The 72089-nt window shown below is 31.7% G+C and overlaps 6 protein-coding genes across 8 annotated transcripts; 4 read left to right on the forward strand and 2 right to left on the reverse strand.

The window, feature by feature from the left end:
* Positions 1 to 5722: 5722 nt before the first annotated feature.
* On the reverse strand, positions 5723 to 6115 carry LOC129956531 (uncharacterized). Its single transcript, XM_056068454.1, has one exon. It carries the CDS (start codon positions 6113 to 6115, stop codon positions 5723 to 5725), a length of 393 nt encoding a protein of 130 aa, XP_055924429.1.
* A 9922-nt stretch (positions 6116 to 16037) lies between these two features.
* On the forward strand, positions 16038 to 17360 carry LOC129956532 (uncharacterized). The gene has a single exon (XM_056068455.1). The coding sequence runs from the start codon at positions 16038 to 16040 to the stop codon at positions 17358 to 17360; it is 1323 nt and encodes a 440-aa protein (XP_055924430.1).
* Positions 17361 to 20780: 3420 nt separating this feature from the next.
* On the forward strand, positions 20781 to 21716 carry LOC129956533 (uncharacterized). Its single transcript, XM_056068456.1, has one exon. The coding sequence runs from the start codon at positions 20781 to 20783 to the stop codon at positions 21714 to 21716; it is 936 nt and encodes a 311-aa protein (XP_055924431.1).
* Positions 21717 to 25853: 4137 nt separating this feature from the next.
* On the forward strand, positions 25854 to 26723 carry LOC129956534 (uncharacterized). The gene has a single exon (XM_056068457.1). It carries the CDS (start codon positions 25854 to 25856, stop codon positions 26721 to 26723), a length of 870 nt encoding a protein of 289 aa, XP_055924432.1.
* A 2758-nt stretch (positions 26724 to 29481) lies between these two features.
* Positions 29482 to 30531, forward strand: LOC129956535 (uncharacterized). The gene has a single exon (XM_056068459.1). It carries the CDS (start codon positions 29482 to 29484, stop codon positions 30529 to 30531), a length of 1050 nt encoding a protein of 349 aa, XP_055924434.1.
* Positions 30532 to 34837: 4306 nt separating this feature from the next.
* Positions 34838 to 58398, reverse strand: LOC129957041 (glutamine--fructose-6-phosphate aminotransferase [isomerizing] 2-like). 3 transcript variants are annotated; one of them, XM_056069159.1, is made up of 19 exons: positions 58195 to 58398; positions 55566 to 55673; positions 54306 to 54395; positions 53334 to 53459; positions 52417 to 52475; positions 51738 to 51866; positions 50865 to 50926; positions 49935 to 50014; positions 49539 to 49562; positions 47856 to 47873; positions 46932 to 47132; positions 46748 to 46840; positions 44873 to 45066; positions 44052 to 44172; positions 42710 to 42867; positions 40306 to 40548; positions 38282 to 38434; positions 37026 to 37202; positions 34838 to 35270 (listed from the first exon to the last, which is right to left on the reverse strand). In XM_056069159.1, the coding sequence occupies exons 1-19, from the start codon at positions 58199 to 58201 to the stop codon at positions 35226 to 35228; spliced, it is 2088 nt and encodes a 695-aa protein (XP_055925134.1). In that variant the 5' UTR covers positions 58202 to 58398; the 3' UTR covers positions 34838 to 35225. The 3 variants fall into 3 exon arrangements, with proteins under 3 accessions (XP_055925134.1, XP_055925135.1, XP_055925136.1); XM_056069160.1 differs by lacking the exon at positions 47856 to 47873; XM_056069161.1 differs by lacking the exons at positions 47856 to 47873; positions 49539 to 49562.
* Between the last annotated feature and the right edge of the window lie 13691 nt (positions 58399 to 72089).

Raw genomic sequence — 72089 nt, forward strand, 5'->3', positions numbered from 1 at the left:
AATTAGTTTTTCTTTAATTATAATAAGTAATTATTTGGACTATATCAAATAATTGTATATATGCTTACAAATAATTTTGATATAAAGAAAGTAATATTTTTTAACGTAAAGAGGAGTAATAATGGAAATGTAGAATTTAGAGCATAAATATCACAACAAATAAGATATACCCCTTTTTATTCATATTGTAAATAAATTTGCACATTATTATTAAAATTTCATGACAAAATAAAATAATTGCGGAAACAATAGAAAATAATTGATTTATTATTACACACACATACATACATATATATTAGTCATTAAAATATTTATCACTTTCATACTTTAATGTAATTGTATCCTACCTTAAGGATATAATTCATCAAAAATTTTGATTATTTATTCTAATCAAAATTTTTGGATCTTTTTTTATGGACTCCTAATATCATTAGGCTTTTTACATTTTTTTCTAACATTGTAGTTCTCAAGTAGTTTTTGACTCTACGCATAGTACTGAAACTTCTTTCGCACGTGCGTGTTGATATGGGAATAGTACAAGCACTTTTTCTTAAGCTATTGAGTTCAAATAAGGCTTCGGCAATGGACGAAACGTATTTTTGGAATTCCAGCAAACTAGCAGGTTTGTTAGTGTTCTTTCGCTTCATAATCTTTTCTATATTTTTCAGTTCTAATTGACAAGTAATCAATGTTTGCTTCATACAACTGACGGACAGCAAGGATGTCCTCCTCCAGGAAGTTCGGAGTTCCGGAGCTCTCAAGTCTAATATAATAGACTTGTTGTCGTTGCTGAATCTGCGGTTATTTCAGTCAAAATCTTATACATCACAGCGATAATTGTCCTGTAAAAAATTATTAATCTGTGATTGTGCATCTATTTACAACTCAGCATTTGAACATATTTACAAAAGGAAAATACTAGCTGTCGAATTAGCAATCAATTTTTCACTATATATTTTCCAATTTAATGTCATTTTTTTTAATTTTATACAATGAATGATAACATAAAAGCAAAGCTAAAGTTTACTGCAATATGCATCATAATTGTTGACTTCTTCTTTCTCTGCAGGGATTTCTACTGGGTGGCTTTTTAAATATGAGGTCAGTTTTTTAGGTCTTTTTTCATCTTTTTTAATCTCCATTTCTGTTACTTGGTCCCACATTTTTTTAATGATGATTTTTTTCTCATTTTTATGAAAAGTATCCAAAAGAATTAAGGCTTCAGGGTAATCTTGTTTAGGATCTTCAAGTAAATCAGAGATCGTTTTTGATAACTGAAATGCTGTACTTTAAGCGAAGTTCAACTGAATGAAGGATGGTTTAAATTGAGATATTAATTCTCATGCCTCTACTATTCTGCCCGAATTGTTAGAGCAACTATTATTTATTTTGTAAAGAAGTGCATAAATTTATCCTTTTGCAATCTATTAGTATATTCAGCATAGAGACTTGATATGCCCATCTTGTTTCAGAAATGGATTTTAGTTCCATTATTGATGAATGGTGCTACAGCTTATAAAAGAACATAATTCTTGTAATATCAATATACAGTCTGAAACACATTGGGTTGATTTTACTACTTCTACTATTACTAAATTTAATTTGTGGTTAAAGCAATGAATATAATTTGCTAAGTGAGCAAAATCTCTTTTTATCAATGCATTCACTCCATCATGTTTGCCAGAAACCACTGAAGCACCGTCATGTGCTTGACCAAGTTGACTTTTTCTAAGTTGATGTTGTTCATTTAAAATACTTTAATTATTTTATATGTTAAAGAATCAGCTTTAATGAGCTTAATTTCTCCACAGAAAGAAATTCTTCATAAATGCTATCGTTATATAAATAACACACCGCAAGGGATAACTGCTCTCTTTTCCCCAAATCTTCCGACTCGTCTGCAAGAATTGAAAAGCATTCTGTTTATTATTTAATTCCTTTGAGATTTCCTTTTGCACCTCCTCTGCCATCATGTCCAACAGTGCTTTTTGTATAGAATGGCGAGTATATTTGGAATTGGATGGCCCATTCCTGATTTTCAGTGGAATGATATCGCTATGCCTTTCAACTAAAGCAAGCATAAATTTCCACCATGTGGCCCATAATCAATGACATTCTTTTTTATAGTTACGTCTGACTGACGAAATTCATTAGACTCTCTAATGCCAATTTTTTGCTGTGCAATTAAAAGGAGAATTTCGCATAAAGTGCGCATATAATGCCTGTTTTCTTTTACTATCATTGCTTTTTCCTTATTTACCTGAATCAGTATATTCCCTTTCTTTTGGGATTCCTTAAATAGATTGTAGTTAACCACAGCTTTACAATGGGAGGAACTTAACAGATGCTTGAGCAACCGATTCAGCATTCTTATGGAGAAAATACCTACAATAATAGCAAAATACTGCTTCCTTGGATGCAGAAAATTCAAGCCATTCATATTTATAAAAAAAAATTTGTAAATGACCGGAAGAATTTTCCATCCTTGTGCATGCGATATGTTTCGAAATCTGGTCTTATCAGTGTGCAATTTTTAGTCCTTGAAATATCACTAGGCCCAGGTGGTAAATATTTATTTCTGGAACAGAAATTGAGTACTGTTTGATTTCAAGAATCTCTGTTTCTTCACATTCAGAATCATTTGCTTGGCTATTTTCTTCATCGTCACTAGCTATTGAATCAGTATCGACATCAGTATTTTTTACATCATGATCATTAGATATATTGGAATTTCCATCAAAATCTAAAAAAAGAAAAAAAGACTTTTCCACAAAATTTTTTTTTAAAAATAACTCGTTGCATACTCATTAAAATATTATCTTTCGCTGTAAAAAAAAAGTTGAGAAAACTCTCATAGTTAGGAACTGCAATTACTAACTATTTGAATCCATCAGAATTTAGAGCATGGGTTCGATTATGGCTCAACTTTAGAAAGCTTTTCATACATTTATTCTTCATATATATATATTTTTTTTTAATTTCGAATTTGTATTCGAGTTTTGAATAAATGATTCTCGGGAATTTACAACGGTATTTTCCAAATGAAACTGAATTTTAAACATGGAAATTTTCTGCACTCCCTTTGCAGTGTTTCATTTAATGTAGAAAATAGATTGGCTGCTTGTAGCAATTAATTCGCGTAGCAATTTTTCTTTCTTATTTTGAGCTTTCAAATTCTCACATAAATGACTCAAATGATTTTGATGGCAAAATATACAGCCGCTTGAAGCAGCATTAGTCATCAATTCATTCGCGGAGGATATAAATTTATTCCGATTCGAAGTGTCTCCGTAATGTTTACGAAAAAATTGTTTGGGCTGGGAATCTGAGACCTGATGATGCGGTGGGAGGACAGTGGATTGTTGCATATGAATGGCGCTCTCTCTCTTTCTACCGATGATAGTGTTGTGCAAAAAACTCATTCATTCATCTAGATCATGATTAGTAGTAGAAATTTGCTGTTTACTAAATTCTAAAATAAGATCACTAGGAAAGAGTTTCAAAATAATTGCGCAAAGCATTATGCTATGTGTTTCCGACTTCACACCTAAGCTTTCAAGAGAACGAATTTGAGTTTGACATTTAAAATAAGGATTCCTTAATTCCACTAAATTAGAAGAAATTTTTAAAGGTGTCATATTTAACAGTTTAGACATGGGCATTCATTAACACATTTCGCTGGCCAAATGTATCCTAAATTAATTTAAGTGCTGACTTTTAGTTATTTCCTGTTATCGCAAAACTTTTAATGCAAGCAAGTGCATCACCACGAGGACAAGTAAATAAATAAGAAAGTTTTTCCACATCTGAGAGAGAGGAATTTTAGTCAATTGAATTTTCGAATTGGTTACAAGAATTAAATACTATGGACCGCCATTATAGGTTTGAATTTTCAATTTCGGTAATTTTGCATTTATATTTGATCCGCATCGATTTACTGGGGTTTCATGTAAATTAATAGTTACATGTTCATTAATACAATGCAAACGCAAATATTTTATTTTATTCTTTAATTTCACAGAAGTAAAAACTGTTTCTTCATTATATTCATCAATTTTCTGAATTTCTGATTCAATATCATTAATATCTAAAAGATTTTCAATTTTACTATCGATAGATTTCATTTGTTCGTCTTTGGTTTGTAGTTGCACCAAAAGACCTTCGAGCTCATCCATTTCAAATCCCGGTTCGTCTAAACCAGTTTTTATTTTTGAAATGAATCTTGTAACTTGTCCTTTGTGTGAGGAACGTTGTTTTTTCAACTTATCTAACCTATCTTTTTCGTTCTTTTCAGCCATAACTAATTCTTTTTTCTTTTACAAACATTAACTAACATAATCAGATGGCTTCCTTTCCAAACTCAAACAATTTTAAAACATATGTGGTTCAGAAATACAAATACAACACAACTAGTAACAAACAACTGAAAATGAAACTTAATTCAAACACACTCAAAATGACTCCTTTTACAAATCAAACAATTTTAAAACATATATCGTTTAAAAATGCAAACACAACACAACTATACTCTGCTTCACCCTAACTTGGCAGTAGTGTATATTCTACGCATGCCGAATTGCAGTCGTTGTCAAGGGATTTGGGTTGCTTTAAAATACAAAGTTACAAGAAATGTAGATCGCTAGGCGAAACTTTATCTCCCGAATTTTACGCCAAATAATAAATATTTATTAACTTTATTAGATTGTCATTTTAAATCAGAATTAATTCTTACCTTATTTTCATTATTTTGTTCAATATTATTGGTACATAACTTTACTGACTAATTAAAATTCCATATAATTGAAAGCAATGCATAAGTGAGAGTGGATAAAGTTTTTATTTCTTAAATGAATATTCTTTATCAAGAAGTTGATTTTTCAGAGATTGAAGTTTAGAACTGTTAAACAAAATATAATAATGGTTTTGAGTAATAAGCCTTGCATTAATAACAATGCATGACATTATTTGCGATGAAACAATATGCAGTTTTTAATAAAAAGTAACGCTAAACTGAGATTTTTCTCAAATGTTTTAGGGTTTTCTCAGTAAAGTCTAAAAATTAACAAAAGGAAGAAATTTTAAAAATTTAAGTTTTCGAATTAATACAATAATTAATGTGATTATATTAATAATAAATAATTTTTCATATATATATTCATGAAAATCAAATTTACAAATCAAACATTACTAATTTAGTCCAGAAATCAAGTATTTACAAATATATAAATACGCTAATTATTCAGAATATCGTAAATAGATTAAAATTCGAAGTAATGGAGAATATCAAGAGAAATAAGTTATTTTATGGGGAAAAAAACATACTTACTATAAAGTTATTCAGAACATTTAAAAAATATATTAATTATAATATGCATTATAAATGAGACATCAAAAATCATCAGCACTCATTAGTTCTGCCTCACTGTCACTTGATGTTGTTGTTGTTGTTGGGTTTATTGGCGCAAGAGCCATTCTTGGCCATACTGCGCCAAGCGTATGCACTGTCACTTGAATCACTGTTCATGGAAATTATTAAATTTTGGTTTTCGCATACTTCCTCTACAAGTCCGTCAATTTCCCACATTTCTTTCTCGTTTGTTGTAACATGGTTAATGCATTTTTTCCAATTGTCGATTGTTACTTTTTGTATTCCTTGGATTACGAGCTGTTTTACATCATTCAGCTTAAAAGTTTTATTTTCACGCGCAACATGTCCTTTAATTTAACTCCAAATCATGTCAATAGGATTTAACTCGCTGTGGTAAGGTGGCAATCTCAAAATTGTATGTCCATATTTTTCTGCAATAGTTTCTACTCGGTATATATCATAAAAATGTTTCACTTCAGAAACTTTCTGCAAAAGTTCGATTTTTATCATGTCTTTATCCCAGGAAATATGCTTTTGGGAGAACCATTCTTGAGTAGACTTTTTAGTCCAAGAAGTTGTAGGAATTTTCTCCATTTTTACAGAATGATAAGAAGCCTTGTCCATTACGATTACACTGTTTTTCTTCAATTTAGGAAGAACACTTTCTATCCCTTTTTCAAAATGATCTCCATTCATCTTGTCATGATCGTCACCACTTTTTTTTCCAAATAAAAATCTCAGCTGCATCACGGACGAAACCTTCTTCGCTTCCAATATGTGTAATAATGAGTCTCCTTCCTTTTCCTTTTGGTGCCGTCAAACGTACTGTTAAATTTGAAGAGGAGACTTCGTAGCTACTTTTAATTTTTGTATCTTGCCGTACTCGACTCTGAGAATGGCCTTCATTTACCCATGTCTCATCAAGATAATAAATGGGCGGTTTTTTTTTTTTTTTTTTCTTCTTATAATGAGCAATTTTTCTCAAATAGTTCCTCCGGCACAAAATAATATCTTGTCTTTCTAGAAGTAACGCCTGCCTTTTCCGTTTTTCAAAAGAAAATCCCAAGTCTTTCAATATTCTGTAAAGCGTTGTTCTGCTGATGTTTTTCGAAAAGATCTCTATCATAGTTCACATCTTTTAAAACTTTATCTAATGTTGGGATCCCATTTCTACGAAAAAATGCATGGATTTTTCGTCGAATGCAGGATAAGGTAAAGTCATCATATTTTATAAGTTTTGATTGTTTACCTTCTGAGCCTGGTCACTTCTTTCCAGGGGTACTTAAAGGACTGGATGTCTTTTTTTCTTTTTTCAAACGGAAAACTGTTCTTTGCGAAACGCCCGTAAGATGTGAAACTTTGTCTACGATTTGATTAATAGAATCTTGAGGGTTTTCTTTCTCGGAGGCGAAAATAAACATTTAATATGTTTCTGCGTGCTGCACTTTTTATTGGTTTCGCTCGTCTTGAAGGTGTATAGAGCGTAGTTGATGAAATCACTTTTTCAAACATTTTAGAAATGACGACTTGAATAAATATTCAACAATCGAAAGTGAATGAGATTAACAATATCAAAAAATAACAGCTGGTAAAAAAGCGAGAGCAAAAAAGTGTTAAGGTTATCGATAAATACTATCGATGGGTAAAACAAAAAGCAATTAATTAAGTACAAATAAATAACTAAGATGCGTATTAAGAGCTAGCAACGTAAGAGTTGAGTTGTCGCTTGTCTGATACAAAGTTGAGTTGTTACTACAATAAAAAGTACATGTGATGATAATAACGGTTGAGAACTAAATGAAGCAAAGCTGGCGCGGCCGTACAAGAGAAGCACGCCAAATATTTGACCTTGGAGACCGGTTCTAGCCAAAGTGGAATTCATTATGTCAATCTTTTGGTTTTATTCGTTCGCTTTATTTACAAAATATTTTACAGGTAAGCACTTCTAACTTGAGAATAATTTTAAATACATGCTGATAAAAAGAGCGATTTCTGTAATTTATGATATAATTTGATAAATTTCAGCGCATTTTAGTTATTTTAAAGTCAAAATGAATGGTGAACTCTTTCCCAGCGCAGAGCGTCACATTTTCTGCCTTTTACAATACTGCCAAGTTGGGGTGAAACAGAGTATAGTAACAAACAACGAAAACGAAACTCCACACTCTCAAGACGAAAGCATATACAACTTTAGCATTTCAACTATTTCCTACGAATAAACCCTAATTCTAAATATCAATACAATCTTGAAACAACTAATTTCTAAAGCAGAACTAATTTACTTCAATAACTTTCAGCAGAAAAGAAATAACAAAATTTCAACTACATACCCCACCAACTAACATCTATTGCTTCGCAAATGAAGTTACTTCAAAATAATCAGGATATCCAATACATTTCTTGAGTCATATTCCAAATGAAATGTTCGGATAAACCACTTCAATTATATTCTGTAGCATCAAAACACAATTTACCGTGAAGTGGTAAAACAAATGAACTTTCGTTTCGAGTCTGTCCAAACATATTTTACTTAACCAAATGAATCCACATTCCCGGATGATGCACCATTTTGCTCCTACGAATGTTCATGTTTCGAATAAAAGACGATACGAATTTTACACATTCACATTTATTTTTCACGCACACTACAGGACATCACAAAACAGACTCACAGAACACCAACTTACATCGTTCTCCTAATAAACATATAAGTGTGCAGTCTAGCAACGAAAATTCGGAACAACGCGAAATATCATGGTAGTGGTTTTGTCAGAATATTCAAATAACGAATTTAACTCAGTGTCATATAAAAATCAAAACGTGTTCCATTGAGCGCAATACTATCAATATTTTTCAATTCCTCTGATTTCGAAATCAGTAAATTAACAGTTTCCTCAAGGGAATCAAAATGAATATTTTCTTTTTTTTAAATGTTATCAATAACTTTAATAAGCCGTGTAGCAGAGGATCTTGGTGCGATTCGCACTTTTCTATTCATTTCCATTATATCTGTTTTTGTTTTTTTTAAAAAAAGGGGAGATGAAACGTCACATACGTAAGGATTTAATAGTATTTCTCTAATATTATCATCTCCGTCTTCCTCCTCTAAATTTACATCATCATTGAGAGATTTCCTGTACACATTAACAGCAGATGGATTTTTTAGTATAGAACTATAATCCAGAGCAATACAGTTTTCATTTCCGCCACTTATTATATCTCATGGCACAAAAGCCTTAGATATGCAGCCTGAAACTGTTTGCAAGTGTGATTGTTATTATAGCCCCCTTTACTTCTGATGGCAGAAAAAAACATTTCAAGGTGATCTTGCGAAAACTTATAAGTCATCAAAAAACCAAGAAAGCCAGTTCTCCGGTTGCTTTCCAGTATTGGAGGTCCATTAGGAGCAGTTTTCAGTTCTTCTATGTATAGCTCCGCCTTTTCCACAAAGATAGAGAACTCTGCTTCAGTGTTTAGCGATAGAGGTCTCTTAAAACCTCTTCCAAGTAAATTTCTTGAGTTGAAAAGATCAAAGATGTCATTAAAAAACCTCAAAAACTTTGCTGTGGCCTCAGCACCTTGAAAGTCTGGATGCTTCAGATTCTTTTCACAGTATTCCAGAGCATCGGCAACACTGTTGCTTAATGTTTGAGCTGCAAGACGCACCTTCATTTTTTGTCTGTGTCATTCTATGTGGGCTCTTCGGAGTTTCGTACCTGCCAATAAGTCCCCTCAGGGGCTCACCTTCTTTAGGTGAGTACGGGTGTCCCAATCCCGAGGTACCCAGGGATCTTTACTCCCTTTCAGTTCGCTCTCCTCTCCGCCTTCTGCTGTCTGCTATGTATTTCCTTCCCTCGACGGCATGCGAGGGAGCTCTCCATGAGAAGCTGTCGCCGCTCTGTTTGCTTCTTGCTTCTCATGGACAGCCAATGTCCCACGTGTTGGCCGTGCGTGGCGACCCATTTGAAAGACGGGTGGTGCACTGTGGTCCCTTGTGCATCAATCGGCTGGTAGTTAGTCACCTGAGTGGCTAGTCTGCTAGGGATCAAGCGAAGGGGTTACTCCTTGGGCTTGGCGTTAAGGGTGGTCACTGTCCCCGGGGGTAACTCCGAGCGTATAGGTTCCGGCTAGCACCAAGGTAAGCGCCGAGGCTGGGAATGGCCAGAGCCGGTGGCTGACTTCCCTTGTTGGGCTCCATGGTGGGCGGTGCCGTCGGGCCTGAATTTTCTTTAATATCGTATGGGCTCCTCGCGGAAATCTCCCTTCAGTGGGCATAAAACTAACTACAAATGCATTACTAATCTTCATCAATTCGACTCATTTTTTATTATAAAGCGGATATCGGAAAAAAAGGAAACCTTTAATTCTGTCTCCCCATTTCTTGTACAGAGAGCTATCTCGGCAACTGTCGGCGAAGTGTCCTCTATCAGAAAGATGCGTTCAGGTGATTTGCTGGTGGAAGTTTGCACGAAAAAGCAAGCCCAGCAAATCATTAAAATGAAAGCTTTGACAACATTCCCTGTAACAGTCACTCCTCACAATTCATTGAATTATACTAAGGGTGTGATCACATGCGGAGAACTGTTCAATGTTCCTATTGAAGAAATAACTCACGAACTCAAACCTCAAGGTGTAACGCACGTACGCCAAATTACCATTCGACGGGATGAGCAAATTTTACCAACGAAACACTTTATTTTAACTTTCCATGCTACAAAATTACCTGAATGCATATATGCGGGGTATATAAGACTGCCAGTTCGGCAATATATACCTAATCCTTTAAGATGCTTTCAGTGTCAGCGTTTTGGACATTCCAAAATTAACTGTCGTGGAACACTCACTTGCGCACGCTGTGCTGAGAAAGGCCACGACAGCCAGCAGTGCAAGGCGCAAGAAAAGTGCGTAAATTGCAGTGGTTGTCATGCCTCATACTCTAAGTCATGTGAACGCTGGACTCTAGAAAAGGAAATTACAAGTCTTAAATTTAAAGAGAACATATCTTATCCTGAAACCAGACGGAAAATTTTGGCATCAACACCGAAACCTGGTGTGAGCTATGCATCCGTTGTGCAAAAGAATTTTTGTAAGAACTGTAGTTGCCCAAACTGCACAAAAACAGTCATTAAAGCAAAAACCCAGGAAAAGATTTCTGATTCTGACACTGAGGTATCTTTGACTAGTACTCCTGAAGAGAGTAAAGCTGTCGTAAATAAACCAAAACCAAATAAAGCTCTGAAGTTAAGGCTCTCCAAACGTGGCCTGGTCCCTAAGGATTTTTCTACAAAACTCAAAAAAACATCTTTACGCAGTTCTGTAGCTCTTGGACTTGCGAACAAAGGTGTTGCTCATAAAGACTTAACGACCATTTTTGGTGGCGCACCGAAAAATCCTGAAATCATCTCACTCCACCCATCTGAGGAGGATGAATTTGAAATGAGTTGCGATGCTGCGCAACCTCCAAACATTGTTCCTAGAACTTCTCTTATTAAAAGGCTTCCTTAATGGGTACTTTCCTCTCTTGGAATTGTCGCGGCATTAGATCCAAAATTTCTGACATCAAGTCTATTTTAAACAATTTTCATCCCATTTGCTTCGGTGTTCAAGAAACTTTCTTGACACCCAACATCCCTATCAAAATTCGAGGCTATAACTGTATTCGGAAAGATACAGACACAGGATCTCGAACTTCTGGTGGTGTCTGTATGTTTACTTCAAATTTATATCCGAGCACATCTCTCAAATTAGATACTTCTCTGCAGGCTGTGGCTGTGCAAGTTCACGTACGAACATTGGTCACAGTCTGCTCAATTTACTTACCGCCTCATGATGTTATTCGTCAACATGATCTTGATGACCTAGTGGACCAGCTTCCTTCGCCTTTCATTTTATTTGGTGACTTCAACGGACATAGCACGTTGTGGGGTTCTGATTGTACAAACTCTCGTGGGCGGCAGATCGAACAATTTATTTCCAATAACTGTCTCTGCCTGCTCAATAATGAGGAAAAAACATATTTCCATGAACCTACACGTAGCTTTCATAGTCTAGATCTAGCCATATGTTCTCCTGAACTTCTGCCTTTGATAAACTTTCAAGTTTGTGATGAATTATATAATAGTGACCACTTCCCTATTATTGTTTCCCATATTGACAGAGGAGATTCTGTTCTCCGTACTCCACATTTTCTATTCAATCGGGCAGATTGGGATGCATTCTCACAATTGGCAGTTATCACTGAGGACATGGTTAGTGGTGTAGACATTTCCGAAGCTTTACAACATGTCACCGATGTTATAATGAACGCCGCTAATAGAAGTATCCCAAAAAGTTCACCACGTCTACGACGATTTCGTAAACCGTGGTGGAATGACGCATGTCGCGACAGTTATAAAAAACAGAAAAAGTGTTGGAACATTTTCAGGAGGTATCCAACGACAGAAAACCTTCTTGCCTTTAAACGTGCCAAAGCCTATGCTCGACGCATTCGTCGCCGTAGTCAGAGAGAATCTTGGAAGTCCTTTGTTTCCTCTATCACACCCTGTATTTCCAGTAAGATTATGTGGAAAAAAGTCAAATGGGATTTATCGGGAATCGTACTTTCCTGTATTAAAAATTGGAAATGTAACGTATTCTGCCCCATTAGACATAGCTAATATTCTCGGCAAAGCTTTTGAACAAGTTTCCGCAATTGAATCTTACAACCCTGATTTTCTGACAATTAAGAAACGTGCGGAGCGTTTGCGCTTGCGGTTCCACGACAAGAATGCTTTCCAATATAACTCTGAATTTCAGATGTTTGAGCTAGAAACGGCCTTGTCTCAAGTCCATGATACCAGTCCAGGGCCAGATGGAATCACATATAACATGCTTCGCCATTTGAATACCATTTCCCTTTCCAATCTCTTGATATTATTTAACAGAATATGGACTGAGCAGAAGTACCCTTCACAATGGCACGAAGCTATTGTGATTCCAATCCTAAAACCTGGCAAAACTCCTGAAAACCCTCTGCACTACAGGCCAATTGCTTTAACCAGTTGCGTGTGCAAAACTCTAGAGCGCATGGTCAATGCCCGCCTCATCTATGAATTAGAGAAACAAAGAATCCTTCCTCCGTTGCAAAGCGGTTTCCGTCGAGGTCGTTCTACGTTTGATAACCTCATTCTTTTGGAAACCCAAATATGCAACGCATTTGTAAGGAGAAATCACCTAGTCTCTATTTTCTTTGATATCGAAAAGGCATACGACCATGCATGGCGCTATGGCATACTTTTTACCCTTTATAAATTTGGTTTTAGAGGAAACATGCCCATATTTTTACAAAACTTTTTATCACTTCGTACTTTTCGTGTTCGTGTTGGTAATTTTTACTCAAATCGTTTTATACAAGCTGAGGGTGTTCCGCAGGGAAGTGTCCTCAGCGTAACACTTTTTATAGTTCATTTAAGTCAAATTTTAAATCATTTGCCACAATCTGTTCATGGAAGCCTATATGTTGATGACCTGCAGATATCATGTCAAGGAAGCAATATGAGTCTCATTGAGCGACAGCTACAAAATGCTGTTAATAAACTGGTAGTTTGGTGCAATAATAACGGGCATACAATTTCTCCGGATAAGAGTAGATGTGTACACTTTTGCCGGAAGAGAACTATGCATTTAGACCCTGTTATTCACATACAAAATATACCTATTCCAGTTGTGGATGAAATACGGTTTTTGGGAGTGATTTTCGATCGCAGACTCACTTTCCTTCCGCATGTCCTTCAACTGCGAAAGAAGTGCGAGAAGGCCTTAAATATTTTGAAGGTACTCTCTAGAACATCTTGGGGGGCCGATCGAACCTCCTTACTCCGTATATATGAAGCAATCATACTTTCCCGCATAGATTATGGGTGTATGGTATATGGTTCTGCTCGAGATTCCATTTTGCGGCGACTGGATACTGTGCACCACTCTGCTTTGCGAATCTGCTCAGGAGCATTTCGCACTTCTCCAGTTGAAAGCCTTTACGTTATTTGTCACCAATTACCCCTTAACTTAAGACGTAAAAAATTGTCCGTTTTCTATCATTTTCGAACTATATCTCAACCAGGACATCCCGTATCTGAAATTATACTTCCAGTTGGCCTGCGCAGATTATATGATGCCCGTCCATATCATATCCCCCCGTTCTGTGAGCGAGCCAAAAGTCTTGTGCAAGGCTCGAACCTTGATAATATCATTATTAAATCAGCTGATATGCTATGCTTTCCGCCCTGGGACACTCCACAATTTTCCTATTTAAATCCCTTTCTTGGATTTGATAAATTATCAACAGCTCCGATTATTTTCCAACAGCTTTATCTCTACCATCGCAATCGATTCTCTTCATTTATACCAATTTTCACTGATGGATCAAAATCAGATGACCAGGTTGGTTGTGGAATCGTATTTCCATATGATACACTCAGCTACCGTCTTCATAATTGTTGCTCAGTATTTACGGCTGAGTTGATGGGTATTTTCTGTGCTGTACAGAAACTTTTACTCTCTCCTCATAGAAAATTCATTATTTATACAGATAGCATGAGTGCGTTGGAAGCACTATCTCATTATCATAATCGGATGCACCCGATAGTTATACAAATTCTATTCACTTTGCATCTCTTGCAAAAGAAGGATTTTACAGTCAATTTTTGCTGGATCCCTAGTCACATTGGCATTTCTGGAAACGAAATGGCAGATTCAGCGGCAAAATCAGCAACGAACTTTTTGTCTCAGGGACTTCCTTATTGTGATATCAAAAAGTTCTTCGCGAAACACATTTTCGCTACTTGGCAATTAACGTGGGACCTGCGGACACAAAATAAACTGCATTCCATCAAACCAACTATTGGATTGTGGTCTGTTCTCCCAACACGCGAGACTGATGTGAAATTGACTCGTCTCCGTATAGGTCATACGCGTTATACACACCGACATCTCATTTTTGGTGAGGCGGCGCCAAATTGCCCAACATGCCATAAGGATTTTACTGTAAATCATATTTTAATTGAATGTCCCGCTTTTAATCAAAATCGTGTTCATTTTTTTTAAAACATCGTCATTAACCTTGCAGGACTTGGTGGGCGAGAGATACCACCCGAACATTTTTAAGTTTTTAAAATCTGTTAACTTTTATATTTGCATTTGATATTGTGAACAATAGTTTTATCATTTTGGTCATTAGTTTCATATCATTCATCTAACATTCATTCAAACAAGTCTATCTTATAGTATCTGCTTTTATATTTTAACTAATGTATAAAAAACCCATATATTAATGTTTTACTTCTACTTTTATTTTTTACCATTTGCTTGGCGCAGCATGGCCAAATATGGCCCTTGCGCCACTAAATACCATAAACAACAACAACAACCTGCCAATAAGTAGTGTTGATTTTGAAAATTTTCTAATCTTTCAATAAATTTCCACTCTATAAATCCATCAGTTGGATGCCAGATTGACTTCTTTGATCCAAGCGTATTTCTTATTAGTTTCAGCATATGACTTGGATCAAGCAAAATAAAAACATCATTTTTTGTAACAGGATGCGGAAATGAAGGCCACATATTATTCGCAACATCCAGATCCGCACCTAGTATCTTTGCCTTGGCTAAATTTACATTAGTCCCATCAAACGTCAAACTTACAACTTTCACACCACAATCTTCAACGAATTCAAGACATTTTTTTTATTAAATTTGCTCTTTCAGCAGAATTTAACCCGTCTATAAAAAAATACCCGATTGGTATTTTCCAGTTACCATTTATACAATTTAACATAAGAACCAAAGCTTCCTTAGCTTCAGGAAGCTCATCACTATCAAGGCGAGTTCCATAATCTACGTAACCACAAAATTTATGGCAATCCCATTCGATATGTTTTCTAACTGACATCTCATCAATAATGAATCCACAAACTGGGGCATATTTGGGAGGGGGGGGGCTGTTTCATCGGCTTTTATTTTTAAGGCATTTAATGCAGCTTTAGTAAAACCAGGCGAGGAATCTTCTACAGCTAGATACCATTTCTTGATTGTTAAGCGATGACGCAAACAGGTATTAAACATTTTCCTAACATATTTATAAGCTTTCGCTGAATAGAAAAGCAAAGTTAAAGCAACGCTTCTTAGCTCTGGACTATATTTGTTGGTGGACATTTCACACCCCACAGGGGCTCACCTACTATTGGTGAGTACAGGTGTCCCAATCCCGAGGTACCCAGGGATCTTTACTCCCTTCATGCTTACTCTCCTCTACGCCTTCTGCTATTTACTTGATCCTTCCATCACTCAACGGCAAGCGAGGGAGCTCTCCATGAGAAGCTGTCGCCGCTCTGTTTGCTTCTTGCTTCTCATGGATAGCCAAAAACCCCACGTGTTGGCCGTGCGTGGTGACCCATTAGACGGGGGGTGCACTGTGGTCCCCGGTGTGTCAATCGGCTTGTAGATGGTCACGTAAGTGGTTAGTCTGCAAGGGATCAAGCGAAGGGGCTACTCCTTGGGCTTGGCGTTAAGGGTGGTCACTGTCCCCGGGGGTAACTCCGAGCGTATAGGTACCAGTTAGCATTATGGTAAGTGCTGAGGCTAGGGATATCTAGAGCCAGTTACTGCCATCCCGAGTAGGGCTCCGTGGTGGGCGATGCCGCTGGGCCTGAATCCCCATCAATATCGTATGGGCCGTAAAAACTTTGCTCCCTTCAGTGGGCAACAAAAGAATGTTAACCTTTTTGAAAAACCTTTCGACAAATTCTTTATTGTAAAACGCATTTCTGAAAACAACGAAACATTTAACAGCGTTTCACCGTTTCTAGTAGAAAAAGCAATGACAGGAGCACTTGGAGAAGTTGTTTCAACTCGAAAACTTCGCTCTGGTGACTTACTTGTAGAAGTCGGTAGCCGCAAGCAAGCTCAACAAATAATTAAATTAAAGGTATTAGCATCTCTAACCGGTAGTGAAAGCGCTCATACGGCGCTTAATTCTTCAAAAGGCGTAATAACCTGTGGCGAGCTATTTAACGACACCTTGGACAAAATTACAGCAGAATTGAAACCCGAAAAAGTGACGCATGTATGCCGTATAACAATTCGGCGGGATGGACAACTCCTTCTCACAAAACACTTTATTTTGACATTTAGTAGACCTAAATTGACAGAACGGGTAAAAGTGGGCTATATGAGACTAGCCGTGAGACCTTACATACCAAATCCTCTCTGGTGCTTTCAGTGCCAACGATTTGGACACTCGAAATCCAACTGCCGCGGGACTCTCACTTGCGCCCGGTATGCAGTGAAAGGCCACGAAAGTCAGCAATGTTCCGCTGAAGAAAAATGTGTGAATTGCAATGGCAATCACACTTCATTTTCTAGGTCATGTCCACGTTGGTTGATGGAGAAACAGATTCTAACAATTAAACATAAAGAAAATATCTCTTACTCTGAAGCTAGGCGTAAAGTACAGTGTGTCCAGACACCGACACCTGGTGTAACTTGTGCTTCCGTTTTGCAAAAACAATTTTGTGCAAATTGCTCTTGCACTAATTGCGTTAAAAATATCAATGAAAGTAAGCCGCCTGTGAAATCAGACTCCGATTCTGAAAAGTCCGTAACTAGTGCTCCTGAAACTGGAAAACCTGAAATAGCTCAACGCAAACGGAAATCAAATGAATCACTAAAGCTTAAGCTTTCGAAACGTGGCGTTTCCGAAAAACATCTTTCACAAAAGATAAAAGCATCAAGTTTACATAACTCTGTCACTCTGGGACTTGCGAATCAGGGTATAGTCCAAAAGGATCTATCATCCATTTTCAGTGGCGTGCCCAATTGTCTCGAACTTATCGCACTACATTCATCCGAAGAAGAGGATGAAATCCAAATGAGTTGCGCAATAAGCATATTCTGGTGCAATGCCCGAGTTTTAATACATTTAGACGAAACCATTTTGGTAAAAATAACATTGAATTAAAAGACTTGCTGGGAGTTAATTCCCATCCAAATTTATTTTTGTTTTTACATGACATAGGAATTGATAAGCTCCTCTGTGTTTGTTTTGTATTTTGTGTGTGTGTGTGTCTTACTTGAAACATTGTATATTAAGATAAGTCATGCGTTTGGCGCAGCATGGTCAAATATGGCTTTTGCGCCACTAAAACCAACCAAACCAAATGAGTTGCGATTTATCGACGACTCTAACGAATGTCCCTAATACCTCTCATGCAATATTTTCTTGATTTCCTCTCTTGGAACTGTCGTGGCACTCGGTCCAAGCGAAATGAAATTAGGGCCATTCTTCACGAATTTCATCCAGCTTGCTTATGTCTTCAAGAAACTTTCTTGAAATCAAAGTGGCCTCTTAAATTGCGGGGTTATAATGCTGTTCGGAATGATTCGGACATTAATTCGCATAATTCTGGAGGCGTTTGCATTCTGACCTCCAATTCTTTTCCCAGCACACCTCTCTCACTCCATACTAATTTGCTGGCTGTGGCTATTCAAGTACATGTACGAACATTAATTACAGTATGTTGTGTTTATTTACCACCTAATGATTCAATCAGTCAAAAAGATCTTGACACTTTAGTAGAGCAACTTCCAGCACCATTTATCTTACTTGGTGATTTCAATGGCCATAGTACCTTGTGCGGTTCGCATAGCACAAATTCGCGTGGGCGACAGATTGAGCAGTTCATTACTAATAATGCTCTCTGTTTGCTGAATAATGAAGAGAAAACTTACTTCCACGGACCCTTACGCACCTTTCACAGTTTAGATCTCGCCATATGTTCACCAGTTCTTTTCCGTTGCTAAATTTTACAGTTGGAAACGATTTACATGAGAGTGAACATTTCCCTGTATTAGTATCCCATGCTGATGGTGGTGGTAAGACTCAAGGTCGACCTCGCTTCCTATTCCAGCATGCGAATTGGACTCATTTCTCACAACTGGCCAAAATTACTGAAAATGTGATTAACATAGCAGATATCTCGACAGCAGTACAGATTGTTCTATGATTGCATTATGAAAGCTGTAAATAAAAGTATCCCTAAAATCTCACCCCGTCTACGGAAATTCCGCAGACCGTGGTGGAACAAGGCTTGTGACGACAGTTATAGGAAACAAAAACAGCTTTGGAACAAATTTCGCAGATACCCAACAATGGAAAATCTTGTTGCATTTAAGTGAGCCAGAGCTTATGCTCGCTGCATTCGCCGATGTAGCCAGAGGGAATTCTGGCTTAAATACGTTTCTTCCATCACGTATTCTACATGTCATCTATAGCCATCTCCGTGTAACTCTTTCCATCGTCTTTTCGTCTATATAAATACACTTATATCGTGAGCTCAATGCCATCTGAATTCATCTGCTACCTTACGGCTCTTTTCATTATGAGCTACCTTACGGCTCATAATGATCCCACGACTGATTACCAACATAAGCCCCACAGTCGTGTAAGTTACTCCCTTGAAAAATAGGAGTTTTATAATTTCTTTAAATTTATTTATTAACAATGGTTTTGTTAAGAAATCTGACAGATTTCGTTTCGATTCAACATAACATAAATCAATTAAATTTTCCTCAATGAAACTTCTAATGAATTTGTATCGTATATCTATATGCTTAGTTTTAAAATTTTCACAATTATTTTTGGAAAAATAAATTGCTGCCTGGTTATCACAATATATTCTAGGCACAATTTTATTAGGTAAAACTTGAAGTTCATTAATTACTCGAGAAAACCAAACTATTTCTTTAGCACTTTCACATAAGGCGATGAACTCAGATTCCATTGAGCTTAGTGCAATGCACTTTTGCTTACTTGAACGCCAACTATATATTACATATGCAAATTTTATTAAATATCCACTAGTGGAATAACGATTTGTCAAGCTGCAGCCCCAATTAGCATCCGTATAACAAGTTAACCTTGCATTTTTAACATTTGAAAGATTAATTTTATAATCTTTTGTTCTAAATAAATAATTCATTATATCAGCTACAATTCTCCAATGTTCGAAAGTAGAACCGTTGGAGAATTGTGACATCAAATTTACTGAAAAACTAATATCAGGTCTTGTCCTATCAGCCAAAAAAGATAAACAGCCAATTAAAGACCTATAAGGAAACTTTTTCTTCAATTTTATCCGGAAGTTTAATACCTAGTTTTATAGGTAAATTAACGCAAGATTTTGGAAGATCTTTAAAGTTTGACATTAACTTCTCTATGTAAGTTTTTTGATGTATAAATAATGAATTATTATTCATTTCAAAATTAACTCCCAATAAAAACTTCACTGGACCTAGTTCAGTTAAATCTAATTTATTTTTAATTAGGGCTCTAGCTTTGTTAATCTTATTTATACATTTTCCAAATATAATAATATCTACATATAAAACTAAAATGATATCGTTATTCTGATACACACAATTTGGCCACGATAATTTTTTAAAATTTAAATCATGAAGAATACCGTTTAGTTCATCATTACAATATCTGCTACTTTGATGCAAACCATATAGAGACTCATGTAGTAAGTAAACTTTTTCTTCTTGTCCTTTCACTATAGGTCCTGGAGGCTGCTTTAAATAAACTAATTCATTTAATTTTCCATACAAAAATGCAGACTTTACATCAACTTGTACATGATACCATTTCAACAAACATACCAATAAGATAAACAATAATTTCACAATTGAAAAATTTACAACCGGAGAAAAGGTTTCATTATAATCGATTCCAGCTTTTTGTTTAAACCCTAATGCTACGAGTCTAGCTTTATGTTTCTTGGGTTTGTTATTCTCGTCATGTTTAATATTATAAACCCACTTACTCCCTATTATCGTCTTATCACGAGGTGGATCTACTAATTCCCAGACATTTTGTTTTTCTATCATTTCAATTTCTTCCTTCATTGCCAAATCCCATTTTTCTTTCCCCTCAGGGGCTCACCTATTATAGGTGAGTACAGGTGTCCCAACCCGAGGTTCCCAGGGATCTTTACTCCCTTTATGTTTACTCTCCACTGCGCCTTCTACTGTCTCCTTTCTTCTTTCCCTCGAGGGTAGCTCTCCATCAGAAGCTGTCGCCGCTCTGTTTGCTTCCTGCTTCTCATGGACAGCAAATACCCCCACATGTTTGCCGTGCGTGGCGACCCATTAGACGGGCGGTGCACTCTGGTCCCCGGTGTATCAATCGGTTGGTCGCTAGCCACAGGAGTGATTAGTGTGCTAGGAATCAAGCGAAAGGGTTACTCCTTGGGCTTGGCGTTAAGGGTGGTCACTGTCCCCGGGGGTAACTCCGAGCGTATAGGTACCGATTAGCGCTAGGGTAAGCGCCGAGGCTGGGAATGGGCGGTGCCGTCGGGACCCGAAACCCAATTCATATCGCATGGGGCCTAAAAACTTTCAGCAACGAACGGAAATCACAAAAACTAAACAAACCTATTTTGATCATTTTTTTGTCATCAAGCGTTTGTCTGACACAAAGGAAACATTTCATACGGTTTCGCCATTCCTTGTCGAGAAAGCTATTGTGAGCGTAATTGGAGAAGTACCATCCATCCGTAAACTTCGTTCTGGTGACCTACTTGTGGAAGTTGGTACTCAAAAACAATCCCATCAAATTTTAAAAAAGAAAGCTTTGGCTACAATTCCTATTGACGTGAGCACTCATTCTTCCCTTAATTCCTCAAAGGGTGTTATAACCTGTGGGGAGTTGTATCATTCTACGATTGAAGAAATTACGAAAGACCTGAAATCTGAGGGAGTAACTCATGTGCGTCGTATCTTTATCCGACGAGATGGACAACTCCTCCCCACAAAACACCTTGTTCTCACTTTCCAATCTCCAACATTGCCAGAAAAGGTTAAAGCAGGCTACATGAAATTGGCTGTGCGACCCTTTATTCCTAATCCTCTGCGATGTTATCAGTGCCAGCGATTTGGGCATTCTAAAATTTCCTGCCTTGGGACACCCACTTGCGCCCGTTGTGCAGAGAAAGGACTCGACAGCCAGCAGTGTACGGCTCAAGAAAAATGTGTTAACTGCAACGGCGATCACACATCCTTTTCTAGATCTTGTCCGCGTTGGCAGTTGGAGAAAAATATCATTGCATTGAAGACTAAGGAACAAATATCCTATGTAGAGGCAAAAAGAAAGATCCTCGCTCAAACACCTAAGCCAGGTCTAAGTTATGCTACAGCTGCAAAAGTTCCAGTTCCGGGAAAATTCTGTACAAACTGCTCCTGCATGAATTGTATTAAGTTTACCAACAAAACAAAAATTGTTGAAAAAACATCAGAGTCAGAAACTGAACCATCCTAAAATAGTGTTCCAGACACAGATAAGCCCACAAAACGCAAAACATCATCCAAATCGCAGAGATCACTTAAGCTGAAACTTTCGAAATCTAACATTCCAGAAAAATTAAAGGCAAAATTAACAAAATCAAAAATTCTGTTGCTCTGGGGCTTGCAAATCAGGGTGTGGTCCATAGAGACCTTGCATCTATTTTTGGTGGCATGTCGAAGAGCCCCGACCTTATAACACTACATCCGTCTGAGGAGGATGATGAAGAACTTCAAATGAGTTGCGATGCCACGCACTCTCCAACTACCGTCTCAAATACCTCTCCCCAAAATAAACTTTCTTAATGGGTACTTTTCTTTCGTGGAATTGTCGCGGCATTCGTCCAAAACTTCACGACATCAAGTCCATGTTCAATCAGTTTCATCCAATTTGTTTCGGTGCTCAGGAAACTTTCTTGTCACCTAACATTCCCATCAAATTGCGCGGGTATAACTGCGTTCGGAAAGATGCAGACACTGGATCTCGCAGTTCTGGAGGAGTCTGTATCTTCACATCTAATATTTATCCGAGCACAACTGTCACATTACATACATCTCTGCAGGCTGTGGCTGTACAAATTCACATACGAACATTGGTCACAGTTTGTTGCATATATTTACCACCTCATGATGTCATTCTTCAGCATGATCTGGACAGTTTGGTAGACCAACTTCCTCCGCCTTTTATTATGCTTGGTGACTTTAATGGACACAGTACTTTGTGGGGTTCGGTGAATGCTAATTCTAGAGGAAGACAGATTGAACAGTTAATTTCAAATAACAATCTCTGTCTACTTAATAATGATGAAACAACATACTTCCACGAACCCACACGCACCTTCCATAGTCTCGATCTTGTTATATGTTCTCCAGAATTGTTGTCGTTCTTAACCTTCGAAGTTAGCGAAGAATTATATGATAGTGATCATTTCCCAGTTATTGTTACCCATGCTGATAGAGGCGGTGTGGTTCATCAGCCTCCGCGTTTCTTATTTCAACGGGCAAACTGGGATAATTTCTCGAAACTAGCAGTTATCACTCAGGAAATGGTTAGTTCCGAAGACATTTCGGAGGCCGTTCAACATGTAATTGATGTCATAATGAATTCCGCTAATAATAGTATCCCTAAGAGCTCATCACGTCCAAGAAAATTCCGAAGGCCATGGTGGAATGATGCTTGTCGAAATAGCTATAAAAACCAGAAAAAGCGATGGAATACTTTCAGGAGATATCCTACGACAGAAAACCTTGTAGCCTTTAAACGAGCGAAAGCCATAGCCCGTCGCATACGGCGTAATAGTCAAAGGAAATGTTGGATAAAATTTGTATCGTCTATTACATCCTCTACTTGCAGTAAACATCTATGGAAGAAGGTGAAAATAGCAACGATTAACGGAGTACCTGCCCGAGATGGGCTACCTCCAACCTAGTAAGAATAAGGATGACCTGGCTTTAGATAACTTAACATGGACTGGATACGTCTCCTGCGATGGTGGAAGGAGAAATGAGGCAAAGTCGACTGAGGAAAAGTCGCATGGCAGGTCAAGGAGAGTGGGTGTGATGTCTCAGCCAATAGCAAAGCAGACGGTCAAAGGAGTAGGAGAGGGTGAAGCATGGAGCACTTTGGTCTTGAAGAGGGTCCGGAATCGGATAAACTTTTGTACCTGGGGGACCAATCAGAAAGCTGGGTTATTGCAGTGGAATGTCTTGACTTCTGTAGGGACTTAACCGATCAGCGCATTTCGGATAATCAGCTTTTTCTCTTCTTTATCATTAGTTTTCCTTGCGAGTTTAACTGCTTCCATTAATTTGGGGAATTCCTGAAGTATTTCTTTAAGTTCTCTTATTATTTGCATGGTTTCTTTGAGTGATGGGATTTCTTCATTAGCCGCCAAAGTGGGCTCCGTGTTCTGTTTGCTGGGTGGGGAGATGGGTTTTGGGTCTTGTTTTGCTTGGTTTTTCTTGGTTATTTCTGCGTAGGAGATTCTTCCGTTGGAGGTTGTAAGTTTGGGGAATTCGGAGCATCCTTTCCAGGCAGCTGTGTGTCCAGTTTCGTTGCAATTTACACACACTGGATCTTTGATTTTTTCCGTGATGTTACAATCCCTGGTTGCGTGGGTACCACCACATCTGATGCATTTCGGTGTCATTCTGCAATTTCTTGTTGCATGGAAGAAGCCGGCATAGTTGTAGCACATGGTAGCAGTCGTTTTTCTTCTGTAGCTTTCTATTCTGATTCTGAGATGAAGAAGGGATTTTTCATTAAATATATTTTGGGCATTTTCAGTCTTCTTTATTTCTAGGAGGAATATTGGGTAGAGGGATTGCAACTTGAAGTTTCTGAGCTGGGATATTCTATTTATCTTGTAATTTCTTTCTTCTAATTCTTTTTATAATTTCTTCTTTTTCTGCATTTACTGGGAGACCTTTTAGGATGACTTTTATTGGTCTTTCATCTTGATTTTCAGATAGTACAAATTCTTCTTTCTTTTCTGTTAGAAATTCGATGATTTGGGATTTTCATTTTCTGTTGCTGGGTTAATTGCTATCATATTTCTTATCAGCTTATTTTCGGTTTGGGGGAATTTTCTATGGATTTCTTGTAAAATTATGTTGTAATTACTTGAAAGTTTCAAATTTATGGCTGCTGGTCTGTTTATGATTTTTTCTTGGTTTTCCTGAATTTGATTTAGTACTCGAATCTATTTGATGTGTCCATACTTTCTTGCTTTTCCTCGATTTTCCTTATTTTGGCGGCTTTTCTAGGGTTAACCACTTGATAGTTATCATCAGTATCAGAATTTTTCTTCTTGTTTTTCTCTGGTGTGTTATCAATATCCATAACAGCAACTTCTTTCTCTGTTGTATGCTCGAGGTTTTCTGTCTGTGGAGGCTGCTTTGCGTTGTCGGGGGTATGCCTTACACAGTTTTCCATAGGGCAGGGGGTTAAGTCATCTAGTTCATTTGCGATATTCCTGATATCCGCTTGTATTTCCTTCAATTTGGCGTAGTCCTCAAGATACTGGGCTGTATGTTCTAATTTATTTTCCTTCATCTCTTGTAATGTGTCAATGAAGGTCGAAGCAGTGTAGTTGAGTCTTAGCATTCTTTCCTGAGACATGGAGATGTATCCACATACGTTTCTATCTCCATCGTGTTCATGGCAGCTTTTCCTGATGCATAGTTTTGCGTTTTTTAGTTGTACTTGAGAGATCCTAAGTAATATATTTTGGTTATCTAAACTATTCAGTAGCTCTGCTTTTTCCGATGGACTACTAACTCCCTTTGACTTTTTATTGATTTGATATACTTCACACTCAGCTGTGTTTAATTTACTCTTCCAACTCTTTAGTAACCTACAGTGACTGTTAATATCATTTATAAATTCAGAACCGCAAACGGCTCTTTCATTGTAAGAATTCCTATCACTAAAAACACTCTTGCAACTGCTAGAGTCATCAGAGCGTCCGTCTCCTTCCAATGGAAGAAGGTGAAAGCCGTAAATGGGATTTATACCGAATTTTCTATTCCTGTTTTGAAATCGGGAAATTTGATGTATAGTGTCCCATCAGACGTAGCCAATATACTCGGACAAACGTTCGCACGAGTTCCCGCAGTTGATTCTTACAGCTCTGATTATCTAGCAATTAAGAATCGCGCGGAACAGTTGCCGTTGTGTTTCAATGACCAAAGTACCTCTCCATACAATTGCGAGTTTAGGATGCTAGGGATCAAGCGAAGGGGTTACTCCTTGGGCTTGGCGTTAAGGGTGGTCACTGTCCCCGGGGGTAACTCCGAGCGTATAGGTTCCGGCTAGCGCTAGGGTAAGCGCCGAGGCTGGGATTGGCCAGAGCCGGTGGCTGCCTTCCCTTGTTGGACTCCGTGGTGGGTGGTGCCGTCGGGCCCGAATCCCCATCAATATCGTATGGGCTCTTCTCGAAAATCTCCCTTCAGTGGGCGTAAAGTATTCAAAGTTCCTAATGTTGATCATTTTGATACTTTCTTCATAATAAAACGAATATCTGAAAGCAATGAAACTTTCCATAACGTATCTCCTTTCCTAGTTCAAAAAGCAATTTTTGCGACCGTCGGCGAGGTGAAATCTGTTAAAAAAATGCGTTCTGGGGACTTGTTATTGGAGATAGATTCCAAAAAGCAATCCCAACAACTTATGAAATTGAAAGCTCTTGCTAATATACCGATATCGGTGAGTCCTCACTCATCTCTCAACTTCTCCAAAGGCGTTATAACCTGCGGAGAATTATTTAATGTTCCTCTTGAAGAGACATCTGCTGAACTTAAAAAGCAAGGAGTGACTCATGTTCGGCAAATATCAATTCGACGTGATGGGCAACTCCTCCCCACAAAACATTTCGTACTCACTTTTCATACTCCTAATCTGCCTGAATATATTTATGCAGGGTATATCAAGTTACCAGTTCGCCAATTTATACCAAATCCATTGAGGTGCTTTCAGTGCCAGCGATTTGGCCACTCGAAAATTAATTGCCGCGGGACACTCGCATGTGCCCGTTGTGCTGAAAAAGGGCATGATAGCCAGCAATGTAACGCAAAAGAAAAGTGCGTGAACTGCGGCGGAGATCACCCTTCGTATGCTCGATCTTGCCCACGCTGGCACTTAGAAAAACAGGTCACAACTTTAAAAATAAAAGAAAATATAACTTATCCTGAAGCCAGACGTAAAATTGAATCCCAAACCCCTACTCCTGGTGTCAGTTATGCCTCGGCTGTGCTAAAAAATTTTTGCTCAAACTGTTCTTGTGAAAATTGTTTGAAACGAACTGTTAAAACTAATAGCCCTACAAATATATCAGAGTCTGATTCTGAGGAATCTATAAAAAGTAATCCCACTCGAGACTTGGAACCCCCGAAATCAAAAAGAGCACCAAAGAACAAAGAACTCGCAGAAGTTAAAGCTTGCGAAAAATGGCATTTCAAAATCAGAACTCCCATTAAAACTTAAAAGATCTTCTTCAAAAAATTCTGTCGCCTTAGGGCTAGCGAAAAAAGGTGTTGTCCACAAGGACTTATCATCAATTTTTGGTGGCACTTTAAATAGCCCAGATATTACATTGCATCCATCAGAGGACGATGATGACCTGGAGATGAGTTGCGAAATCCAAGCAACTCCAACTAATGCCTGTAATCGTTCTCCGCCAAATTCTATTTCTTAATGGGTACCTTCCTTTCTTGGAATTGTCGCGGCATTCGGTCCAAACTTCCTGACATTAAGTACATCTTAAACAATTTTCATCTTGTCTGTTTCGGTGTTCAGGAAACCTTTTTGACACCCAACATTCCACTAAAATTACGCGGATATAATTGTGTTCGGAAAGATGCAGGCACTGGATCTCATGGTTCTGGAGGAGTCTGCATCTTCACTTCAAACCTTTATCCGAACACTCCTCTTATTTTACATACATCTCTTCAGGCTGTGGCTGTGCAGGTCCATATACGGTATTTGGTCACAGTCTGCTGCATCTATCTTCCGTCACCCTTCATTTTATTTGGCGACTTCAATGGACATAGTACTTTGTGGGGCTCGGATAGTACCAACTCCCGTGGGCAGCAGATCGAACAGTTTATTGCTAACAACTGTCTCTGTCTGCTCAATAATGACGAGCAAACGTACTTTCATGCGCCCACACGTAGCTTCCACTGTCTTGACCTAGCCTTATGCTCTCCCGAACTACTACCAATGTTGAATTTGACAGTAGGGGAGGATCTGCACAATAGCGATAATTTCCCCCTAATAATCTCCCACGCTGATAGTGGCGGTGCGGCTATATGTCCCCCGCGTTTTCTATTCCAGCGGGCAGATTGGACTGCATTCTCACAATTAGCAGTTATCAATGAAGCTATGGTCAGTGATGCAGATATTTCGAAAGCAGTACAAAATGTCATTGATAAGATAATGAACGCCGCGAACACCACCATTCCGAAAACATCCCCACGTCTAAGAAAATTTCGTAGACCGTGGTGGAATGAAGCTTGTCGCGACAGTCATAAAAATCAGAAGAAATTCTGGAATCGATTTAGAAGGTACCCTACGACTGAGAATTTTATCGCTTTTAAAAGAGCCAAAGCGCTAGCTCGCCACATTCGGCGCCGCAGTCAGAGAGAATCATGGACAAAATTTGTCTCATCCATCACATCCACTACTTCCAGTAAACTTTTATGGAAAAAGGTAAAGGCCGCTAATGGTATCTATAACGAAACTTCTATTCCTGTTTTACAAACCGGTAATATGATGTATTCGAACCCATTAGACGTTGCTAACATTCTCGGCAAAGCGTTTGCACAGGTTTCCGCAACTGATTCTTCCAGCCCTGAATTTCTGGTAATTAAGAATCGCGCGGAAAGGTTGCGTTTGAACTTGAAAGCACGAGGTACCATTCCATATAATTGTGAATTCCGGATGATTGAATTGGAAATGGCCTTGTCTCAAGTCCATGATACCAGTCCTGGGCCAGATGGAATCACGTATAACATGCTCCGCCATTTGAATACCATTTCCCTTTCCAATCTGTTGCTGCTTTTTAACAGAATATGGACTGAGCAGAAATACCCTTCACAATGGCGTGAAGCTATTGTGATTCCTATCTTAAAGCCCGGCAAAGAACCATCTGTCCCTCTGAACTACAGACCGATTGCTCTTACAAACTGCCTCTGTAAGACCTTCGAGCGCATGGTCAATGCTCGTCTAACTTTCAAACTAGAGAAACAAGGATGCATCTCCCCGTTGCAGAGTGGTTTCCGTAGAGGTCGCTCTACTTTTGACAACCTAGTATTACTGGAAACCCAAATACGCAATGCCTTTGTGAGAAGAAACCACATAGTTTCCATATTTTTTGACATTAAGAAGGCATACGACCGTACATGGCGCTACTGCATACTTTCAACCCTTTTTAATCTAGGTTTTAGGGGTAACTTGCCCATATTTTTACAAAACTTTTTATCAAGACGTACTTTTCATGTTCGAATTGGCAACTTTTACTCTAATCATTTTATTCAAGCTGAGGGAGTTCCACAAGGAAGTGTCCTCAGTGTCACACTTTTTATTATTCATCTGAACCAGATTTTAAATCATTTGCCTTCGTCTATTAATGGTACCCTTTATGTTGATGATCTGCAGATCTCATGTCAAAGTAGCAACATGAATCTCATAAAACGACAATTGCAAAGTGCAGTTACTAAGGTTGTAGCTTGGTGCAACAACAATGGACACGCAATCTCACCTGAGAAGAGTAGATGCGTTCACTTCTGCCGGAAGAGAATCATTCACCCGGATCCGAATATTTACATTAGAAATATACCTATCCCAGTGGTGAGTGAAATACAGTTCTTGGGCGTAATTTTCGATCGGAAGCTCACGTTCCTTCCGCATATTTTACACTTGCGGATGAGGTGTGAGAAAATGTTAAATATTTTGAAGGTACTTTCCAGAACATCTTGGGGTGCCGATCGGACCTCCCTACTCCGTATTTATGATGCAATCGTCCTTTCACGCATTGACTACGGGTGTATGGTTCAGCACGATCATCTGTCTTACGGCGGCTGGATACTGTACACCATTCTGCTTTAAGGATTTGTTCCGTACTTCCCCTATTGAAAGCCTTTATGTTATTTGTCACCAGTTGCCCCTTTATTTAAGACGCCAGAAAATTTCTGCTTCATATTATTTCAGAACAAAATCTATTTCTAAACACCCCTTAAGACAAATGACATTCACGAGTAGACTTCGTAGACTGTACGGTGCCCGTCCCTCTCACATTCTACCATTCTGTGAGAGAGTCAAAATGCTCATAAGTGACTCGGATCTCAATACTGTTAATGTTAAAACTGTTGACTCTTTTATTTTTCCACCTTGGGATACCCCTAAATTATCTTTTGTGAATCCTTTTAAAGGCTTCGACAAATCCTCAACTGCACCTGCTGTCTTCCAACAGCTTTTTTTCTATCATCGCCATCGGTATTTCTCTTTTAATCCAATTTTCACAGATGGCTCGAAATCGGATGATCATGTCGGTTATGGCATAGTATTTCCATCTGATACAGTGAACCATCGGGTTCATAATTGTTGCTCAGTATTTACTGCTGAGTTGCTTGCTATATTCTGCGCTCTACAGAAGATCTCATCTTTGCCACAGCGCAAATTTATAATTTATACTGATAGCATGAGTGCGTTGGAAACACTTTCTCACTACCATAATCGCATGCACCCAACAGCAATACGAATTTTATCCCTTTTGCGCCTCTTGCAAAACGAGGATTTCCAAATAATTTTTTGTTGGGTTCCGAGTCATGTCGGCATTCATGGAAATGAAATGGCTGATTCTGCAGCAAAATCTGCATTGTCGTATTTGAACCAAGCACTTCCCTATAATGATATTAGGAGGTCTTTCAATAATCACATCTATTCAACTTGGCAAAATAAATGGGATCTGCAGATCCATAACAAACTGCATGAAGTGAAGAATGACATTAGCCCGTGGCCTGTCCTCTCTATTCGTAGAGCTGATGTCATGTTGACTCGCCTCCGTGTGGGCCATACACGTTTCACGCACAGGTACCTTATTTTTGGCGAAAGGGCACCAAATTGTCCGGCGTGCCATGTTGATTTTAGTGTAAAACACATCTTGATTGAATGTCCTACTTTTAATTCACATCGTCTCCAATATTTTCATACGTCATTAGTACTGGTGGGTGAGAAATACCACCCAAATATTTTTAACTTTCTGAGAGCCATTGGCTTTTTAAATCACATTTAATGTTTCCGCAAATTTCTTTTGCCTTACCTTTTTAAAAATTTTAACGACTTTCCATCATTCGTTTCCTTTTTACTTCCTTTTCAAAATGTTATTTTGTTGTTTACTTTTAACATATATAAATGTTATGCAATTATGTTTTATGAAATTTTTATCCTCGTTTTGTGCTGTAAGTAATTTTAATGATTAGTAAAGCCTATTTTACCTTTTGCTTGGCGCAGTATGGCCAGATATGGCTCTTGCGCCATAAAACTCCAACTAACCAACCAACTTTCAGATTCATTCTGAAGTACTTTTGAATTAAAATAAAACAGATTAAAGGAAATTAAAAATTTTTACTCAACACAGCGTTACGCCAACTGGCGTAGAAAAATTCACGCATTTGCGTTAACGTAACTGGCGTTGAAAATTCACGCATGCGCATTGTATTCTGATTGTTTACATTTCAACGGAAGCGGACTCGATTTAAATTATTTTTAGGTTAATTGTATGCTTTTGTAATTAAATTGTATTTATGTTAGTTTAAGTTCATCGTTTTTAATTTAATTTAAGTGTAAGTAATTTTTTTAACCTGTTTTCGACCGATTATTTTAAACGATTCATTTTATTTTCTTAATGTTTGATGCATTTAAAATTAAACATTGTTAAGTAATATACCTGCTCAAGATGAATCTGAAAAAATTGTTGACAAATTCTTGAGATATTACATAAATTAAGAAAGATATTCTTTACTGCCCATAAGGTATAAATGCTCAGTGACTCTTTTTTGTAATATGATTACTGAAAACAAATTCTTTGTTTCAGTAAAAAATATTATATTAATTGCAGATTAATCCTTTCCACTTTAATTTAAAGCATAAATTCTACGGGAGTTAACAGAAAATTGGAGAAATACAGATTACGTTATGACTGAAGGCCTTTATAATATTCTGAGTGAATTGAAATTTGAAGTTTTAAAATATTTTAATGAAGAAGCTGTTAAATTAGGAATTACATAAAATAGTTAATAATTAAAATTTTAACGAGCATCAAGATTGGCGAACCGGCTGGCGGCTAGTATATAATATATATGTGCTGTTCCAATGTGTGATTAGTAAGCTCCGCTATAAGACTTAATTTTTCTCTTGCAATTTTGTGGTTCGATTTCATTTTTAACAGCCAGGGAAACAAACACTTCTCTTTGGGAGGGGGGGGGTCTTTATTACATTTTATTCTTCAAAAAGTGCTTGTCAAATACCGTATACCCAAGACTACATTAAATGATATTCTTTCATCAAAACAAGTCGTTAAAAAGGCTGACTGTTATGACAAAAGAAAGAATGAAGAAATCAAGGAGATTTTAGTTCGATGGCTAAAAATGCCAGAGTACAAATTATGCCGTTTTCCGCCTTTCAAAGAAAAGGCAATGGAAATTGCCGAGGAGTTGAGCATGGTTGGCTGAAACATTTCAAAGACAGACGTTGCCTTTCTTTTAAAACGATTTTCAGAAAAGCAGCTGTTGTTGGTTATGCCATAGAAGACTAGAAGAACAATATTTGCAAGGAAAATTGTCTAGGTTTCATGCTTCAAATATTTTTAATCTTGATGACACTGACTTATTTTACAGTCTTTTCCCTAATAAAACTGTCATTTAAAGTACATTTCTGAAAAAGCAAGCAAACGACGCCTCTCTTCTGCATGGGGCTAATATGATTGGAAATGAGAAATTAAAACACTTGTGATAAGTAAAAGCAACAAAAAAAAAAAAAAAGAAAAGAAAAAAAAACATTGCTGCTTTAAGAATGTTAAATCCCTTGCATATGAAGTAAATTCAAATGCATGAGTGCCTACAATATTTTGAGAATGACATATTCGTAAACTAAATACTCGTTTTTGCATCAAAAAAAAAAAATGTTGCCATCATTGTTGATAACTCGCACTCGGAATCAATTTGAAAATGTAAAAGCGATCGAAATTGGTTTTCCTCCTCCAAATACAGGGCGATTCATAAAGTATACAGTTTCAATGCACTGTAAATGAAGACCAATGCAAGATATTGTGTTACCTGTAACACAATTGTATAGGGTTATTTTAAGTTTTGTCAGGGGCCACACATAGAACACCCTTGATTGCCTCTCTGTCAACATGACAAACATCTAGCCGGTAGTCCATTACTGCCCAAACGAGTGTTAAAGTATCCAAGTCGCGTCCATGAATAGTGACTGATACTTTTGCACAAACAGTCTGTAGTTGTTCATGCTGTTGATAGATGGATTTTCTAATTAGAACTTCTTTTCCGAAGTGTGACAGAAAATGCCACTTGCGCAACAGTTGCGGATTCCGTTCTGCTAAATTGAAGAACACAAAATGGCGGCCTGAGCATGTGTGAGCAGCTGAAATGTCTTCCACTGCAAACTTTAAGAATGCGATTCGCTAAGGTTGTTCTTTCTTTGACCTGTCTTCTTTATGAATCACCCTGTTGAACTGTTCGATAAAAGCATTGGGAAGGAACGAAAAGTTAAAGAATTTTAGATGCAATTAACTATGCACACAAAGGTTGGAATTCCATTTCATTACAAACAGTCTTTAATTGTTTAAGACATGCAGGATTCATAAGAAACGCAGAATCGGGAAAAATTCTCAGCAAAGACATCATCGGCGCATTAGACTGACGTTAATGCATTTGTCATTGTTGATAATGAGATTGCAGTCTTCTGACAAGCGACTGTAGAAGCCTCGATACTTGAATTTTTGGAAGAAAAACCAGAGTTCAAGTGAAGATAGCAATGGCGAGTATATGGATTAAATCCCCATCTAATAAGACTGAAACAACTTAAGCTTAGGAGAAAGCTCATTAGTACTCAACATCCATTGAAGGTGCAATAGACTATACTTAAAGCTTTAAGTATAGTGGGGAAGAAAAAAAAAAGTTATTTACAACAATCAGCACCTTCATTAATCAATACTGTTGAACTGTTTTAATATACCAAAAGTAATATGGAGAATATTTTCTTTTAATTTCCAAAAAATCTAGTTTGTCATGTTTTCATGGATTGTTGCAGGATATTTGTTTTTCCCGAGTCATCAATTGTTTGTCTCCCTTGAGTGATGATTTGTTGGTTTTACTGCATTGCATGTCAATAACTCCCCATATCCACTCAATCCAGAAATTAAGAATCCAGTTTCAGCTGATCTAGATAAGTGTCGACATGTAATAAAATTTTTATTGGCATTTTTAATGTTTATGTTTAGCTTTATTCTTGCTCCCATGATACACTCCCATTCACCAATTGCTTTCACTATGTCACTAGAAATAATATTAGTATGTACATACTGCTACTCAAGTAAAAACATGCTCTTTCCTCATTTTTTAAAATGCTGTTGAAATCCGAGAAGTTCTGTTGTAGAACTTAGTATCGAGGGTTCTTTAATTTGCATTTTCTTAAATACATGGATCTCCTGATAAGCATGCATTTCAAGAGTTGATAAAATTTAAAACAAGAATTTGAGGAATCATTCTAGTCAAAATATTTGTTTTCAAATGCTTTGTAACCGAATTGTAGATAAACTGTATACGGATATTTCAAACAGATGCACTTCAAAAGAAAGCTTTAATTTATAAATTTAAGTTTATAGAAGTATTGCCTGCTTACTGCTAAAAGTAAAAACCTAAAGTGTCTATTACAAGATTCTATTTCTACAGGAGAAAAATCAATACATATGTAACATATTGTAACAAAACATCGCTTATCAAAGTATCGGTATACAATATATACTGCACAGACTATGATTTGTATAAGGAGAAAAAATAAGCATACCTTAAAGAACTTTTTTTTACCATGTCACTTTAACAATATGCCAAAAATGTTACATAGACAATCTATGACTGTTAATCATTCAAAGCATTCAATAGTTTCAAGAAAATTTTAGAGACTAATACAAATTGCTAAATTAAGAAGATGAGAATTTCCCAACATGCATAGCTACATCCTACATTTTATTTGGCAAGCCCAAAGTTGCAGTAGTGGCATTATATGTAAATTTTTATCTAAGTACTTCCTTTTTAGTTAGAACCTTTCGAATATATTTTGATTTAACAACGTGCTGGTTTAGTATTTATTAATAATCAAGTGCACTTGCAGTATTGCAAGATAAAAGTATCTGAATTCACACTGCATTTTAGAACATGAATTGCACACAGCCAACTTGCATTTCAGTTATTCTTGGACTATATTTTAAACAATTTAAAATTATATATCATTTATTCAAAATGCTTTCTTGTATATCAATATCAATTGTAAAATGCAAGTAAAATAAAATGTAAACAAAGTACTTAAAAAAAATTTTATTGTATCAAATCTGTACACAGTGGTTTTAACATTTCATAAAATTTATCTACCCAAAACGTCGAATTCTAAAAAATTAAATGCTTCTTCTAAATGACAGTTTTAATAAATACACACCAACACCTTATTTTAAAAGAAACAGACCAATTACAAAAAATAAAATGTGTTCCTTTCTAAAAGAGAAGCGTTCAGGGAGATTAAAAATTTGAAAGAGCTGCATGAAAATAAAATCTGTTAAAAACAAAAGTCTAAAATAAAAATAGATTGAACAGGTTTTAGAGGATGTGAAATTTAACAAATTTACAAATTTTGAAATTCTAAGCTCATGAAATAGAATAAAAATTGCTGATGGGCAGCTTTTCCCAGGAATGTCTACTCAACAGTCACTGATTTGGCCAAGTTTCGAGGACAATCAACCTGTACAAGGGGGAAAAAAGAAAAAAAAGTAATTTTTTTACGTAATTCAAATGTCAGCTATTTAATACATTTCTTAATTCCAAGAATTTTTTTTTTATTTATTTTATACAAACACCATGACTGTTCAAATTTCATTAGATTAAATTTTAAATATTTCATAACATTCAGATTAAAAAATTCAGCATTTTTTAAATTATAGTTATTCCTGTAAAACACAGGATAAATGATTTTATAGCTTGCAGATTAAAGACTTGCAAAAACCTTTCTATGCAACTATATGCCCAATAAAAGATCAGTTTTAGTTAAGTTCTAGTTAAAGGGGAAAAAAATCATTGATACACAAGCATTTTATGCCAATTGTTAGCTTTCATAAAATCTTCACATTTAATCACAGGAATGTAAACAAGATACCTTTTATCATTACCTTATTTAGAAATGAAAAGCTTATTTTATTCCATAATTTTCCTACTATAAAATGTTCAAGTCTAAAATTAAGCTAACAATTTTTTTATAAAGTTTATTTAAGGCCATCTTCAGCCAGCTCACTTCTGTACAATTCTCTTGATTTCTCAGTTAATTTTATTCTACAACATCCAATATAACAGGTTTTAATCATTTGTACATTTTAGTTAAAGAAAGCAATTATAAAAATGGACATTCCTGTTATACTTCAGATTTAAAAAGCTTAATTTTTTATATATTATTGAATAACCTTAATATGTATTTAAGAGTTATTTTTATGTATCGCGCCTATTAATTATAACTTAAATAATTTCACTTCAAAATGGGGGAAATGCTCTTAACTAAGAAATTTAAATTATGTAATAACTTGCTACTAGTAAGTTTGCCTTTAAAAATTTAAATTTCATAATTTTTTTTTCAAAGTATTGGTTATATTTAAAGAAATATTGGATGCAGTAAGATTAAGAAATTTTATTTTTCCAATATGAAAAAACTGTTCAAGTTGTGAAGATCTGAATTATTTTAGGACATTCAACGACCATCTCGGGGATGACATGTATTGATTAGTGGATCATAAAAGCAATTACTAAAATGGTTTAAAATAGTGGTTTTCTAAACTTTGTGTCTTGGCCAGTTTTAGTTCCAGAAAAGTTTATTTAAAATGTACTGTCCAAAATGTTTTATAACCAACAGGAACACGAGACTGAAAAATTCAGTAATACATAATTGAGAAATTATAACTATGGCAGAGCATTTCTCTTATTAGAAGAATAAACCTATTCAGAAATTAGATCATGGTTAGAGGGAATACCTAATATAATGCTTTAAGCTATTTAAGCTCAGTATAATTCGGTACATAAAGCAATTTACTAGAATAGATCTAATAAAATCAAAATTTGTGTATTTTTTAATGAAATATAAATACAAGTTTTAAAATTCCTTATTGTAATCTTAAAGTTATATTTGCATGTTAATCTTCTATTAATTAATATCGAGTACTAGATGAACTTTCTGCAAGGATTTCTATTCACTGAATTTATTAAATAAGATAAACCTACAAATAATAATGACCCTTCATGTATTTGTATATTTGGAAGAACACTGAGGAAGACATCTACTAAGGTAATAAACTTTTGCATTAGAATACCTTGCGATTAGAATTTTAGGAAAAACTTTCAAGGTATCGTTTTCAATAATACTATATTCCTTATGGGTTTAAATTTCTGAAATCTTTGTTGCATTGTAATACAAAAAATTATCAAATCGGAAAATTCAATTCAAATTAGTACTTACATTACAATCTCTGAGAACAGCAATATGATAGGACAGCAGTTGCAAAGGAATGACAGTGAGAATACCTTGGAGACAATCAACCGAATGTGGAATTTCTAGATATTTAAATGCATGCTTCTGAGTCTCTACATCTCCTTTCTCACAAATGAGAACAGGACGACCTCCTCGAGCAGTAACCTAGAAAAATTAACATTTTTCTAATAGATAATGGCATCATACAAATACATTTTGTAAAGTTATTTGCATTCCTAATTAGTGTGTTAGGATGCAAAAACTTTGCCTATATACAATTATAGTAAGGCGAATTTTCTTTCCTGCCTGTATTTAATAACGGCAAAAGACAAAATATGAATATATTTCAAAGGGTTCATTCCAAGATATTTTGTAGTAGAAATTATTCTAAAAGCTCTAATATTTGTCCAAACTGAATATGAAATATGTTTAAAATTAGGAAACTTCTGTAGGAGAAAGGCAGAAAAAGGTTCATCGTAATAGCAAAGAATTAGATATACCAAACAATAATTATAAACTATGTATATATTGCTTACTATAACCATTAAAAAACTAGCTAATGAATAATGCTAGAAAGTTAACTGAAAAAGGCAAAATGAATTAAAATTTTTAAATTGCAGCATCTTCCTAAAGTTATCACAATCAGATATTAAGTTTTTTTTTTTTTTTTTTTCAAATTGTGCATTCTAAATAGTTACTAACTACAAATAAAGATCAGCAAAATAAAAGAATACTGTTCAAGGAATTATATTTTAGTATATAGAAGATTCACTAGTTTTGGGGAAATTCACTCAATACGAAACTTAAAAGCTACTATTAGGAATAAATTAATCTCGATAAAATTCAGAGACTATTTTCCTGCAATGGTCTTATATGGTTTGCTTAAAAAGCTTTCAATTAACTAAAATTGTTTTTTGTATGCACACTTAAGATTATTTGTCTTGTCAGTAAATTCGAAATATTGTTTTAGGTTTAATTTTTCTGCTTGTTAATACTAGTAATTATTTTCTGTATTAAAAAATTATGAAATTTATTAAAAAAACAGTGAAACTTGTAAAAAAATTTTTACACATAATATTGCATAGCTTGCAGATCAACACTTTAAAATTCAATAATTTATATAATTAGAATTATAACCAAATTACTGAAATTTAAAAATTTAAATAAAGTGTTATACTCAAATTTTTTTAAAGCCAAAATTTAATACAAGAATAAAATATCAAATTTGACCGAAATCTACATACCTGTTGCAAGGCATTCATGCATTTTGAGTAGACTGGATCTTTAGTCACTATCATAATAACAGGCATAGCATCATCAATAAGTGCAAGAGGTCCATGCTTTAATTCACCAGCCAAGATTCCTTCAGAGTGCATATAGGTAAGCTCTTTGATTTTCTAGGAATATAAAATATGAATATTTAAAGACATCTTGCTATAAATATGAATTTCTCTGTACACATTTCATTTAAGTTGAAATGATTGTATGTTCTTTTAAGTAATAAAAGGTAATGTTCATATTAAGACATTCAACTGTAATTTTAGCATAAAATAAGAATGTTCTTATACATAAACTTTTAAAAGAAGGTATACAAGGTAAAGTTTAAAATGTTTTGATTTACCAAGTCACTGATTGGTCAGTTAATTTACCAAGCAAAAATTAAATTTAAAAATAACCTTGCTAAATAAAAGTTACTATATTTGATAGTTTCTGTATGAAAAGATTTGATGTTAGCGAGTAATTTAAATGCAAGATATTTCATTTCAAATTGTTAAAATCTTGCTTAAACACCTATCTAGAACTGCTTTCTTTTGAACAAATTTTAGTTTGATTGCAGAATTGTTGGTATATTGAAACTGGTCTGAGAAATACAAGAGTGAACACTGTTCAATATACACTTTTAATTATATAAATTTACTTGAAAGCGAGTAAAATTTTTTCATAAAGTTCTTATTTCTCAAATATATTTAATTACTTTGTATACATTAAAGACAAGTATACAAAATCTTGGATTTAAAATTCCTTAATGCATTATTTTATTTAAATAATGCAAGATGTATTTTTAATTTTACATGACCAAAAATCTGAAAGTTCCTAAATATTATTTAATCATTGAATAATGTATTTGGTATTAAACTCAGTTAAATCAGTATTCTTAAATTTTAAAGCCTTTTTTTGCTTGGCATATTTTAATATACACTAGTTTATTTTGTAACTGGTAAACAAGTGTTCTGAATTTCAATTTCATAACTGATTAAAGCAGAGTGGATATCAAGCCTACACTAGATCAAAATTTGAATATCAATTGTTCTGTGTATGAAATTAAAATTCCTTCAAAATTAAGTAGTGCTAGATATGCATTTAGTCAAGATATTGAACTAAAATCTCAAATTAAACATTTTACTAATGCTGTAAAGTAAATAATTCCCTTTAATACAAAAACTAGCCATTATAACAACTGTCACTTAGCAAAAATATTTTTCAAATTGTGACATGGTGATAAAATGCCAAATGTATAAACTCTTAATACATATTAGAGTAAATACATATAATATTTTAATAACAATGAAGTTGCAAATATGATTTAACCAAGCAATTATAATTTGTTAACATGAGCTGCAATTTCAAGAGACATTTGACGATTTAAAATATCTATAATAGTATCTTATTTTATTAGGAATTAGACACACTAATTACAAAAAAAATGTGCATAAGAAGGAGCTTATGAAGTATCATGAAACCTTCATTATAGTCTTTTACTATTCATATTACTTGAATAATTATTCAGCCATTTAAATCTAAAAAACCACCTCCAAGTTTCTGTTAACTCAGAAAATGCTGAAACTTGAGGAATTTGAAATGCAGAGTTAACCATGTAATTGAGGAAAAGAAATTAGATGATAAAACAAGGCCCCATATTAATTTTAAAATTGATATATAATCCTAGATTTAAGATTCTATACATGAAAAAGGTTCATTAAAAATAACTTAATATTAAAGTTATAATAAAAAAATTTTTTACCTAAAATAAGAAAAATCTAATAGATGTAGGTAGAAATTTCATGAAGCTTAATCACTACGTGTTACTTAATATCTCCTTTATTGTTATAATCTACCATTTTTAAAAAAGGAAATATAATGGAGTAAGGAAATTAGATATGAAAAATCAGCAGTCATAAAATACAAAACAGATGAATAATTAGCATAACTATGAAGAGGCTTCAAACCAATTGCTTTCTACTAGATATCAAAATCTTAAGACACTTACCAATGCTCCTTCCATGCAAGTGGCATGATTGTACCCACGCCCCATAACCAAAACAGACTTTTGATGATACATTTCTTCTGCTAGTTTTAAAACTTCAGAGTCCAAATTCAAAACTTCTTTGATTAACTCGGGCAAAGCTTTTAAACCTCTGATGATTTCACTTCGTCTTGATTGCATAGAAATTCGATCCTCAGACATAACCAAAGCAAACATGACTAGCGACAAAAACTGACTGGTATATGCCTGGAAAAGTAAATTAATCATTCATAAACATTACCAATTAGAATAAAAATAAAACAAAGCAATATTTAAATTAATACAAATATTGATTAAAACTATAATTAAAAAATATAAATATTTAAAGATATATTAAATGCTTTTAAGATTGGACAAAAAAATGTATTATAACTATAGAACTGATAGTTTTTTTTGTAGATAAAATCTAAACGTATCAATAAAAATTATTGGTTTATAATAAATCAAAAATCATTCTCGATTTATGAACATCCAAGCTTATGTACATGGTTTTTAATTCCAAGATAATCCAAGAAGTATTAACTAACAATACATAAATTACAAAACAAAAAGACAATTTTCATATAGCTGAGAATGTTAAAATGATCATTAAAGATCTTAGCCATTGAAACATTTGACGATTTGATCTTTAATCTTATTTAACACTAGCCATCTTTGGCGACCAGCCGGTTCACCAATCTTAATGCTCGTTAACATTTTAATTAAATATTTTATGCAATTTCTACTTTAATTCCTCTTCAAAACATTTAAAACTTCGCATTTTGATAGTCATAATTCATTCATATTATAAAGGCCTTCAGTCATAACGTAATATGCATCTAATTTTCTGTTAGCTCCCGTAGAATTTATGCTTTAAATTAAGGTGGAAATGATTAATCTGAAATTAATATATTTTTTACTGAAGCAAAGCATTTTTAATATGATTACAGAAGACAGTCAGAGTCTTAAACCTTATGGGCACTAAAGAATATTTTTCTTAATTTATGTAATATTTCAAGAATTTGTAAACAAAATTCTTAGATTCATCAAGAGCAGATCGATTCATTAACAACGTTTAGTTTTAAATGCATCAAACACTAAAAATTAAACAGAATCGTTCGAAATAGGTCGGAAAATGTTAAGTTTAACCTCGTTAGCATGGGTAAAAACCGACTCATTTAGTGGTGGGGAAATGAAGATTTTTCTGGCGAGAAAGTTAATTTTTAATTACCGTAATTTCGCGCGTATAGTCCGCGGACTATCTGTGTTTAAAATGCGAATTTTTGAAGCTGCGGACTATCCACCAGTGCGGATAATACGCTGGTTGTTCACGGTTAAAATCGTTGAAATTTAAAAAACACGCTGTCGTGAACTGCCGATGATCAAATATAAAAAAGCGCGAGATTCCAAGAAGACATTCGTATGTATCGCATCGATAGTAAACCATAGAGCATAGTGCAGAACGAATGAGTAGTAGCAAGTAGAGCTCTTAAAATCCAGGCTGGCGCATCAAGCGATGCCGGGATATGAGCACTCACTTAGAGCAAACAAAGCGCTAAAGTGTCAACCATCCGATCGGGATTTATAAAAGTCGGGATTGTTAGTGAAAGCGAGGAAATCACTGAGAGTGAAGATAGTGATGCTGAAAATGAACTTTCGGACACTCTTCCCGAAAATATATTAGAAATGTTTAATTCAGATACCGATGAATCGAACTTTGAAGGTTTTCGTTAATGTAGTAGAATGTGTGATTAATTAGTAAGCACTGTTTATTTCTATTTAGCGTTTTATTTCTGAAGGTATATTAGTAAATAAGTACTTTTTTTCTATTTATACTTGGTTCTTTGTTTCTAAAATACATTAATATTGCCGTATTAAAATAACGTAATTTCGGACGTATAGACCGCAGACTATCTGGTAATGCGGACTATTTGACGATTTTTAAAATTTTTTTATATAAAATCGTGTCTGCGGACTATACGTGCGAAATTACGGTAATAATTGAAATTCTAATTAGAAATTCAAAAAAAGACCCCAGGTGCACATTCCCGACCTCCAAGGTATACATGTACCACATTTGGTAGCTGTAGGTCAAATGGTCTAGCCTGTAGAGCGCAAACACACATACACACACTTTGAGCTTTATTATAAGTATAGATAATGGAAAATACAAAAACTTTACAAGTACTAGAATATTAATTTAGATATCTAAAAATTTTAAATATTTGCAGTTTTAAAAAATTCAGTTCTATATCATAATTCTATAAAAGATCATATAAAACTCTTGATCCAATATATCCAAGTTGTATATATTTATGTTTTACATAAAAAAATTGTAATTATTTACATTTGGTAGTATAAAATTGCATTAATTTGTCTGATAAAATACCTTTGTGCTGGCAACTCCAATTTCAGGACCAGCATTAATGTGGATGCCACAGTGGGACTCGCGACAAATGCTACTTCCTACAGTATTTGTGACACCAACAATAAGAGCTCCATGATTTTTACAGTAACGAAGAGCAATCAATGTATCAGCTGTTTCACCTGAAGTGACAAATTTGAAATATTTTAAAACTTTTTTTTACATGTATAAAATCTGTTTTAAATAAGGAAAAAAAAAAAAAGACTATTTGAGAATAAGTTTCAATTTATAAACAGCTTGAAAATAAATTCTTTCTAACTGTCTGAAGATTTGATTTTTCTTTTACTAGTATTTTAAAAACTAGCAAAAATTTAAAATATTTTCAAATCAAATATATTAAATATTTCCTTTTTTAAAAAACTGAATTTAAGATAGTTCAATTAATATAATCTTAAGTTATAACTGAAATTAAAGTTTAAGAAAATAAAAATTCTTATACTTTAGAATTACATATTAATTATATTAGAATTTTTCATATGCCAATAAGGTACTTGATAAACTTTAAAGATAAGTCAGACAAACATAAACAAGCTGCATGCGATTGAAGACAAATAATAGCATGTATAGAAAGAAGGCTATTTATAAAAAAAAAAAAATCTGAATATACCATATAAAATGAACAATTGACAATTGTGCAAGTAACTCGGATGAATAGCAAAATTAAGCCTTTACAATACTTGAAGTGTTCTAGATTTGTCAGTTGAAGTAATGAGCTTCACATGTTATTCATACTGTTATCTGTATCTATTAATCTTGTGTTGCTTACTTTCTCTGTTGTAAACTTTTGCTTAATTTATTAACAAAGAGTTCTATTGTAATGTTTCTAAACTTTTATAGAAAAATAAAATTTCTCTATGACTTGTCTTCAAATAGATAAGTTTTATAAACTATTCCAAAAAGGTAAATTTTATGAATTTCTAGAAATTCATAAAGTAGTTCATATAAAAATTTAAAATAATATACTGTTAGTAGCTACAAATTATATACAAATTCATATATCATTAATGCTAAAATATACAGTTGCTGCAAAATTTTATTTGTATTTCAGTTACTTCAAATGTTTTGCCAACTCGATTGCTTTGATGAAATTTTAAAAACACTAGAAAATTAAAATTGCAATTTAAAACAACTTTATAGAAATACGGTTAAAAGAGAAAAAAAATGAAATCCATTTATCATTTGATATTGTTATATTATCTATCATTTATAGATTTAAATTAAAGTGAACACTCTAATTTACGAAGGGGGAAAAAAAGTCTTTTTGAAAGCAGATATATTCGATAATGCTCTGAAATTTCATATTTACCCGATTGAGATATGAAAAAACAGACATCATCCCTAAAAATGGGAGTATTACGATCCAAGAAATCACTTGCAAGCTCAACCATAACCGGCAGCTCAGTCAACTCTTCTAAAATTTGTCGAGTCTAAGAAAGTCAAAAAATTGAATTAAAGTTAGAATCAATTTAAAACAAAAGAATTTATATAAAGATTTGCATTAATAGTTGTTAATAACTTAGTATTTTAATGTTACATACACTAATATACTAAGTTTCTAAATGAAAAGTTATATATTATATTCAATGCCTTTTACAAATTTTTAATTTAAAAAAATTATTCTAAACACGTTTAAAATATTTCATATAAGACCTAAACTAATGTTTTGTTTTGTAAAACTGTTTTAGAAACAATTTAAATACATGCTTTGGTTTCTCTTATCAATTTATACTCAAATTTAGTATCAATATAAATTGATATTTCATATTCAATTTAATATTCTGGTTTGCAAAAATAATTCAAGAATTGTGAAATTATGTTTAGAATTAAAGAAATCAAAATAGATACGAGATATTAAGTTTAATTACTAACTAAATATACTTCAGAATAAGAAAAATAACTTTCCTGTAGTCTTATATGCTTTATTTCATTACTAAAACTATATGAATTATAAACTAAATTAAATCCTGTTAAATTTAAAGATTTAACTCATTTAAGCTTAATTATATAACTAGCTTAAGATATTGGAAAGCACTGAATTTTAATGAATATAATACGAAATTTTTTTTAAGTTATCAAGAATGAGGACATTAAAATAAACAATACATGCCAAGAAATCCAAATACTTACAGCAACAGCACTATGATAACTGGTACCACAACCAATAAGCAGCAATCGTCTACAGCGCTTGATTTCAGGGATGTAATCCTTTATGCCACCGAGAACAACAGTTTCCTCAGCCAAATTGACTCTTCCACGCATGGTATTTATGATTGATTCAGGCTGTTCAAAGATTTCCTTTTGCATGAATGAACTATAACTACCTGAAATAAAGTTAACAGAAGATTTTTACATTTTCTAGCGACAAAAAGTATTTAAGAAATTTTTAATAAGATGATATCCAATTTGAATAATCCAAGAAAGTAGTGTTAAATCAAAGCACATAGAATGTTTTTATAGAAATATCGCTATTTTTCCCAGAAGCAAAAAACAAAGCTTAAAAAATTAACTAAAAAATACGAGACCAGTTTTAATTTAAAAATAGTGACGACCCAACAAGTTCTATCCTTTATTATAACACATCAGAAAGCAGATTTTGTACAACATGGTTGATAAATGTCCATAATATTAATTCCAAACACTTTTAAAGTATGTTAACTTGAACAAATAAAATAATTTTTTCTAGTAATATTTGGTTATAAAAATTGCGTGGAAACCTATATATAATTTTATAGTCTTATATGAATTGATCCGAGTATGTATTCTGGAAACAATTATACAATACAGGAAGAATAAAAAATTTAATATTAGAAGAGTTAAAATCAATGCGGAAAATTTAATGCTTAATCATCAAGTTGTAATATAAAATTTGCAAATCTCAAAATAACAGAAAATTAATATTAAATTTTAACAATTAGTTTATATATTTATCGATATATTTATTACTTTCGATAACTCTTCAAATATTTCCAACAGTAATGAGAATATTTTTGCTTTGAAATCTAGTTTTCTTTGATTAAACAGTTCTATTATTAAATATTTATAATTTATGTTTTATATTGATTAGGTCTATATATCGTGAGAATAACACAAAATATCGCCTATTCGTTACATTTTAAATTAGATATATTTATATACCAATATTCTCCATGTCATCAAGATATTCATTTTATTACAAGTTTACTTTTATCATTTACTGGAAGTGCTATACTTTGAGGATTTCACATAAATAAATTTTAAAAGAAATATATAAATTTTAACTAACAGAACTTGATAAGATGGTTTTATAACTTAAAAAAAATTCATCCTCAATGCTTAAACTATTTAGCCAAGTACCGCTTACAAAAATATAAAATTCTGTTTGGATTCCAATTCAATTGCACTTTCCTCTATGTCAACATCCGAGATATTTGAACTGGATTCAACATCAAAATCAACTGCATCATTAAATTATTCTAGAACAAAATGTCAAAATTGTATTTTACTTGAAATATTGACTATTCGATTTTATATAGACATTTGCACTTTAGTATTTACTTTTTAAAATAAATATTGAGACAGTATAAAATGCTTATAACAGTGACAATATAGATAAGGAATAATTTTATTCTAAGCTTCATTTGCATATTATTTTCTCTTCTGCATAATGCAAGAAAAATTTCACATCGAAAAGAATTTATGAATAGTCTGTGCATCTGAAATTATACTTAACTGCAAGGCGGATGGGCTTACAGATTTTGAAAAACTGATCATTGGCACGAGTAAAATAAACTTAATATGGCCCTTTTTACCAGCATGTAACTTAAGGTTTATATTAAATTTATAATATATTACACACAAAAGAAGAATTCTAGTAAAGACCAAAGATAGTTACTATACTAGAATTTAAAACAAGTTTAAAATTTATTCTTCGCTTAAACTTTTAAATGTAATTATATAGACATAGCTAAGAAGCTATTCAGAAAACTAAAATATGTAATGAATTGAATATGTAATAAAAGTTACCTTTCATGATTTCTTGAATTGCCATCTTCAGAGTAATAATTTCTCGGGACAGCGATTCATCAGGAAGTCGTTTTACTCGGTGAATAGTCAGATCTAATAATGTTTAAAGGAAATAAAGTTTTAGATTTTGATCCTAAGCTATCTTTTGTTATTACTAGAAATAAAGATTTTAAAAATAACTTACTTCCATCTTTTACTGCTGCCACATCATCATCTTCCAAAAATATTACCCGATTTGTATGTTCGATCACAGCACTTGCATCTGAAGCGAAGAAATATTCAACTTGTTTGTCCTCGCCAATAGGATGAAACTCTGTGGTTGAGTCAGAGCGATGCATTCCCTGAGCTTGAACTGTACCAGCAGGTTGATGTGGAGAACGTAAATCTTTTCAAAAGTTCAAGTGATAATTAGATTTTTATTTAAAAACATTTTACGTAACGTTAACAAAAATGTGGAACTGGAAGGAAATTAAAGAATTAAATGTTCTTGTAAGAAGTTTAAAGCTAGAACATCTGATACCATTAAATTTAGCTTATATTTGTAAAAATTTAAGAAGTTTTATTAATGAGAAATTATTCAGATTTCACCATGACTAAATACAGCACTGGATCTTAAAATTTAAGATAAAAATATTAGAGACATTTTAAAAATTTAATATGTGTTATTAAAAAGAAATTAGTACATGGGTATTAAGACCATGCAAAGAAATCTATAGTTAAAATGTTTAAGGTCGGGGAAGATAGGGAGGGGAAAACAATTAGGGAAAACTACAAAAAAGAATAAAGGAATAAAACAAGCAATGAAATGCTGCTTTATAAATTTCTCTCAAGCCTATCAGGCTCTGCATCTTGCAAAAAAATGCAGTTGTAAAGACAAAATTTATGCCCATAGGTTACATTACATTTCAAAATTTAGATAACTTCAATATTTATTGTAACTAATTTTTTTTTTTTAAATTAAAGAATACAAGTTAAATAATATAACATCCAATTGAGTTTAAGAAATTTAAATTTAACAATTTCCATGCAATATTGGAAAAACAAGACTCAATTTCAGAATATAAGCAGTATTTCATTCCCGAAGGAGGTAAAAAAAAACAATAAGTACCTGATCCCTCATTGCCATCTAGATAAAAAGGTGCAACCAAGGATTTCAACATGCAAGAAGGGGAAAAAAAAAAAAAAGGACAGAATAAAATAAGATGAAGGTTATGAAATGGTTAAACATAGAAAAATGATCATATGAAATGAAACAGTGCAGCATCAATAATCTAGACAGATCTAGCAAGACAACCGAAGTCGCGTATTTACATCCAAGAAATTAAAATTAATATGATCAAATATTCGTTTTAAAATAATCTTTCTGAAGTATTTAATTTCTTTAAGACATACATTGATATGAAACGAATGAAACAAACTAATTTTTGAGATGGTATATTTAATACATATAGAGAAAAGAAACATTTGAAAAGAAATTAACATAGGATGTTACAAGATAAGGAGTACTGAACATGCATAAAATTACATAAATAACATTTAAGATATATGGAAAACTATATTCAGATGGATTTGTTAATGAATTAAAAAGAAAATGACCGAATAAAATTAAGCTACAGATAAACCCAAAATTTGGAGGGCTAATTTACAATTCTAAACAAATTCCAGTTTTTATTCGGTTACCCATTTTTAGCTATAGATGCATTTAAATACATATAAAACTTTAATACATTAATTTACACGCTCAAGCTTACTTATTTCAATCCTTATTTCTGAAACTCATGCGTCCAAAATTACTCACTTATTTTATGTTTTTTCTGATAAGGTTAATTCGAAACATTTAAGGTTAATTTTAATATATAAAATGTTTTAATTAATATACTTAAATATTCCGTATAGAATAATGGATTTTCAAATTCAGAATCAATATTAAAAGGTGGATTAAAGTGTAAAAATTTACAACTGATGCCACATAACAAACATTATACTTAGTTAAGTAATTAAGGTACTTATTTAGGCATATCAATCATATGCCTAAAATAATTCATTTAGGATCAGTCTGATTATTAATGCTAGACTGTAAAACAAATTATTTATATACAAGCCATTCAGCATAATAAAAGGCATCAAGCTGCAATAAGCATATTTGATTGAAGTTTCAAATCAATTGATTCAAATTTTGAAAGTTGATTTCCCAAATTCACAGATACTATTTACATAAATAAATTGTATTAATATTTAAAATCTAATTTATGGTTTCATTAAAAAGTAATTATTTTCAGTTTAGGTAACTAATTTTTTACTAAAGGGCCAATAAGAAATTTTATTTAAAATAACTAAAATCAGATATATTGTAGGCATTAGAAATTATATTATTTAATTGTTTCATGGAAAAAGGGAGGGGGAGAATTTCATATTTGTAGAAATCTTCAATGATTATAGATTAGTGAAAAATAAGAGTCCCCCTCCCCCAAAGGAAAAATAGCTCTAATTATAGACTTAAAATGCTAGCAAGAATCCCATCATATCAAGCATATTTCAATTAAGTCAGAATTCTAATACATACAGATAAACACTTAAAAACATTTCATCAATTCTGAACTATAGCTTAGATAGTTTTGCAACAGGAAAAAGAGAATGCAGAACCATTAAATTTCATTTAAAAAATATAATTGAATAGTTTATTAAGGAATAATAGATGATATGGATATAATCTTCATATATTAGTATTACTTTTTTAAATAAAAACGATGTTACTTATTGTGCAAAAATAAAGGAGAAGAATTTCTTGTACCTTGTTTGTTCTGCTTTTCCAATTCTGAAGTTGTGTGCAAAGTCGAAGAAAAAGGCATGCATGGGGAAAATAAAGATCACATCCACAATTAGATAAACATAGAATTATTAGTGCAGAGGAATATACAAAGAATTCATAAGGAAATTAGAATATACATACATGTGTAACAGATTAAGACATGACAAAAGGAACTATATATATATATATATGAAGGGAATTCAATACTGAAACAGATGTCAAACAATTGAATAAAAATGTTTAGAAACATTTTTTAGATGTTTTAAGCTACATCCTTACCTTGAATTAACTGAATTGAGCATTTAATAGTTTGTGTATTTTATTATTTAATTGAGTACAAGTCCCTAAAAATTCTTTTATACACACCAATAGACTTACCCTTACTGTACAAGACTGGTATATAATCCGTGTTCAAGTGTGTTTTACTTTTGATCCCGACAAGAAGAGGACTACCACGTCTAGATAGGAGAAGAAAAAAAAGCCAAGTAAAATTTCATTACTTAGATCTGATAATCTGAAGCTAAATTTTCTTAAAACTAATTAAAGTCTAATTTGTCGATTGTTTGTAAAATTAAGGAATATTTTCAGAACATATCAAGACTAATATATCTGTAACTTACTAGCTAAAAAGGTTGATAATAGGAATAAAATCTCAGTTTTTACAAAGTAAAAGATGGACAGAATATAAATAGTGTATCAAGTTTAAATACATTCAAATCCAAAGTATCGAAATAGATTTTTATTTTCATAAATTAAACATATTTGCAAACAATATTCATTGTATAATAATTCTCAATATTGCTTGGTTTATTATGTTTTTTTAGTTGGCTATGTAAAGCTCTAAAAAAAATGATCTAATTTATTAACGATTACATTACAAAATTAATGATAAAATTCAACTACTAATTTGACATTTACTATTTGACATCAGAACTATCAGGACACTCTAGAACTATCAGGTTCTTTAATGATCAGAAATTTAACATCCATAATACAAGAAAAGTTTGGTTCTCATATATTGAATACCTAGACCTTTAATTTTTAAAAAAAGAAATGTTAAAATTAGGCACATAATCAGTAACTAAGGAATTTGTCAGATTAAAATTAAATACAAAAATAGAAATACAATAGGAAGCTTTTTTACAAAGATAATCACATTCATCATAATACAAAAATTTAAAGAAAACAGATTTGAAAAGCCATATATATCTATTCACATTTGCTATAAAATACACTTAGAATATTCTGAACTATTTCAATATTGATGACAAGTTTTATTAAAGGATGAATTTTGAAGAATATGCTTACCTGGTTGCAATGCATTCATTTGGATACATCTTGCTTTTGAAAACCAAGGCAAATGCACCTTCCTGTAATGAAATCAAATTTGAATACATAGATCCATTTTAAATTATTTCAAATCCATTTATTTGCAAGTGTAATCTTGTTAACATCAATAAAATAACAAGTCTAGTTTTTATTCTTGGAACTTCAAGAATAGTCAATATATTTTCTTAAAAATAACTACAATATATTTTTCATAAATACTGAATCAAGAAATTAAATCTATGTCAACACAACTGAAGAACTAGTATTTTTATATGTCAACAATGCAGATTCCTATTAAGGAAGGAAACTTTAATTTTTACTAATTAAGTATTTTCATGGCAAGACTCGTGCACATATCTAAATTTTTTTTTTTTAATACATTCAAATTTCAATATAATATAATAAAGGGAGTCGATATATACATATTGAAGAACAAATATTACTGAAATTCTAGAATTCTTAAATTTTGAAAAATACAGATATATCGAATATATACCCGATTTTTTTTTTTTTGTCCAAATATTTGTATTGTAACCACATGCCATTAACAAAAATAGACTAACCTAACACTTTCAGTAATGGGCATACATTATATACAAGCACCTATACCTATAAGTGTTTTTATAAAACGTGAAAATACAGACAATTAGCCTTAAATACAGTTTAGAAGAAAATTTTAATGTTATAAAGTCAAAACTTTTAAATGAAATTAGTCTTCTAAAATAATCTTTTCTAATATTTTTAAATATAGTAAAAACAATTTTCTTTGATAAAAATAAAGAAAAAGCACTTTTATATTCTATAAGTTAAGAAATTTAAGAAAATCAAGACAAATCTTAGCCACCTACTTACCAGCTGTTGAATAACTTGTTCAACAAGTTCTCTAAATGATAAATGAGGATTGTTAGTGTGAATATGCTTGATAAGTTTAGAAATAACTTCAGTATCTGTTTGGGATTCAAATTCAAATCCATGATTTACCTAGAAATTTACAGAATGTTGGATTGAAAATGTTATTCCGTTATAAAACTGCAAGAGTATTTTTAAAAATCTAAGCTTTTTTAAAGAATAGACAATTCAAGCCAAAAATAATTTCATAAAACTAACTGAAGAACTAACAGTAAAATTTCATTGTTGATATACAAATACAACAAAGAATTATTCTGTTAAAAGATTTTAAACTTACTTTTAAAAAAATTCAAAATTCTTAAATTTAAGATAAATCTGTTTAAAAATGATTAAAAATGACATTGGCATTTTCTAGCTTTAAATTAATTAGTATAATTAAAATTATAGTAAAAATTTCATAGAATTATGCATTAAACAAGTAGATGCAAATTTCTTATATTAGTTATATATATTAGTTACAGGATCATAAAATACATTAAGTAAAACCTGAAATACAAATTGCTTATTCATAAAATAATTTTAGAATATTTCAACAACTTTATAAACAGTTTGAATCCTTACCAAGTTTATGATCAAAAAATAAAGTATACATCACTTAAATAAGTCAACTGAAAAGTATTACCAAAAATTTCTGAACATCTTTGTAATTAGTGATGATGCCATTGTGTACTACAACAAATTCTGAAAGAAAGAATGAAGTTTATCAACTTAATATCGCATTCAAGGTTTCAGAAGTCATGATAAATCTAAATTTCTCATGCTAGATTATATAAAATTAAGAGCAATTTTAAAAGTCAATAGTTCATATACAAATAGAACAGAATGAAGAATATTGAATTGAAAATATACTTAATATCTATACAGAAATAAGATTAATATATTTATATAGAAAATATAATCAGTTTAATTTCAGTATAGTATATAATTTAAACAAACAGATGCCTTACAATAGATAAAATGCTTCATTATATAGGATATATCGAGTATATAGAAGTATACAGATATACTTTAAATATATTCAATATCTACTCAGTAGTAAAAGCAAACTTTTATGATAAAGAAAGTTTTCATGGATGAAAAAGAATTGCTTATTATAAAAAGTGGTTCTTTGCCCGATAAACAAGCTTTTAAACTGTGGATGACACAGTAAAGAAACAACCAAGTAAGTAGCGTTTTATGTAAAGTACTATTTTCTAATAACAAAACTACCTCAAGATTTAAATTGTAAATTAGCGCTAGTAAAACTCAATACATCTTTAATAATTTTTAAAAATTAAATGATTTAACTGCTGAATTAACTTGTATATTATATGCCAAATAATAAAAATGGATTATCTTTAAATTATCAATTCCTTAGGTTCATAAATTTCATTCCACAAGAGATTTTTTTTTGTTGTTGTTGTTGTTGTTTAAGTGCCAGGTTATATAAAAATACCTTATAGACCTTCTCTTATCTATTACTGTTTATAGCCATTAGAAAAGTTCTTAAAACAATGATGAAATGCTTTTAAAAAGGTTAAATCACTTTTGGAAACATACCATTAGTCGGATCAGATCTTTGTGGATGGCTATTCAATGCACTAGGTGCACCATGGGTAGCCCATCTTGTATGGCTGATACCAACATGCACATCAAACGTTTGATCAAAATCAATGTCTTTGGAATCTAAAATTAAAGTATGCAAGTTAAATATTTAGAACAATAAAATTATAAAATAAGAGATTATGAAGAGGCAGTTAATTCTAGAATTTATAATAATTCAAGTGTCTTTATTAAATATCTTACAAATTCTATAGATTTCAAATATATAAATGAAAATTAGTTTACAGGTTACAATATAGATAGATAATGGTTCTTAAAATCTGAAGTTATTTAAAATTCCCATTTAAAAAAGTTAAGGATTTTAAAGTCTGAAAGTATAAATCCGTAACTTATGACTGCATCAAGAATTTAAATTACTATTGTATTAACTTAAAAAATGTATCAAATATGGAAATAATTAATGATCATATAGTTATTCAAAAACAAAAAACGATTTAGAAATTCAGACTCTTCTTTTAAATTATTGAACTACTTTTCTTATACATTAAATTTATTGAAAGCTACTTGGCATTTAATTTAATAATTAGTTTCTTATATGAAATTTTTGCTAATGACACATCAAGAATTACTGTTGGTATATTCATGTAAAAAAGTAAATATAAAAAAGGAGAGAGCAATAATAATAATCTTTAATGAAGATATGTCAAGTAAATTTTACATCTTGAAAGATCTTCAGAACTAAAATTTATATATAAAGTAATTAAAATATATGATAAAAATTTGAAATTCTTTAAAAAATTAGATCATATTATATTCAAAGATGTTTACCAGATAATACAAGATTAAATGCAATGAAAGATATTACTAGATAAAAAGTCTAATTATTTTTAAAAAGCTACAAGGGAAGTATTACCAAAGTAAATGCAGAATCATTTTAGATATTGAGCATATTAAAACAAAATTACTCACTGAAAATTTCATTTTCCAACATTTTCACTTTACCACTTCTTCGAATAATCTGAATGGAATTTCCATTTGCATCTCCATCAACAGCGACACCTGTAAAATTCAGTTAGGTCAATTATACAAATATAAAGGGAAGATATTTATAAATATATATATTTGTATAGAATTCAATTAAGTTTCTAAAATTTAAAAAAATCTGAATTATCACTAATTAAGCAAATTTTGGACATTAGATATAACTGAACTCTTACTTTTCACCATTTATAAAAGAACATAAATATATCCAAGATATAAAAATGAACCTCATATTTATAGTCGTAACATTTCATAAATATATTTAAATTAAAAAGTATTATCAACAGTTTTAAGCAACCCTGGAAATTATAGAACAGTTTTATTTATAAAGAGATTTAAGATCTAACTATTAATAAATTATAGGATGGTATACAGACAATCTATTGCTTTTCTAGCTTAAATTTTATTGAGTGGCTTAAATAATTACTATAAATAAATCGACTTTTATATACACTTTTCAAATACAATTTTTCCTTATACAGTCAATACTGATAAGTTTGAGTTTCTTTGCATTTTATGGTACAAAAGCTGTCTTTGCTAAGCTGTGTCATATTCAAGTTAATACCGATGAAAAAATGATAAATGAAAGAAATTTACAATTTACCAATAGATCTTTTCTAGCAACAGGTTCTTATGTTGTATGGGAATTAGTTTATCAAAATTCAATGCAAGTAGAAACATTTTTACTTTATTTTCAAGTTAAAAACAATGTTGAGATAATATTGATCCATTGCAAAATAAAAATTAAATTTCTACTTGAATGAAAGAAAATATTGAAATTTATTTTGCTTAACTGGGATTAAGTGTTTAAAAAACATCCTATAAGAATCAATTTTTTATCTTTATAAAAAAGCTAATTAAGAAACGTTTTCCTTCAAAACAGATTTAATGAAATTCAAGAAAAACATTACTAAAAAAAAATGTTTTATATGCATGAAATTATGTATTAAGAAGTAAATGAATATTTAATATTTATAACAGCATATCTTTTAAAACCACCTGAATGCATGAAATACAATTCAATTTGATGAAATACAATAATAAAACTATAAAGAACATCTAGAAACTTTAGTTTTTCTGATATGAAATAATACTAAAAGATTTAATATTGTTAATTTTTATTGTGTATAATTCCAACATTATCTTTTATAATTTGGTTTTATATTTTTGGAAATATATGTAAATTACCAGCAGAATCGTAGCCTCTGTATTCCAAACGTTGTAGGCCTTTGATTAAGCATTCTAGAATTTCCTTCCTTGTACGTGGCTCCAAATAATTGAGGTAAGCAAATATACCTAGAATTAAAAAATAAATCTTAAATTCTAAAATCTCAGCAAGTAAAATAATAAATTATTAGATTGAACATAAAATATGATATAGAATTGTATTTTTACTGATGCGGTTTTATAATAAACTTATAAAATTCTTAAAAGTTACAAGATGGCAAAAATTCAATTATTGTTTGATAACTAATGTTATTCACTTTAATAAATTTAAGCATAACTAGCAACTTAAGTTTTGTTAACAAGATTGATAGCTTAATTTTAATCTTTTGTTTTGGTTAAAAGAAAAACAGTCTTCAGAAAATATAACAGTATAAGTTAATATATAAAATGAAAATCAACAAGAAATTTTATGTTTAATGAAATTAATGATGATTAACAAAGCAAATTCAAAAATTGTTCATATTTAAAATTATACTTGTAAGCTTATATAATAATTTAAGATCTATATTCATGATAATTATAACAAAGAAAGATATATATAAAATATATATATTATCTTGCAGTAGATACAATTTGTTTAAAATGGTATTTGTAAAAAATTTAAGTTTTTAAATAAGTGAAAATCTTGAGACCACCTTTTGGTCAATGTAAAAAAAAAGTCCAAATTCATTTTCTAAAATATTAAAAAAAAAAAAAAAAAAGAAGAAGAAGTTAGACAGAAAATAATGGATTAATTTTATAACAAGATAAGGCAATGTTATGAATTTCAAAATAAACTACAATATTTGTAAATGTTAAATAGTAAAATGAACACATCAATAAAACTAAGATTTTTTTTAAGATAAAAATTTTTACTTTAATATACAAAAATCAAGAATTTTCATCACATTTAACATAAAAAAAAAATACAAGTTTTAAGATCCAATGAAATTATTTTCCCCGTTACAATAATGAAGAGTATCGTTTCAAACTATATTAAAATAGACCTTCAAAAGTAATAAAGATTAGAAAAGATTTGTATAATTGTAATGTATACACAAAATACAAGAGAATAAGTAGGTACTCGATATTGATAAGATCCTTTAACCTTCAACTACAAGTAAATATTTCTTGCGATTTATATTTAGATATCCAAGATTAACTGCTGAGAGATCTTGATCTTGACTGATATATTAATGTTATATAACTAAATCAATATTACAAGAAAAACATTTTTTATATTATTACCTAAAGATATTAAAATACAACTTGAATTAAAATTTCAAAGAGTGTTAAAATATACATTTCTAATCTTCCAAAATATATTTAGGCCAACAGTCAATTCATATTTATTAAGGAAAATAAGACTGGTCTAATATCAAGGACAAATTTTATTTGTCCAATGATTACAGAAGTTTTGAAGATGCTATTGTTTTTTTTAACGAAATTCCAATATAATCTTGAATTGGATTGGTTCCAATATTTATTAGTGAACTCATTAACATAAGAATTTAAGAGCATTTTTACTACATTTGCTCTTTACAAAGAATTTACATTTCTTTTAAACATGACAGAATTATATTTAATATTACAGAATTTAATTTAAATTAAAAATAAATATTTAATGATATTCAACAGCTGTTATCTTAAGTTATGAGCATAAAACTATCATTAAGATCAGATGGAAAGCAAAAGATTAAATACTTAAAAAATTAAGTTGGAAATTCAAATTGAATTTTAAAAAAATTTGAAGATTTCCAAAAATTATACTCTATAAAATAAAGTTAAATACATGAAAGTATAAAAATTTACTGTTTTTTTAAGTATTTACATTAAAAGCTACTTAAAACAATTTAGCAAAAATGCAAGAGAAAAATAGATTCTTTGTTTATCACAATATTTATGAAAAGAAATATTTTAATAACCAACATGAAAAGGCTAGTTGTCTTAAAAAAAGATATTTAAGATTTTTATGTTGAAAACAAAGACTTATATCATTAAAAACCTGAAAGACAATTATTTTATGATCTTAGACCTGAAACATTCCCTAAAGTCTCTTGAAACTGTCATTCCAAATTTGCAATAATTTTTCATCTTCCCTTTACAATTGTATCTATACTACCAGCAACTAACAAAAATTGCGTAAATTGAAAATTTGTAGTGATCATTTCACAATTCTAAGCTATAGGTTAATAATTTTGCTTCGAGTCTATCAATAAATGCAAAATTTTATTATATTTTTGTTTTGAAGTTAGCAATAGTAGCTTCCAGTAACGGTAATAACCAATATCCATTTTTAATGCACTTATTCTATGTTTTTCACAATCTTAAAATTGCCGATTGTTTATACAGGTTCTAAAGATCGCAATTAAATGATTAAATCAATTTTAACAATTGTAGAGGAATATGATTGTAAATCCTCATAGTTTTTAAGCGATTCCGCTTTTACAAATAGAAAACCAGTTTTTCTAATAGAGCTGGTAACATGTCAAAGCTGTTCCCAATAAAGCTCGAACGAAATCCATTTTTGACATTAAAAGAAATTTGACAAGCACGTTTTAATTGCATGAAAAACATTTAAAAGTAATCAATACAAACATTCAAAACTCACCACACATTGTAATAATCAAGAGTTAATGTTCACTGCAACAGAGAAATGTTCAAAAGCAAGCGGTGCTAACCAAACGTGCCGGTTTTATCCTTTGCCAATGAGAAAAAGAACTGCAGAAGGAGTTTGAAGGGAGCCGAAAAACAAGGACTCAAGTTGTGACAGCGAACTGGAAAAACGAAACATAAAATCCATTTCTCTTCGCTAGTCGTACTTATTTCTGATTGGTTCGACTTTGGAGGCTCGTTTCAGACGTCAAAGAACTGTGAGATAGAAGTGAAAGTTGCTTTTACAAGTAATGTTTTTTATTTTATTTATTCAAATTTTATTTTCCGACGGTAAGCAGTCACATTTAGTACATTATGAACACATTGTAGAAGTTGGCATTATTAGTATAGAAACTTTTAGTGTATGATTTTATATTGAAGAATGGGATGGTGCGAACTTAAAAATTTAGTAAATCTCAGACATAGTTATAAATACAGTTCTGATTCTTCGAACACTTATATCGTTCAAGAAATATTAAAATTTATTACGTTCTACAATTTGGTTATCGAAAATGTTTCATTATCTTATAAAACAATTAATTATGTCACATGCTTAAAAAAGTTTGAATCCTGATTTAGGAATGGAAGATTGAATTAAGCTATTGCTTTTAATCCATTATTAATAAACTGTTAAAAAAAAGACTGAAAAAAATTTCTTGAAATTCAATATAATATTTTCAGTTTTTGATATTTTAATTTTTTTTTTTTTTTGAGTATACAGAAAGAAAATATTAGAATAATCTAAAAAGTAGGCTTTAAATAAATCTGGATCTAAATAAGTCCGAAAAAGTCATGTTTATTCTGTATACGTACATGTTAATTTAAAAAACGAGCCAAACTAGACGGATGAAATTTGACATCTGATTACGACGATAGCTTTTCAATAAATAATTCAAAAATTCATTAGCAAGCTAGATTAAATTTGATTCATGGTATTTTTACCAGAATTGTTAATACATAAACAAGTTGACTGTCTGTCGATCCATTTGTTTAGGAATATATGGAGGCGATTATTCCAAATTTCAATAAACAGTGAATTTCAATAATAGATGCGTTTTATACAAGAATTTTAACAGTAAGAAAATTCCACTTTGGACTGCATTTATAAGTAATTAAATTGTATGCTTCTATGCATTCGTGTGTATATGAATCCGGTAACTTAAAAATAATACAGCTAGTTGTCTCGGAAGCTCAATGAACAAGTGGTCTTGATACTTAACTACTGGAATCAGATCAAACTTTTGACTGTCAGTCCAAAGTTTAAATCCACTAAAATAATTAAAATTATTATTGTAAGATGTATCATCAATGTTTTTAAAAATTTATTAAAATTTCACGAAAGTAATATTAGCATAATTGAAAAAACTAAATTTAGAGAAAAATTATTTTTGTGCAGTAAAATGCTCAAAGTTCCTAGGATAAATATTAAAATTTTGGATAAATTTTTAATTAAAAGTCATTAAAATTTTGAAAAGTCTTTCTTAGTGACCATCTTAACAGCAACTCTCCACAATGTAACAAGGTATCAAATTTGATAGCTTTAAATGGACGCTATAGAATTTTTGATTATTTTTTCATAATGCATGGCTTAACATGCAAATGACAGACAGTGTAACAAACTATATATTATCATGTTAGTAAATAATTTACTTTCTTTGTTTTTATGATATATCATATTTTTGCATAAGCTATTCTCACCGCAGTTTGCGTTAGATGTACAAGTGGCATTTTAAATTCCAGACATAAGAGGATAAAGATATTTAGTCTAATTCTCCACTTCCTAAATTTATCAGTTAAATAAAGTATTCATTTTCATATCAAGATGAAAGTTTAATAATGTATTTCAAGTAGAAAATGTATATCAAGAAGTATACAAGAAGGATAATAATGTATATCAAGAAGAAGTTTAATAATGTATTTCTGATAAATCTCATATTAGAATTGTTAAACGGATATGATGTCCACTATAAATTGCATCATTGAAAACATTTGGATTTTTGAGGCTTCAGATACAAATATAGTAAGAATAAGCAAAAAAAAAAAAAAAACACAACAAAAAAACATATTGGGTAAATATATTTAATTTTTAATTCAAGGAAGGAGCATATGCAATATTTCCTCTCACCCAAATAATGATGTTTAACTTATAACATATGAAAATTATATAAAAAATAAAAACAAAATATTAACCTTATTTTTCTTGCGTTCATTTCATTATATATTCTTTTCTCTTAAGTCTTGGCATAATAAATTTTCTTTAAAAAGTAACTTTAGACTGTACAGACTTTCTGCAGCGAAAAATCATTGAAAGTTTTAAAATTCAAAGTCCTTGCTCTCATAAGCCGTAAATTAACAGGCGCAATATTGAGTCATTTTCTTTTATCAAAAGAAAAAGGACAAGACTTCAGTTATAAGTCATCCTTCTTATCAGATAAAATTAGTTATTAAACTTACACTAAGTAAAGAAAAACTGCCATAAGAAAACTAAAATGGTTTGATGCAGCGTTATTCGCAGTCAGGATATTTCAAGCGGTTTAATATGCAACACACAATTTTCCACGGTGAAATATATTGTCATCGTAACTCAGGAACTGCTACTAATAAAATTACAGCAAATTATTGTTAATTTTTATTTGTTTTTCGTCAGTTAGAGACTGCAGTAAATAAATTTGTCTAGATTTCATCACCTTATAATAATTTCTGACTTACACGTAATGTAGTTCATTGTGCGGGCCAATAGCCTCTGGGGTCACGGACATACTCTCGTTTGAACGACGTTAGGAACGCTACTGAATTTTGTTTCTGAGCAGCTCAGTTCAGAAAAAAATAATGATTATCTTAATTCTTTTATCAAGATCAGACTTACATTTTAAGCTACTTTATTTTTAGTTTTAAGGCATGGGTGGATTTTTTTAAAATTCTTTCTTTTTTTTAAAAAAAAGATTATTAAAATTTAACTATAAAAAAATCTGCATAACACACAAATGCATCCATTTTATCATTAATTAAACATAATAAAATGAAAATACTTCTTTTTTTCTCTTTTGAAAGATAGAATGGCTACATAATTTTAAAAGAATGTTGCTATTCCATTTAAAATATTAATTTTTAACAAAAAAATATACGATATCCGTTTGGGTATGACGATTTGGAAGTCATGTTGAAACACGATAGAAATGGCGTTAAACAATTTCCTTTTCTGTTTTATTTCACTGTGCGCACTTTCATGGTTCGTTTTAAATCTTTTTATATTATTGTGCCAATCATATCGATCGAATACGGATTATAGTTTAACAAAGAACTTTTAATGGCCATGAAATTTTAATATTCTAGCAGATGATGATGAAGAAGAGAACAGTGATTTAAAGATAATTTCTTTCTGCTTATTTTCTGAAAGTACATCTCATAAATATAGTTGATAAAGTACCGTTTATATGAATTCAAGAGGCTGACTTAAAATAACGTATAAATAAAAATATGTATGGTTGAAATTCTAATGAATAACTTTTATTATTTCAAATTCAATACTAATTATGTATATCCATTAAAAATAATTTTAAATACAGCTCTATTATATATATAATTAGTTTAAAACAACATAAAGTTTTAAATTAAATATAAAACCTGAAAGTGAAAGATTACGGAGGTTTAGTGGTAAAGTATTGGCTTCTGGATCGGAAGATTCCAAAATCGAGACCCGATTCTATAAAAAAAATCTACCATATATGCGGGACCCGTGAGCGCCAAATCTGACATCGATAGTGCCCGTCCGTTATTATGGTACGGAAGGTAGAGATGGTGCCGATTGATATGGTATTTGGAGAGGAGCTGCCAGACAAGATGCCGTAATCGTCATTCAACTACTGTTCAGAAATATGAGGTCCTTCTTAAAAGTGCCATTGTGTTGCTTCAAAACGAGACGTTAATATATAATTAAACTGAGCCATAAATGAAAGAAAGCATACCTTTATTATATATCTCGAAAACAAGTTATACATTTCTCATTTTCCTTGATTTATATATGTACATGCAGATGGGAATTTAAGTAAACAAAATTTTAATCGTCTTCTCATATGTTGATTTCCTGTGAGTATTAAATTCAGTATTATGAATCAAATGGATATTTTTTTTCAATAATGTTTTGACAAATAAAATGATTTTGAAAATTTTCGTTGGAGTCTATTGTTTCTTTAAAAGAAGATGAAATACTTACTTAATATTTACTTAAATTAATGGTAGATAATTTACTTTTTCTAATAACTTTATGAATTGAAGAAAAATTTTCTTTTTGAAAGGAATGGAAAAATAATGACTGGAATAGAAATTTGTGAATTTAAGGCAGAGGAAAACGACATATGCTAGATGTTTTGCTTCTTACAAATAAGAAAAGTATAGACAGCGTCTAACACCTTGCAATTCATTAAACTTGCTGTATTTCAAAAGGATAAATAGCTTTGCTGATTATTGGGCATTAGTTCGATATTTTGTGGCGCAAAAGAAAAAAAAAAAAAAAAAAGGAAGAATTGACTATGCTGCGTCCACCATATGGTTGGAATAAAAAACATTTGTCGTGATATTAAAAATTATGATCGGTGTGTGTGGGGGGGATCGTTATAAAAAATTTAAATGAATCACACATTATGCAGTTCATGCCAGCAGCTATAAGTAAATAAGTGATTTGGCATCATTTCCGGTAGAGATATAATCACTAAAAATCCGATTTCACTAAGTTTGATCTTTGGTAAAAAGGAAAAAAAAAAAAATCGCTCGAAATTTTTATAATGGCTGTATTTTGATTTCTAAATTGTGATCAAAATCTCTGAGTATTTTTCAAAATCACTAAAAAAATGCTGCTGAATGTTATACAGAAATTCGTACGTCACAGATTTTAGAGGAATACAGCAAATTCAGGCCAAAAAAAGCATTTCCTCTCTTTTTTTTTTATAAAAAAAATTATTATAGCATTTCACATTCGCCATATCTAGTATCATCGAATTCACTTTCTTCCTTTAACTTAAATTCAGTGACCTATTTGCAGTATTCTAAAAAAAGTTGATTTTCATCTCAAAAAAGCTAGGAATTTCGCATTAAATTGTGAAATTAAGTCTTTCAAGATGATGTAAATGGACGAGTAAATGGAAAAAAGTTTATACTGTAATATTAATAAAAATTAATCATGGTGGCGTAAATTTGTCTGTATTTAGGCGTAAAATTGCCTAAGTATAACTGTTTCTAGCCAAACTTAGACCTGAAAAAGTTTCAAAGTTCCATTATCAAGATATTGACTAAAACTATAAAGAAGTTTTATTGGTTTTTATAAAGATTAAATAACTATTATCACAACTTTAAACGAGCAATTCTTGTATATACATAAATTTATTTACTTCGTGCTTTTTTCTTGGAAATGGCTCTAACGATTTGGATCAAATTTTATATTTAGATAAGGTTTTGCTATTTAAATTCATCTATATAGATGTCTTCCCTGAAAAAAAAAAACGCGATTTTACACACCCAATTTTTTTTTTTTTTAAGTTAAATATTGACATGTGGCTATACATGACTTCCGTAAACGTGTCAAAGATGTAGTAGTGGTTAGAGCTTCATACTTTTATGCATCTTTCTCATGTTCGATCCCGCGTTAGCAATTATTATATTAGATTTCGCTTATAACTTTAAACGAGCGCTAGAATAGGATCTTATTTACGATTGAAAAAACAACAACTCCCAGATACTAAATTTTTAAGCGCGGGATATCTATATGAAAAAGCTGTTGCTAAAAAGCCTTGCCTTGATTCCTCAACTTTGTGGTTTTTAGAATACTAATAACTCTGTGGTTTTTAAATACTAATAATACTTTAAATTCTAAGAAAATGCTGCTTTATTGGAATTTATTTATTTGCACATTAATGTATGCTATGTGTTCCTGTATTGTTTTCGTCATTTATTTTATAAATAGATTTGTCTTCGTTCCTTTTATAATATTCTCAAGCTTTATAATATTTGTGCATTCCAATAAGAATAATTTACAAAACTGTTCTGTCTAGAATTCTTGTGTTTCTATCTGAATTCTTGTTCGTGATGTGTCTTAATATTCGTGTTTATATATCAATTAGAAATAAATGGTTGTTATGAACATAACGAGCTTTTTATTATCGAATAAGAATTAAATGTGAAAAAAATCCGGCACTCTATGGCCAATATCTAAATATCCTCGAAGGCAAAAACCAAGAAAGAAATTGAAGCGTTTTAATGACCGTTATTCGATTGCCAGGAAGGATCTAAAATCTTGTTGACACAAAAACGATCCCTTGAATAGTTCTTGAAGCATACTTTGTATGCAAAAGAATCCGGTATTTAATTAATCAAAACGGTGCCAATGTCGTTATTTATAGTGTGTAGGACCTGTTATTGAAATCGATGGATATCTCTATTAGCATATCAGGTTATTAAAGAGATTCTTTTGTCTAGTCGTTTAAGACTATCAGTTAGGCTTTTATTCTAGAAAGACAAAGTTGTAGCATTTTGCACTTTTATATATTTAAGATCCCCAGTCTTATAATCTAATAGTGGCTCGTGTTGGAGTGCTGTGATATATAATTTTACACTACCTAGTAATGAATTTTGCTTAACTTATGCCGCTTTTAATTAATTTTTAATAGTTAAATATCTAGTTAACAAAGAAATGTTAACTTAAAAAAGTAAGGATTTTCAATAATATTTCATTTGATTTTTAATGAATTAAAACTCTAATCAAATTTCCGAAACTATTGCTGCAATATGCACATTCTCGTCATTTGTAGCTGGTTTGTGTCAAATTTGATAGTTCTAGGATAAACGGTTTTGCCTGTTGAACGCCAACAAAAAATATATGTTCTTTATTATTAGCAGAAATAGACGTCAATTTCTATCATATCTCTTATGTATAAATGGCTTTCATTACTGCTTTAGAAGATCATTTATAACTTCAAATTGTTATAGACATTTAACCTTTACTATTATAGCTTATATATTTCTGTTTGTTGAACCAAAGAATTTCAATATAGGAATTAAATCTTAAGAAAATCGTAACTGCGCATGTCATTCAACATTACATATTGTCTCTATTTAATTACATATCGTCTTATGTTACTTAGTTATTTCACTTTTCTTATTTCTTTTACCAGATGTGTAAATGGGTAATTGGTTCAATATCAAATTACTATCGCACGCACACGTCTGACGTTTATCTCTTGATTATCAATTTATTCCATAACTGTAATTTGTAACGAAGAAAATCCATTACAGATAACAAAGGTAAGTGGTCTGCAATCTCACTTAAAATACTGCTATAATATAAAAAAGAAAAAAAAACTATATTAATAACGATGCTAACTCAGAATGTTCTGATACTTTAGAATAGTAAAAAGTGCCAATCATTCATTATCGTAAATGTGTTTTGTGAGTATATTACATAACTTTTAAAACATTTTAAACGGTTTACTCATGAATTCAATAAAATCCCTGCACGAAGTTGATTAAATTTCCCGAATTCATATGCAAAGATCACAACCACGCATAGTTATATTATCGGAAACCAATCGTAATATGCACATAGTGAAATGCATCTATTTTTTAAAAAAACTGTAGAACAAATATTAGCCATTTTTTAATAATGATAATTGCTGTTCTCTCTGTTTCACTTCTATTGAATTTGGAGCAGTTTTGAAAGTCAAAATACTAGAATTTGGGTGTACTTTTCTTTGTTTAACTTGAAATTCTTACACCAGTACTTAGCAAAAGAGTTGCCCCGCCTTTCTTAGTCATCTGTAGTTTTCTGAACAATTGCCTTTGCGACAACAGAAATCTCATACTTAGGTTAGAGTCATAAAAGCGACGACTAATAAACCAGCATTCACCGTTATACCCCCCATCTATAGGAAGGTACGTTCATCACTGGAATGGAGGTAGCTTGATCGCACTATATTGCTCTATTAATAAAAGAAAGCGAGGACTTTCTTACTCACATGGCAACTTCTTATCCATGTACTTGTGATGCCACTCCGGTGGAAATGACGAACTCCAGTTATCTTAGCTCCATTTATCTCGATTGTCAGTTATCTCTTTGGATCGTTAATACAAAAAAAGAAAGCCCCCAAATTGCATCTTCTTGACTGAAAATGGATAAAGAAAGTGAAACAACTGACATTAACTGATATGTTCAATCACTGATAATTTCATACATTTATTAAACATGATGCAATATCGTTTTTGTAGAAATTATATAGTACATTAGTATAATTATTTTATAATTTGGCACGCTTTTGTAATATTTTGTGCAATAAACATAAATTCTACTGTAAAAATACGTCTTTTAAAATGAATTTTTTTAATTCAGCGCTTTCGTTACTGCTGCAATTTTCTGATATGATATCCACCATATAAATGAAGATCTACTATATTTATATGTTTTTTTTAAATTTTTAATGGAATATTTAATTTTATTATGATATATTAATAACCAGGAATAAAAAACATAAACACACTCAATTTTATATTTTGCAATTTTTACAATTTCGTCTAGTAAATTATAAATTGATGCCAATTATTGACTGTTATTTTTATTTTTTTCATTCAGAAAATATAGAAAAAAAATATTCATGTGCGAAAAAGTTCATTGAATTCTTGAACTCCATAATTCTTAATCTCTAAATATTTGGAGAAAATGGTAATATGAAAAACATAACGGATTTTGATGTACCTTTTAAATTATGTATGATTATAATACAGAAATAATGGAGATCAGCGTATTATTTATAATACATAAGAATAGATATAAGCGTATTATTTATAAAGCATAAGAAGACAAAAATAAATAAAAATACGCATGGAGAGATTATTTTCAGAACAAAAATTATGATTATTTTGTATCATAGAATCGTATAGAAAAAGAAAGCATAATTTTAGTCAAATAAAGCACTTTAATTTGTATTTGCACTTCGTTCTTCCTCTATCTCTTCTCTTCTTTGTCTTCTTCCTCTAGATATTTTCCAAATTGTTCCACATGATGGACACACGCTTAATAATACTCTAGACTGTGTATGGTTCAAATTCTAACTTCTAAATGCCTGTGTTCAGAAATATGTCGAATTGGATAACATGTAGGATTCAAAAATAAGTTGATCCTTTATTTACTCTCAAAAATAAGTTCAAGTACGAATATTCTTTTTATTATCTTGCAAACGCTTTATTTTTTTCTATGTAAATAAAGTAAATAGTACTATGTATTTAAAGTAAATAGTTATTTAAAGCAAAAATGTTTTAACATTTCGAATCTTACAATTGACTATTACCCATAGGGAAATTAATAATGGGCATGATGGAGAAAGAGGTCATTATTCAACATATTGATTCAAATCAATTCACTTTGTGCCGCTTGATTGATTTGCATCGGAATCTTCTCAAAAATAACTGTGTCATTCTAAGAAAGCTGATAAAATTGATTTAAATAACGCCATAAATTAACAGTTTGACATGTAATTTAAATATAAAGAATTTACTTCCTGAATTTAAAATTGCAAACTTTATAAATAGAAAAAAAAATGTATAATTATAACTGAAACATAAATTGAATATTTCGGATTAAAAAATTGTGTTGTAATTGAATATTTATTATTAATAATAAATGCATATGCGTAAATTGGCACTCAGTAGGACAAACTATTAGACTAAGAAATACCAAAATTAGTACACACACATATATTTTAAAGTGTAGAAACCTTGTATTTAGATACATTTTTTTTGAAATTTTAATTACAATTCTAATTAACTAAAAATTGTACTATAATTGAATATTTATTGATAATAATAAATATATATGCGTAAATTGGCACTAAGTAGGATGAATCACTAGACGAAGGGTTACCAAATTTGGTATACATGTATTTTGAAATGTAAAACTTGTATTTAGTGAAGATTTTTTTTTTTGAAATTTTAATTACAATTCTAATTAACTAAAAATTGTACTATAATTGAATATTTATTGATAATAATAAATATATATGCGTAAATTGGCACTAAGTAGGATGAATCACTAGACGAAGGGTTACCAAATTTGGTATACATGTATTTTGAAATGTAAAACTTGTATTTCGTGAAGATTTTTTTTTTGAAATTTTAATTACAATTCTAATTAACTAAAAATTGTACTATAATTGAATATTTATTGATAATAATAAATATATATGCGTAAATTGGCACTAAGTAGGATGAATCACTAGACGAAGGGTTACCAAATTTGGTATACATGTATTTTGAAATGTAAAACTTGTATTTAGTGAAGATTTTTTTTTTTTGAAATTTTAATTACAATTCTAATTAATTAAAAATTGTATTATAGTTGAATATTTATTAATAATGAAAAATAAGTATACATGAATTAGCACACAGTAGGGTAAACCATTAGACAAAGGGCTACCAAATTTGATATTGGATATATTTTAATGTGTAGAAACTAGTTTTTCCGGGCGTTTTTTTTATGAAATTTTAATTACAATTTTAATTAAATAAAAATTATTCTCTTGGTATGTTTCTGCAATTACTCTTGAAAATATTGTTGCACGTATCTCATGTTTATGTACCAAAAATTATTTTTTTATTGATAACAATTTCATTGTTTAGTTTTTTTCCAGAATTTCAAGGCTTTTTTTTTTCGTATAATTTTCTGTTAACATTGTTACAATGAAATGGAATTCGATTTCATTGTTTCATTAAATATTTAATCGTGTGGTTTCTTTTACATTTGAAAATTAAGGCAAAAGAATGCGGATAATTATCACATACAGTTTCCATGAAAAATCAGAAAGTGAAATTATATAACCCGAAAAGATAGCAGGAAGCTGAACATATATTCTTAACTTTTAAAATTGCACTATGATGCCAAGAGATTCGATTCCAGTAGGAAAGTATTTTTAGACAATAAACATAGAAGGTGTAAAAGTGTTAAATTAATACATCTTTAACGTTAATTTTATGATTTTGGATGCTTTTATGAAAAAAAAATCATGACAATCGACAAAGCACAATTGTTTCTGACGAAGCGGTTGGTCGCCGTTACTATAATTTAAATTAATATATAATGTAATAATATCTTTTATATTTCTAGTTTTTGCTAATTAGTTCAATTTTTTTCTTTGAAAAGCATTATTGAAAAGAAACATTCTTTATGATGTTTTGCGTTTGAAATAATACAATGTATTATTATGATTTATATAATTTTTTTATATAAAGAAAACAATAGGTTAGTTATTTGTAGATTTTTTGCTTTCTCGAATATTTAAGATAAATTTTTGTAAAAAAAAAATCTATAAAAAAAATCGGTTTCAAATTTTTGATGATTCTCCACATTTGAGGCCTCCATGCGTCCGAAAACACTTACGGAAATTAGATGTCTGTGAAATTCAAAAACATATCAGTTTATAATGATGAAATTCAGTATGCAGTATTAATATAAAATTTGTAGTAATTCTTTAAAGTTTGAATGAAATTCATTCACAGAAAGTTGATCTATGTGTCCGAGTGTACGTGAAATAGTAACTATAAAACGTAAAGAACTAGATGAATAAAATTTGGTAAGCATTTTTAAAATTTGTAGAATAGACCCGTATTAAATTTTGAATCAAAACCGTCTCAGAGTTAATCTTCTGTTTATTTGCAAATTTACATCATGTAAATGCAATAACTCAAAAATGCGAGTTAGATAAAATCTGCATATGATCTTGATACTAGAAATGTAGTTCTCTATGTAAATTGAGCTTCAATCGATGAATAAAATGGCGTACAAAATGCCTACTTGATTTTCTTTATTAAATTACCAAGCATAAGATGCTCATGCGAGGAACTCGAAAAATGAAAATTGGAGCACTCGAAGTTTATGGCAAAGTGATATTTTTGAAAGTCCAGAACTCGTATGAGGGAGCCGGAGACTTATACCTTTATAAGAAAGTTTTCGAAAAAATTTCCATATGCTATTTCAAGTTTGTTATAAATATCTTCGATATAGTGCTAAAAGTGACTATGTGAAAATAGAAAAGAAAATTAGTTCTTTTGTAGTTTTAAAATATTATTTCTGTAACGGGAAAAATCTCAAATTATTATCAATATATAATATATACGGCACACATACTGATATGCACATTTTTTTTTCTGTAAAAGGCATTTTAAACAACAAAAATATTAATTCGCTCTTTTTTTCTCTTTCGACTTAGTTGCTATTAGCATTATACCGGTGATAAAGAAGGAATTATTTTGTGGTAAGCTTCGTAACACAGTGAAAGGAATTAAGTTTGCATTTGAGCCTCTTTTCTTTGACCGATTGAGTTCAAAATATGATTCAGGTTTAAGGTTTTGATGGCAAGATTACATATCAATGATATTTAAATCCACCAGATTTCATTTTAGATTATATTTATCTAGCATTTTGTATTTTTAACTTATCGCCTTCACATATCCATGAATAATCACATAGAAAATCTCTTGATTAATTAAATAAAAAAAGCAATGCAACTTTACATTCTTTAGGATTAAACTGCATACCGAATTTCATATATGCAGCTCATTGAAATTTTTTTGTCATCATATCGGTACACAGATTTAGAATTTACATGTATGGAGACATCTGTCGAATTTTGAGAATTCCAAAAAGGGGTTGACCATCTGTCGGTCTGTACTTTCAGAAACATGTAAATTTGATATTTCAAAAATGCAATGATTTAAATATGTCAAATTTGGTATGAGATTTTGGCACTACAAATGTAGTTCTGAGCCAAATTTTACTTTCAATCATTTGAGAAAAAACGGATCTAAAAGGTAAATTCAACTTTTCGATACTGTTAACCGCATGCCAGGGATTAATCGCCAAAAAACTCGCCAAGGTTGACACGATGGATTCAGTAAAAATGGTAAATTCACGTCAAAGGTAAATATTTCTTAGCTATTATTACACGCCAATGCCATGCAAGGTATTCTTTGGGATCATTTTCTTCTGGGCCTTCATCAGAGAGTATGCGAGACAGATTTGGGGAAAGTACTCCTGCTAGTTTGTCATTCAAATTTGTCTATCTCAATGCTTTTTTTACTTCATAGTTTTTACTTAAAAAGCGTTTCTTTTTAATGAATACAGTAATTTTTTTAAAAAAGAAAACAATATCTAATAAATATGTGAAGAAAACCAAACTGTATATTTCGGAATATCAGAAGTGGAGACAAATTTAAAAACCGAAGAAGAAAATTATGATTTCTTGTAACTTGACTAGCTTGGATAGCGTTTCTGGTTTATCGTGCTTAAACAGATTATGCTTTTATCATTATTATTTTACAGAATGTTCTAAAATGTCGATATTTATCAAAATCTTGTGGTCGAGTTGTTTGATAAGTACAATAGTTAATATGCGAAAAACTAAAAGAAAAAAAATGTATATTGTGTGAGAATCTCTGTGATTCGGGTGAAAAAAACAAACCCAAACCGTTTCTGAATGTCGGAAGTGGGGCCAAATTAGAAACCGAAGAAGAAAGTTATCATTCTCAGGTAAATGGCGATCGACCGAAACGACCTTCGTTTTTAACCTCTTTTGAGGCAATTTCCATTTTGTTTGGGAAACTGTTGGGTGTTTCTGTTGCTGGATTCCAGTTTGACTTGGTGCACCGCTCGGGGCCACCCAAAGAACGGGTATCGGAAAAAGTCCTTTGCCCTACATCCGCAGACGAGGAAGTGAAGTGACTGTTTTCTAGGTCGACGAGAAAGTGCAGCCTAGAATTTCGGTTTCGAAGAGGTTCGGAAAGGTTAAATTTCTGGTGATATTTCATCTTGTGTCTGAT

The sequence above is a fragment of the Argiope bruennichi genome, chromosome 11 (assembly GCF_947563725.1).
Source record: "Argiope bruennichi chromosome 11, qqArgBrue1.1, whole genome shotgun sequence".
NCBI lineage: Eukaryota > Metazoa > Arthropoda > Arachnida > Araneae > Araneidae > Argiope > Argiope bruennichi.

Excerpts from the sequence above, each read along its gene's own strand:
- LOC129956531 (XM_056068454.1), bottom strand. The coding sequence starts at position 6,115 with ATGCAGCTGAGATTTTTATTTGGAAAAAAAAGTGGTGACGATCATGAC.
- LOC129956532 (XM_056068455.1), top strand. The coding sequence starts at position 16,038 with ATGCCGCTGGGCCTGAATCCCCATCAATATCGTATGGGCCGTAAAAAC.
- LOC129956533 (XM_056068456.1), top strand. The coding sequence starts at position 20,781 with ATGGGGCCTAAAAACTTTCAGCAACGAACGGAAATCACAAAAACTAAA.
- LOC129956534 (XM_056068457.1), top strand. The coding sequence starts at position 25,854 with ATGCGTTCTGGGGACTTGTTATTGGAGATAGATTCCAAAAAGCAATCC.
- LOC129956535 (XM_056068459.1), top strand. The coding sequence starts at position 29,482 with ATGACATTCACGAGTAGACTTCGTAGACTGTACGGTGCCCGTCCCTCT.
- LOC129957041 (XM_056069159.1), bottom strand. Across the intron at positions 50,927-51,737 it reads AACAAGTTATTCAACAGCTG|GAAGGTGCATTTGCCTTGGT; the intron begins GTAAGTAGGTGG and ends ATTTCATTACAG. Across the intron at positions 40,549-42,709 it reads TTGGAGTTGCCAGCACAAAG|GCATATACCAGTCAGTTTTT; the intron begins GTATTTTATCAG and ends TTACTTTTCCAG.